At 45.5% G+C, this 60,948-nt stretch overlaps 2 pseudogenes; one reads left to right on the plus strand and one right to left on the minus strand.

The window, feature by feature from the left end:
* The first annotated feature begins 24,350 nt into the window (after positions 1–24,350).
* On the plus strand, positions 24,351–33,925 carry LOC132344443 (zinc finger protein 280B-like; annotated as a pseudogene).
* A 1,019-nt stretch (positions 33,926–34,944) lies between these two features.
* LOC132344633 (testis-specific Y-encoded protein 1-like) lies at positions 34,945–38,521 on the minus strand (annotated as a pseudogene).
* Positions 38,522–60,948: the final 22,427 nt, after the last annotated feature.

Raw genomic sequence — 60,948 nt, forward strand, 5'->3', positions numbered from 1 at the left:
TTATATGCCACTGGTGGTAGATAAGCGATCAGAACATTCATGGGCAAGACTGTCAAAGTGCCTTGGACTCAAAAAATGGGACAGATGATGTCATGTGGCACTTCCAATCCCAGAGAATTTGAGAAACCAACAGACCATGGAAAACACATGCCCACACCCCCACCCCACAAACATGCGCTGCAGCAGTATTCACATTGCCCAAGAGATGAAAGCAAAGAGATTCGTTGGCTGCAAACGAGAAGAGAAAGACATTGCACATAGAGACACAACAAAATATGACTCTGGCATTATGAAAACGCCAAAAAAAAAATGCCATTTTCAGGGATATGCAGAAATCTAGAGCGAATCACAGTAAGTAAAGAAGGGGAGATTAAAGACAAATCACAACATATGCCTTTCAGAGAGTATTAAAAAAATATACTGATAGCGATGAATACTCAAACAAAAGTGAAATGGACTTACATTCCTGGTAAGGAAATTACAGTTAGCAAAGGGTGAGAGGCCAAAAGGTGAAGCCTGGAATAAAGTTGTACCCACAACTACCTATGTAATTCATAATCCACATAGACCTCCTGTATCAAGAGACATGTACTCAGCAGATTCTAAAAGATAGCTCTGACAATAACGACAGTGAATACCTCCAGTTATCTGTTGAAAGGAAGGAGAAACGGTTTCCCTGCAACAACTACACTGGTGTAAACGGTCTTAAATAAGAAATAAAGTTAGACTTAAACCTGAAGGGCTAAAGAGACAAAAACTTTTGATGTCATCCTGTGCCTCATTCTACTCTCATTTACAACCAGGCTGGGGAGTTGCTGATGGAAATGACATGCTGAGATTCTTGGGGTCGCACAGAGTCGGACACGACTGAGCGACTGACTGAACTGAACTGAACTGGGATAACCTCCCAGGCTGCTGTTACCATAGTAACAAGAGGCGGGAATGAAAAAATGCTGCCGCCTTGTGGACATTTTCTCTAACAGCAACCTTAAACCGCTTGCTGCTGCTGCTGCTGCTGCTGAGTCGCTTCAGTCGTGTCCGACTCTGTGCGACCCCAGAGACGGCAGCCCACCAGGCTCCCCTGTCCCTGGGAGTCTCCAGGCAAGAGTACTGGAGTGGGTTGCCATTCCCTTCTCCAATGCATGAAGGTGAAAAGTGAAGGTGAAGTCGCTCAGTCCTGTACGACTCTGAGCGACCCCATGGACTGCAGCCTACCGGGCTCCTCCGTCCACGGGATTTTCCAGGCAAGAGTACTGGAGTGGGGTGCCATCATGATTGCACTATTCACAAGAGTGCTGAGCTCCGAAAGATACCCACCCTTAACAAATTTCCAGGGGTCCCAGAGGGGAAAATTAATAAAGTAAACACAGGAGAAGTTAACAGGAAGAGGATATGAACAGGTAAACACAGTTCCATGTTTCTTTAAAAAAGCTCAGGACAATTTGCACATAGGGTGAATTCTAAGAGATACAGACAGCTACGATGTGAGGACATTATCACCTCTGCCTGACCATGGAAAAAGGCAACTGTCAAATGCTGAATATGGCATCAATGGTAGAGTAACATTAGTACAGTGGGTGCTTTAGGGTACTGGTGGAATGGATCTGGTAAGAGCCACTGTGAGCATGACTAGAAGAGTCCACTCCCATGAGAGAAAAATAAATAAAGAGGTAGAGACGGTATGATTAATTAGATCCTCTCCTGCACTACTTCAGAAATGAATAGGTTTCAGACATCACACACACCAAACAGGGTCCTTGAAGAGATGAAAGTAAAGATAGCATACCTGGAAGGAGCAATGGATAAAGAAACGTGATATAGGTATAGAATTAATTTTGAATCAAGGGTTGAAATATGAACATTGGCCATCTTAACAGATAGAGATAAATCCAGAGATCATCACACTGAGTGAAGGAAGGTTGATGCAAGAATCATCATGGGATTAAGCGGAGAGGTGTGATACAAAAATTCAGAACAGTGAGACCCCACACAAAGGTGACATGGACATCCAACCTGGAAAGAAGCTTAGGGTTAGTGGAGAACCCTGCTTGATGGAAGGGATACATCTGGCACTTGGTATTAATTTCTTGCACAGATACATATAAAATACAGAATCCACATAAGTCTACTTCAGCAAGTTTGTCAGCAAGACAAAACCCATTCTAATAACATGTAGGTGAAAACAAGCACAGCTGAACATCTAGTATTCTCCGTGTCGTGGAACAGTGATCTGTTCATGTAAAACAAATGCGTCCTTGTCAATCAACTTAAATAGAATAGGAATTTTACTTAAAATCCAAGAGTGAGGAGACATCAGATTTGGTGGCATCCTCTGGCTCATGCTACTCGAATGTATAGTCAGGCCTGACTAAAACTCTCAGGCAGCAGAGGCCATCCTTATAGAGGACAGGATAAAGAAGCTTTGCAGCATGGAGGCTGCTCTCTGTAACCACAGCCTGAAAATTATCACTGATGGACATCTGATATTCACAAGGCCGCTGGACCCAACATGATACCTACCCTTGAACACATCAGGAGTCACACACCCGAAATTAAATAAATAAATACACACACACACACACACACACACACACACACACACACAAATGAGACACTTTCAGGAAGAAAACATAAAGAGGTAAACACAACTCAAGTGCTTTCAAATAGCAAAAAGCCCATGAACAGTACTCCATAGTATACCACAGCCTCTCCACTCCTAATTCAGTTAAGTTCAGTCACTCAGTCGTGTCCAGCTCTTTATGTCCCCATGAACCACAGCACGCCAGGCCTCCCTGTCCATCACAATCTCCCAGAGTCCACTCAAACCCATGTCCGTCGAATCAGTGATGCCATCCAACCATCTCGTCCTCTATCATCCCCTTCTCCTCCTGCCCTCACTCTTTCCCAGCATTAGGGTCTTTTCAAGTGAGTCAGCTCTTTGCATCAGGTGGCCAAAGTATTGGAGTTTCAGCTTCAACGTGAGTCCCTCCAGTGAACACCTGGGACTAGTCTCCTTTAGGATGGACTGGTTCGATCTCTTTGCAGTCAAAGGGACTCTAAAGAGTCTTCTCCAACACCACAGTTCAAAGACATCAGTTCTTCTGCACTCAGCTGTCTTTATAGTCCAACTCTCACATCCATACATGACTACTGGAAAAACTATAGCCTTGACTAGATGGACCTTTGTTGGCAAAGTAATGCCTCTGCTTTATAATATGCTGTCTGGGTTGGTCATAACTTTCCTTCCAAGGAGCAAGCATCTTTTAATTTCATGGCTGCAATCACCAACTGCAGTGATTTTGGAGCCCAGAAAAATACTCAGGTACTGTTTCCACTGTTTCCCCATCTATTTGCATGATGTGATGGGACCAGATGCCATGATCTTAGTTTTCTGAGTGTTGAGCTTTAAGCCAACTGTTTTCACTCTCTTCTTTCATTTTCATCAAGAGGCTTTTTAATTCCGCTTCATTTTCTTCCATAAGGGTGATGTCATCTGCATATCTGAAGTTATTGATATTTCTCCCAGCAATCTTGATTCCAGCTTGTGCTTCCTCCAGCCCAGCATTTCTCATGATGTACTTTGCATATAAGTTAAGTAAGCAGGGTGACAATATACAGCCTTGATGTACTCCTTTTCCTATTTGGAACCAGTTTGTTGTTTCATGTCCAGTTCTAACTGTTGCTTCCTGACCTGTATACAGATTTCTCAAGAGGCAGGTCAGGTGGTCTGGTATTCCACTCCTAGGATACTTCAAAAGACACAGGTTTTGAAAACCACACGCAAGAGAGCATGCACTGCAGCAGCATTCCCAATGTCCAGAGATGAAAGTAAACAAAGTACACAGTGAGGAAGAGATGAATGGTTCAAGGAATGGGATTCGGGTTCATGAAGGACTATGACACACACTTTGAAACAAGGAAATAACGTGGTCAGAGGTACAGATAAGTGATAACCAGAATGAGTGAAGAAGCGAAGGTGAGAGCTATGTTATAGGATTTACCTTTTTTTTTTTTTAATTTTATTTTATTTTTAAACTTTACATAATTGTTTTAGTTTTGCCAAATATCAAAATGAATCTGCCACAGGCATACATGTGTTCCCCATCCTGAACCCTCCTCCCTCCTCCCTCCCCACACCATCCCTCTGGGTCATCCCAGTGCACCAGCCCCAAGCATCCAGTATCGCGCATCGAACCTGGACTGGCAACTCGTTTCTTACATGATATTCTACATGTTTCAATGGATTTACCTTTCAAATGGGGCAGACAAGATTGCTGGCAGTGAGTACTCCGACCAAAATAAAATGGACACCCAGTGATGGGAACTTCCTGATGCTTAGCAAAGGGGATAGGTGAGAGGAAGTCTTACATTGGTAGGCTGAAGTTCACGGATTCCCACAAATACCTGTCAACTATATAACCCACAAGGACTGATTTAGCAAGAGTGATATACTACACACTTTCTGAGAGCAGGTCGGAGGAAATAACCATTGTTGAATGTCTATGTATTGGTGTAAGGGAGCAGGAATCTGAATAATCTGTACAGCCACAACAAAGGAAACAATGTTCATCACCTTCCTCAAAAAAGAAATATGAACTACAATAAAACCGAGTAGGAAGGAGACACAAGCATTCAGGGGCTTCCTCTATCTCATACTACTGTCATTTACCAGTGGAAGTGCCACATACTTCTAAAGATGCAGTTACCATGGTAGCAAGAGGAGAACCCGAAGAAATGCTGATGCCTTGTCGCCACGCTCAGGAACAGCAACCTTAAACCCTGGGTTGATGGACACTGACTATAAACGAGGCGTCTGAGCTTTAATGACGACTACCCTTAGAAAATGGCCAGCGGTGGCAGACCAAAAAAAAAAAAAAAAAAACGGGCGTAAATCACATGATCAGGATGGAAACATCAACAAGTAAATACTTGGTCAATGCTTAGAAAGAAGCCTCTGGAAATGTGCCTCATTTGCTCTATTATCAGTGAATCGAAAAGTTAAAGTGCAAGGCAATATCTCTAATGAGAAACCAAAAACGCCATTATCCAATACTCTACAGACAAGAAAGAGTAGAGCAATGTTAGTATAGAGGACCCCTGTATGCCACTGGTGGGAGGTAAGTGGTCAGGGACTTATAAGCATAACTGTCAAAGTGCCTTGGAATCACAAAATGACACAGATGATGTCATATGGCAGACTCCCAGAGTATTTGAGCAATCAACAGATCATGGAAAACACACGACAACACCCCCAACTCCACAAACATGCCCGGCAGCAGGATTCACAATGCCCAAGTGATGAAAGGAAAGAATCGCTGGCTGCAAATGAAAAGAGAAACATATGGGACATAGAGACACAAAAACTATGACTCTGACATTATGAAAATGCCACACACACACACACACACACAAGCCATTTATGGGGATATGCAGAAATCAAGAGTGAATCACAGTAAGTAAAGAAGGGCAGATTAAAGAGATATTACAACATAGGCCTTCCAGAGGGGATTAAAAAACATATTGATGGAACGAGCACCCAAAGAAAAGTGAAATGGATTTACACTCCTGGTAAGAATATTACAGTTAGCAAAGGGTATTGGTGGGTGAGAGGCCAAAAGGTGAAGGCTGGAATAAAGTTATAACCACAAATACCTACGCAATTCATAATCCACATGGACCTCCTGTATCAAGAGGCACATACTCAGCAGATTCCAAAAGACACCTCTGACAATAACCACAGCTGAATTCCTCCAAGTATCTGTGGAAAGGAAGGTGGAACTGTTGCCATGAAACAACTACAACGGTGTTGATAGTCTTAAAAAATAAAGTTTCACCTGAAAAAAAGATCAAAGAGTAAACAACCAATACTTTTGGTGACTACCTGTGTCTCACTTTACTCTCATTTACAACCAGACTTGGGAATAACACAGAGGCTGATGTTACCATGGAAATAAGAGGAAGGAATGAAGAAATGCTGTGGCCTTCTGGACATTTTCTCTAACAGCAACCTTAAAATGTTTGCTGATGGCCACACTATTCACAAAAGGGTTGAGCTCCAACTGATACCCATGATGAAAAAATTTTCAGGGCTTGCAGATGGGGAAAATAAGTAAAGTGAACTTGGGAGAAGCTAACAGGAAGAGGATATGAACAGGTAAACGCAATTCCGTGTTTCTTTAAAAAAAAGCACACGGCACATAGGGTGAATTCTAAGAGATACAGACATCTAAGCTCCGCGGACATTATCACCTCCACCTGAGCATGGCAAAGGGCCACTGTCAGATCCTGGACATGGCATTAATGGCAGAGTAGGATTAGTACAGTGGATGCTTTAAGGTACTGGTGGAATGGACCTGGTAAGAGCCACTATGAGCGTGACTAGAAAAGTGCACTCCCATGAGAGAAAAATAAATAAGTAAAGAGGTAGAGACAGTATGATAAATCCAATCCTCCCTGGGAGTATTTCAGACATGAACAGAGTTCCAACACGACTCACTGCAAACTAAGTCCTGCTGCATCTTTCAGAACATCAAAGAAATGAAAGTTAAGATAGTGTACTTGGATAGAGGAATGGATAAAGAAGTGTGATATAGGTCTGGAATGAAGTTTGAATCAAGGATTGAAATTTGAAAGTAGGCCCTCTTCACCAATAGAGATAAATCCAGAGATCATCACAATGAATGAAGGAACATTTCAAGAAACATCATAGGATACAGTGGAGTGGTGGGATACAGAAATCCACTGCAGTGAGCTCTGACACAAATGTGACATGGACATCCAACTGGCAAGAAACTTAAGGGTAGCCGAGGACCTTGGTGGATGGAAGGGATACATCTGGAACTTGGTATTAATTTCTTCCCACAGATCCATACTAAATACAAAATCTATATAAACCTATTGCAGCAAGAGTGGTAGACAAAGCAATTTCTAATTATATGTAGGGAAAAGCAACCACAGCTAAATACATAGTCTCAGTGTCTCAGAACAAGAATCTATGCACATAAAACCAACTCATCATTGTCTTCAACTTAAAGAGAATAGGAACACTTGCTTCCAAGATCCAAGAGTGAGGAGACATCAGGTTTGGTGGCATCCTCTGGCTCATTCTACTCTAATGCACTTCCAGGCCTGACAAAAACTCTCAGACATCACAGACCATCCTAAAAGAGGAGCAAATAATAAAGTCTTGCAGCATGGAGGGTTTTCTCTGTAACAGCAGCCTTAAAACTATCACTGATGCACATCTGATATACACAGGGTCTTATTGGTGGACTTGACATGACACCTACCCTTGAACATGACAGGAGTCACTCATCCAAAACAAACAAACAAACAAACAAAAAGTGAAAAAGAAATCCCGGACACTCTCAGGAAGAAAACATCAACAGTTAAATACAGCTTAAAAACAAAAACAAAAACAGCATCACTTAATATTCCCAAGGCTGCGGGGCTTTCAATGATATCTGTCTTTCAAAAATTGCTAACTGTCTTGTGTGAATGAAATATGTCAAATAGCGCACCATATCTGGAAGAAAATACCAACAGGTAAATACAGTTCTCAGTATTTCTTTAAAAGCACATGAAATACACTCATTATACTGAATTACTGAGAATTCTTTTGGGTTCACCTCTTTGTGATCCCAAGAACCATAGCCCACCACGTTCCTCTGTCCATGGAATTTTCCAGGCAAGAAGTCTGGAGTGACTTGCCATTTCCTCCTCCAGGGGATCTTCCCAAATCACATCTCCTTTGACTCCTGTCTTTGCAGGCAGATTCTTAACGACAGTGCCACCTGAGAAACCCAGTGTATTATTATAGATACACACACTATATTAATGAGGTATCACCTCTGAGTAGTGAAAAAGTATCAAATATTATACAGAGAAGACATGGTAGAGAAACATTTTTAAAGGGGAATCTTTATGGTACTAGTGAGATATATTTGGTAGGAGCCATTATAAATGTCACTACAAAGTGCCTTTTAAAGAATACAAGAGACTGACCATATGACCTGGCAGCTCCACTCCTAAGAATATATATTAAAAAAAAAGAAGAACAACAAAAATATTTTTGGAAAAAAAAACCATGTAAGTCAACCATGTACTGCAGGAAGATTAACAACATCCTATAATGGCTGATACTCTTGCCTGGAAAATCCCACGGACAGAGGAACCTTGTAGGCTGCTGTCCATGGGGGTGCAGAGTCGGACAGGACTTAGTGAATTCCTTTTCACTTTTTACTTTCATGCATTGGAGAAAGAAATGGCAACCCACTCTAGTGTTCTTGCTTGGAGAATCCCAGGGATGCATTAGCCTGGTGGGCTCCCGTCTTGTGAGGTCACACAGAGTTGGACACAACTGAAGTGACAAGCAGCAGCAGCAGCATACGTGAAAAACCGCCTGCAATGCTGGAGACCTAGTTTTGATCTCTGGGTGGGGAAGATCCACTGGAGAAGGAAAAGGCTATTCACTCCAGTATTCTGGCCTGGAGAAGTCCATGGGCTCTATAATCTATGGGATTGCAAAGAGTCTGACACGACTGAGTGACTTTCACTACCACTACTATACATGAAAATCAAGAAACTGATGCAGCCACTATTGAAAACAATAAGCAGTGCTTTTATAATATTTTTTATTTTACTGAAGGGTGATTGCTTTATAGAATTTTGTTGCTTTCTTTGAAACCTCAACATGAATCAGCCATATACCCCCTCCTTTTGAACCTCCTGCCCATCATCTCCTTCCCCGGTATAGAGTTTTTTAAAACTCTAAAAATACAGTTACTATATGATCCAGCAATAACACTACTGGTCATATATCCAGTAAGATGAAAACTCCCATCAGAAAAGTGATATGCACAACAGTGTTTATAGTAGCCCAATGTACAGTAGCAAAGACATGGAAACAGCCTTAAATGCCCATAGATAGGTGAATGGATAAAGACAGATATATTATGTATGCAATGGAATGTTAGCCATAAGAAAGAATGATATAAAGCTATTTTTTTCAACATGCTAAATAATTCAGAGAAAGACATGAGGAGCTTAGGTGGGTTCAGGTCCCCTTGACACATCCTTTGGACCTCAGTTCATGGGAGGTCTTCATCATTTCTCCCGGGTATCTAAAGTCAGCTGTTGTATAACAGCTCTAGAGCCTTGTGGCTTCCGAGTCACCTAAGTCATTTTGAAGACTTGCCGTGGTCTACTCCAGAGCCCCTTAGATCAGATCAGATCAGTTGCTCAGTCGTGTCCGACTCTTTGTGACCCCATGAATCGCAGCACGCCAGGCCTCCCTGTCCCTCACCAACTCCCAGAGTTCACTGAGACTCACGTTCATTGAGTCAGTGATGCCATCCAGCCATCTCATCCTCTGCCGTTCCTTTCTCCTCCTGCCCCCAATCCCTCCCAGCATCAGAGTCTTTTCCAATGAGTCAACTCTTCGCAGGAGGTGGCCAAAGTACTGGAGTTTCAGCTTTAGAATCATTCCTTCCAAAGAAATCCCACGGCTGATCTCCTTCAGAATGGACTGCTTGGACCTCCTTGCAGTCCAAGAGACTCTCAAGAGTCTTTTCCAACACCACAGTTCAAAAGCATCAATTCTTCGGTGCTCAGGCTTCTTCACAGTCCAACTCTAACATCCATACATGACCACAGGAAAAACCATAGCCTTGACTAGACGAACCTTTGTTGGCAAAGTAATGTCTCTGCTTTTGAATATGCTGTCTAGGTTGGTCATAACTTTCCTTCCAAGGGGTAAGCGCTTTTTAATTTCATGGCTGCCGTCACCATCTGTAGTGATTTTGGAGCCCAGAGAAATAAAGTCTGACACTGTTTCCACTGTTTCCCCATCTATTTCCCATGAAGTGGTGGGACCGGTTGCCATGATTTTCATTTTCTGAATGTTGAGCTTTAAGCCAACTTTTTCACTCTCCACTTTCACTTTCATCAAGAAGCTTCTGAGTTCCTCTTCACTTTCTGCCATAAGGGTGGTGTCATCTACATATCTGAAATTATTGATATTTCTCCTGGCAATCTTGATTCCAGCTTGTGTTTCTTCCAGCCCAGTGTTTCTCATGATGTACTCTGCGTATAATAAGCACGGTGACAATATACAGCCTTGACGTACTCCTTTTCCTACTTAGAACCAGTCTGTTGTTCCGTGTCCAGATCTAACTGTTGCTTCCTGACCTGCATACAAATTTCTCAAGAGGCAGATCCAGGTGGTCTGGTATTCCCATCTCTCTCAGAATTTTCCAGTTTATTGTGATCTACACAGTCAAAGGCTTTGGCATAGTCAATAAAGCAGAAGTAGATGTCTTTCTGGAACTCTCTTGCTTTTTCCATGATCCATTGGATGTTGGCAATTTGATCTCTGGTTCCTCTGCCTTTTCTAAAACCAGGTTGAACATCAGGAAGTTCATGGTTCCCATATTACTGAATCCTGGCTTGGAGAATTTTGAGCATTACTTTACCAGCGTGTGAGATGAGTGCAATTGTGCAGTAGTTTGAGCATTCTTTGGCAGTGCCTTTCTTTGAGATTGGAAGGAAAACTGACATTTTCCAGTCCTTTGGCCACTGCTGAGTTTTCCAAATTTGCTGGCATATTGAGTGCAGCACTTTCACAGCATCATCTTTCAGGATTTGGAATGCCTCAACTGGAATTCCATCACCTCCACTCTCTTTGTTCATAGTGATGCTTTCTAAGGCCCCCTTGCCTTCACATTCCAGGATGTCTGGCTCTAGGTCAGTGATCACACCATCGTGATTATCTGGGTCGTGAAGATCTTTTTTGTACAGTTCTTCTGTGTATTCTTGCCATCTCTTCTTAGTATCTTCTGCTTCTGTTGGGTCCATACCATTTCTGTCCTTTATTGAGCCCGTCTTTGCGTGAAATGTTCCTTTGATATCTCTGATTTTCTTGAAGAGATCCTTAGTCGTTCCCATTCTGTTGTTTTCCTCTATTTCTTTGCACTGATCGCCGAAGAAGGCTTTCTTATCTCTTCTTGCTATTCTTTGGAACTCTGCATTCAAATGTTTATATCTTTCCTTTTCGCCTTTGTTTTTCACTTCTCTTCACAGCTATTTGTATGGGTTGTGTTTTCATTTTCATTTGTTTCTATGCGTATTTCCATTTCTTTTCTGATTTCTTCTATTTTATGTCAGTCATTCAGAAGCATGTTGTTTACCCTCCATATGTTTGTATTTGTAATGGTTTCTTTCCCCTGTTTTTGACATCTAATCTTACTGCATTGTGATCAGAAGAGATGCTTGAAATGATTTTGATTTTGATTTTTGTTTTCAGTTTACCAAGGCTAGATTTATGGCCCAGTATGTGATCTATCCTGGAGAATACTTGAGAAAAAGGTGAATTTCATTGCTTTGGCGTGAAATGTTCTTTTGAAATCAATTAGGTCTTACTGATCCATCGTATCACTTAAAGTTTGTGTTTCCTTGCTAATTTTCTGTTTGGTTGATCTATCCATAGGTGTGAGTAGGGTCTTAAGGTCTCCCACTATTATTGTATTGTTTTTAATTTCCCCTTTCATACTTGTTAGCATTTGCCTTACGTATTGAATGCTCCTATGTTGGGTGCATGTATATTTATAATTGTTATATCTTCTTCTTGGGTTGATCCTTTGACAATTATGTAGTGGCCTTCTTTGTCTCTTTTCACACCCTTTATTTCAAAGTCTATTTTATCTGATATGAGTATTGCTACTCCTAATTCCTGTTGCTCACATTTTGCATGAAATACCTCTTCCCAGCCCTTCACTTTCACTCTGTATGTGCCCCTTGGTTTCAGGTGGGTCTCTTTTACACAGCATACATAGAAGTCTGGTTTTGTAACCTATTTTAATACTTTCTTTGTCACCTATCTACCCATTTGTCCATCCTTCTATCTAATCAACAATCAATCTTTTTCCTTGGTGCATTTCAGTATGTGTCTCCTTAAGTATTTCAGCAAGCCTGCCATTAAGTAGTCAGCCCTGTTTGTATACAGCAATTTTCTTTGGATATTAACTTTACACACAATGAAATATAGCAATCTTTTCTTTCCTCAGTCATGCTACTTTTTAACTGAAGTATAGTTCATTTATAATTTTGTGTTAAATTCTGCTTTACAGCAAAGTGATTCTGTTATAGACATATATGTATATATATATACCTTGTGTGTGGATATATATATATATGTATATATATATATACACACACACATTCTTTTATTTAATCTCTCTCTTTTTTTTTTTTTGGCTACACTGTGCAGCAAGTGGAATTAGTTCCCTGACCAGGGTTTGAACCTGCATCCCCTGCAGTGGAAATCTGTAGTCTTAACCTCTGGACTGCCAGGGAAGTCATATATATATATATATATATATATATATATATATATATATATATATATATATATATATATATATATATTTTAAAGTCATATATATATATATGTATATATGTATGATTTATATATATATATATATTTTTTAAGTCATATATATATATGACTTTTTAAATCACATTTCATTATGATTTGTAATTGGATACTGAATGTAGTCCTCTGTGCTTTAGAGTAGGAACTTGTCATTCCATTTCATATAATTTGTTTTATATCTGTTAACCCCAGTCTCTTACTCCATTTCTCCCCCAATTCTCTCTGCCTTGAAGCTGTAAGTCTATTCTCTATGTCTATGAGTGTGTTTCTGATTCATACATATGTTCATTTGTGTCATATCTTAGATTCCACGTTTGGATATTATGATATTTTTTGGTATATATGTTTACCTGTGTGCCTCACTTCATTTAGTATGATCAGCTCTCGGACGATGCATGTTGACTGATATGGCCTTATTGTTGTAACTGTATTCCTGTATCATTTTAACCATACATAGAGCTATTCATCTATGGTTATTTTCTAAAATATATTATTAAAAGGTGTTTATAAAGCACTCTTGGTATAGTATGTCCATTTTGAGTCTGTATAAGGGTTTTATATGTATGTGTCAGTTCATTTCAGTTGCCCAGTCGTGTCCAACTCTTTGCAACTCCATGAACTGTGGCATGCCACGCTTCCCTGTCCAATTACCTACTACCTGAGCCTGCTTAAATTCAGATCCACCGAGTGGGTGATGCAAACCAATGATCTCATCCTCTGTTGTCTGCTTCTCCTCCTGCTTTCAGTCTTTCTCAGCATCAGGGGCCTTTCCAATAAGTCAGTTCTTCACATAAGGTAGCCAAAGAATTGACGTTTCAGCTTCAACATCAGTCCTTCCAGTGAATATTCAAGAGTAATATCCTTAAGGATTGACTGGATTGATTTCCTTGCAATCCAAGAGACTCTCCAGAGTATATGTGGGTATGAACAAATATTTATTGTGCTTATGTTTCATCTTTTGGAGAAATAGAATAATAAGTATGAATGTAATTCATAAAATGTTGATGTATTCTCTCATATGTATATGTGGGTATGAATAAATGTTTACTATGCTCTTGATGAAGGTGACAGAGGAGAGGGGAAAAGTTGGCTTAAAATTCAACATTCAGAAAATGAAGATCATGGTATTCGGTCCCATCACTTCATGGGAAATAGATGGGGAAACAGTGGAAACAGTGTCAGACTTTATTTGGGGGGCTCCAAAATCACTGCAGATGATGACTGCAGCCATGAAATTAAAAGACGCTTACTCCTTGGAAGAAAAGTTATGACCAACCTAGACAACATATTGAAAAGCAGAAACATTACTTTGCCACCAAAGGTCCATCTAGTCAAGGCTATGGTTTTTCCAGTGGTCAAGTATGGATGTGAGAGTTGGACTGTGAAGAAAGCTGAGTGCAGAAGAATTGATGCTTTTGAACTCTGGTGTTGGAGAAGACTCTTGAGAGTCCCTTGGACTGCAAGGAGATCCAACCATTCCATTCTGAAGGAGATGAGCCCTGGGATTTCTTTGGAAGGAATGATGCTAAAACTGAAACTCCAGTACTTTGGCCACCTCATGAGAAGAGTTAACTCATTGGAAAAGACTCTGATGCTGGGAGGGATTGGGGGCAGGAGGAGAAGGGAATGACAGGGGATGAGATGGCTGGATGGCATCACTGACTCAATGGACGTGGGTCTGATTGAACTCCGGGAGTTGGTGATGGACTGGGAGGCCAGGCGTGCTGCAATTCATGAGTTCCAAAGAGTCGGACACCACTGAACGACTGAACTGAACTGAACGGATGCATATGATGCCCTCTCAAGCAGAAATAGAAAAATGATAACGAATGTAATTTATAAAATCCGAATGTATTCACTCATATGTATAAATGTGTATGAAGAAATATTTACTGTGGTTATGCTGCCTTCTCATGGAGAAACAGAAGAATGCTTATGAATGAAATTTATAAAATCCAGATGCATTCTTCACATATTGAAAAAGACACTGTATAACTTTATTAAAAAATTAATACATGCTCATAACAGAAAATGTAAATTTGGTAGGAAAAAAAAAAAAAAAAAACAAGAAAAAATCACCCATGATTTCATTTACCACTGGCTCAGAATTCTGAGTTCCTGAGCTGGGGAGATAAAATATCAGGGTGTGTTAGTTCTTTCACTATAAAATACTTTCTGTTATTTCAATTTTAACACATAACTTGGTTCTGATATGTGGTTCTTGCTTTGTTTACTTATACTGAAGATTTTCCTTTTACAAATACTGAGTAATTTGGCCACATCTTTAGAGACTGCTTGCTTTATACTTTTTTTATTCTTTTTTTAAAATTTTTTCTGTTTTTGCTATAATTAAAAAATGTTGCGTGTCGTGCCTCAAGGAAATAATGCTGTAATGAACATTAGGGTGCATCCATCTTTTGGTTTTAAGGTTTTTTCCAGAAAAAAAGCTCAGGAGTAGGTCATAAGGTGATTATATTTTTTAGTTTTTAAAGGAGCTGCCATACTGTTCACCATAGTGGCCGTACCAATTTACATGCCCACTAACAGTGCAAGATTGTTCCCTTTTTCCCCGCATTCTCTCCAGGAATTATTGCTTGTAGAATTTTTGTTGCTATCTATTCAAACGGGCGTGAAGGAATACCACATTGTAGTTTTGATTTGCATTTCTCTAATGAATAGTGATGATGAACTATGGATGGAGGTTCATGACACTGTACAGGAGACAGGGCCCAAGACCATCCCCAAGAAAAAGAAATGCAAAAAAGCAAAATGGCTGTTTGAGGAGGCCTTACAAATAGCTGTGAAAAGAAGAGAAACCAAAAGCAAAGGAGAAAAGGAAAGATATATCCATTTGAATGCAGAGTTCCAAAGAATAGCAAGTAGAGATAAGAAAGCCTCCCTCAGTGATCAGCGCAAAGAAATAGAAGGAAATAAAGAATGGAAAAGACTAGAGATCTCTTCAAGAAAATTAGAGATACCAAGAGAACATTTCATGCAAAGATGGGCTCAATAAATGACAGAAATGATATGGACCTAACAGAAGCAGAAGACATTAAGAAGACATGAAGAGGAGAACTGTACCAAAACTATCTTCAATACCCAGATAGTCACAATGATGTGATCACTCACCTAGAGACAGACATCCTGGAATGTGAAGTTAAGTGGGCCTTCAGAAGCAGCACTATGAACAAAGCTAGTGGAGGTGATGGGATTCCAGTTGAGCTATTTAAAATTCTCAAAGATGCTGCTGTGAAAGTTCTGCACTCAATATGCCAGTAAATCTGGAAAACTCATCAGTGGCCACAGGACTGGAAAACATTAGTTTTCCTTCCAATCCCAAAGAAAGGCAATGTCCAAGAATGCTCAAACTACAGAACAATTACACTCATCTCACACACTAGTAAATTAATGCTCAAAATTCTCCAAGCCAGGCTTCAGCAATACGTGAACCATGAACTTCCAGATGTTCAAGGAGATTTTAGCAAAGGTAGAGGAACAAGAGATCAAATTGCCAACATCTGTCGGATCATGAAAAAGCAAGAGAATTCCAGAAAAACATCTATTTATTCTTTATTGACTATGCCAAAGCCTTTGAGTGTGTGAATAACAATAAACTGTGGGAAATTCTGAAGGAGATGGAAATACCAGACCACCTGATCTGCCTCTTGACAAATCTGTATGCAGGTCAGGAAGCAAGAGTTAAAACTGGACATGGAACAGCAAACTGGTTCCAAAGAGGGAAAGGAGTACATCAAGGCTGTATATTGTTGCCGTGCTTATTTAACTCATATGCAGAGTACATCATGAGAAACCCTGCACTGGAGGAAGCACAAGCTGGAATCAAGTTTGTTGGGAGAAATATCAGTAACCTCAGATATGCAGGTGACACCACCCTTTCTACAGGCAGAAATTGAAGAAGAACTAAAGAGCCTCTTGATGAAAGTGAAAGAGGAGAGAAAAAAAGTTGGCTTAAAGCTCAACATTCAGAAAATGAAGATCATGGTCTCATCACTTTATGGCAAATAGATGGGGAAATGGTGGAAACAGTGGCTGACTTTATTTTGGGGGGCTCGAAAATCACTGCAGATGATGACTGCAACCATGAAATTAAAAGACACTTACTCCTTGAAAGGAAAGTTATGATCAACCTAGACAACTTATTAAAAAGCAGAGACATTATTTTGCCAACGAAGGTCCGTCTAGTCAAGGCTATGTTTTTTCTAGTAGTCCTGTATGGATGTGAGAGTTGGACTGTAAAGAAAGCTGAGCACTAAAGAAGTGATAATTTTGAACTGTGGTGTTGGAGAAGACTCTTGAGAGTCCCGTGGGCTCCAGGAAGATCCAATCAGTCCATCGTAAAGGAGATCAGGCCTGGTATTCATTGGAAGGACTGATGTTTAAGCTGAAACTCCAATATTTTGGCCAACTCATGTGAAGAGCTGAACCATTTGAAAAGACCCTGATGCTGGGAAAGATGGAGTGCAGACAGAGAAGGGGACGACAGTGGATGAGATGGTTGGATGGCATCACTGCCTAAATGGACATAAGTTTTGTGGACTCCAGAAGTTGGTGATGGACAGTGAGACCTGGCGTGCTGAAGTCCATGGGGTCACAAAGAGTCAGACACGACTGAGTGACTAACCTGAACTTAGCCTCTTCTCAAGTGTTTTTTCATCATCTGTATGACTTCTTTTGGGAAATGACTATTTAGATCTGCCTGTTTTTTTACTGAGGTGTTTGTGTGTGTGTGTGTGTGTGTGTGTGTGTGTTTTCTGTTTTGTGTGTATGTGTGTGTGTGTGTTTATACTGGGCTACATAGCCGTTTGTATATTTTGGAAAATAATGCCTTGATAACTAATGGGAACTATCTGTGTAGCACAGAGAACTGTCCTCCATGCTCTGTGATGACCTAAATTTAGAAGGAAATTAAATGAAAGAGGTTATGTTTATACATTGCACACCTAATTTGATTTGCTGTACAGCAGAAAGCAACACAACATTGTTAAGCAACTACATGTGTACATACTCTAGGCTCCATTTAAAGGAAGTTCTAAATGAAGCAGAAGTAATCTACACTAATAGAACTGAGAACAGGGGTTGCATGGGGAAGGACAGTGTGGGTAAGGGTACCAAAGAAATTTTCTAGGATGATGGGGATTTTTTTTTTTTTTTGCAGTGAGCATTAGATATATAATCCAGGTGAAATTGCAGAGATATTTCTGAAATGTAAATTCCAAACAGGGTCTTGCTAAGTGGCTCTATGTATTTATAAACTTACTAGATAATATCATATTGACCTTCAGCAAGTTGCGTCACACTATGCTTTTACAACACTGCTGAAACATTCCTTTTCCAATTTGTCATCCTCCATTTGGAGGGAAAATTTGGTATATATTAACTTTCTCATTGAACTTTGGCAATTTGTAATTTGCATGGTGAGAAATCACATTCCATTATTGTTTTTGTTTGCATTTTTTATATTACCAAGTCAGTTTGACATTTCTTCCTGATTTTTGGCAATTTTCCTCTTCTTTTTCTGGGTAATTTGTATTTCGTTGTATTCTTGTTTACTTCACAATTCTCTTCTATTGCGTTGTTCATCTTCTTTTCTTATTTTAACGTTGGACTCTGCATAAATAAGGTAAATGAATCATTTGTCAGCTATCTTCCAAATATTTAACAATCGTCATTTTCTAATTCCGTGTTTATTGTCTATTCAGCCATGCAGGAGGTTTACTACAAAGAAAGTTACGTAAATTTTCCCTTTTAAGCTTCTGGACAAAGAGCATGTAAAATAAGAAATTTTAAAAGTGGCCCAAAACTCTAGGAAGCTAGAGGGTGTGGTTAAAAGAATTGGGAGGGGTAACTTTCTCTGAGTTGCTCCCCATCCTCTCCTAGACGTATCAGGATGAGGCTTTGTGATGTCAAGGCTCACTCAGTACCACAGTTGGCTGTGGAAGTTACTTGCTGATCTCATAAAGTGTAAGGGTGTGGCCACCTGGGGAAGGGTATATATAGGGGTGCTCAGTGTGGAAAATTCTGAAAGAGATGGGAATACCAGAACACCTGATCTGCCTCTTGAGAAATTTGTATGCAGGTCAGGAAGCAACAGTTAGAACTGGACATGGAACAACAGACTGGTTCCAAATAGGAAAAGGAGTTCGTCAAGGCTGTATATTGTCACCCTGTTTATTTAACTTATATGCAGAGTACATCATGAGAAACGTTGGACTGGAAGAAACACAAGCTGGAATCAAGATTGCCGGGAGAAATATCAATAACCTCAGATATGTAGATGACACCACCCTTCTGGCAGAAAGTGAAGAGGAACTCAGAAGCTTCTTGATGAAAGTGAAAGTGGAGAGTGAAAAAGTTGGCTTAAAGCTCAACATTCAGAAATCGAAGATCATGGCATCCGGTCCCACCACTTCATGGGAAATAGATGGGGGAACAGTGGAAATAGTTTCAGACTTTATTTTTCTGGGCTCCAAAATCACTACAGGTGGTGACGGCAGCCATGAAATTAAAAGACTCTTACTCCTTGGAAGGAAAGTTATGACCAACCTAGATAGCATATTCAAAAGCAGAGACATTACTTTGCCAACAAAGGTTCGTCTAGTCAAGGCTATGGTTTTTCCTGTGGTCATGTATGGATGTTAGAGTTGGACTGTGAAGAAGCCTGAGCACCGAAGAATTGATGCTTTTGAACTGTGGTGTTGGAAAAGACTCTTGAGAGTCCCTTGGACTGCAAGGAGATCCAATCAATCCATTCTGAAGGAGATCAGCCCTGAGATTTCTTTGGAAGGAATGATGCTAAAGCTGAAACTCCAGTACTTTGGCCACCTCCTGCGAAGAGTTGACTCATTGGAAAAGACTCTGATGCTGGGAGGGATTGGGGGCAGGAGGAGAAAGGAACGGCAGAGGATGAGATGGCTGGATGGCATCACTGACTCAATGAACGTGAGGCTCAGTGAACTCCGGGAGTTGGTGAGGGACAGGGAGGCCTGGTGTGCTGCGATTCATGGGGTCACAAAGAGGCGGACACGACTGAGCAACTGATCTAATCTGATATGAGGGGCTCTGGAGTAGACCACTGTGAGTCTTCAAAATGACTAAGGTGACTCAGAAGCCACAAGGCTCTAGAGCTGTTATACAACAGCTGACTCTAGATACCCAGGAGGGAAAGATGAAGACCTCCCATGAACTGAGGTCCAAAGGATGTGTCAAGGTGACCTGAACCCACCTAAGCTCCTCATGTCTTTCTCTGAATTATTTAGCATGTTGAAAATAATAGCTTTATATCATTCTTTCTTATGGCTAATATTCCATTGCATGCATAATATATCTGTCTTTATCCATTCACCTATCTATGGGCATTTAAGGTTGTTTCCATGTCTTTGCTACTGTACATTGTGCTACTATAAACACTGTTGTGCATATCTCCTTTCTGATGGGAGTTTTCATCTTACTGGATATATGACCAGTAGTGTTACTGTGGGATCATATAGTAACTGTATTTTTGGAGTTTTAAAAAACTCTATACCGGGGAAGGAGATGATGGGCAGGAGGTTCAAAAGGAGGGGATATATGTATCATATGGCTGATTCACATTGAGGTTTCAAAGAAAGCAACAAAATTCTGTAAAGCAATTACCCTTCAGTAAAAAAAAAAATGTATTATTATTATTATAATAAAAGCACTGCTTACTGTTTTCAATAGTGGCTGCATCAGTTTCTTGATTTTCATGTATAGTAGTGGTAGTGAAAGTCACTCAGTCGTGTCAGACTCTTTGCAATCCCATAGATTATAGAGCCCATGGACTTCTCCAGGCCAGAATACTGGAGTGAATAGCCTTTTCCTTCTCCAGGGGATCTTCCCCACCCAGGGATCGAAACCAGGTCTCCAGCATTGCAGGCACATTCTTTACAGGCTGAGCCACAAGGGAAGCCTGGTTTTTCATGTATGCTGCTGCTGCTGCTGCTAAGTCACTTCAGTTGTGTCCGACTGTGCGAACTGACAAGACAGGAGCCCACCAGGCTCCCGCATCCCTGGGATTCTCCAACAAGAACACTAGAGTGGGTTGCCATTTCTTTCTCCAATGCATGAAAGTAAATATTGAAAAGGAATTCACTAAGTCCTGTCCGACTCTGCAACCCCATGGACAGCAGCCTACAAAGTTCCTCTGTCCGTGGGATTTTCCAGGCAAGAGTATCAGCCATTATAGGATGTTGTTAATCTTCCTGCACTACATGGTTGACTTACATGTTTTTGTTTTCCAAAAATATTTTGTTCTTCTTCTTTTTTAATATACATTCTTAGGAGTGGAGCTCCCAGGTCATATGGTCAGTCTCTTGTATTCTTTAAAAGGCACTTTGTAGTGACATTTATAATGGCTCCTACCAAATATATCTCACTAGTACCATAAAGATTCCATGTGCGCTTGAGAAAACGGTGAAATTCATTGTTTTGGGATGAAATGTCCTATAGACATCAATTAGGTCTACCTGGTCTATTGTATTGTTTAACGTTTGTGTTTCCGTGTGAATTTTCTGTTTAGTTGATCTATCCATAGGTGTGAGTGGGGTATTAAAGTCTCCCACTCTTATTGTGTTATTGTTAATTTGTCCTTTCATACTTGTTAGCATTTGTCTTACATATTGCGGCACTCCCGTGTTGGGTGCATATATATTTATAATTGTTATATCTTCTTCTTGGATTAAACCTTTGATCATTATGTAGTGACCATCTTTGTGTCTTTTCACAGCCTTTGTTTTAATGTCTATTTTATCTGATATAAGTATTGCTACTCCTGCTTTCTTTTGCTCCCTATTTGCATGAAAAATCTTTTTCCAGCCCTTCACTTTCAGTCTGTATGTGTCCCCTGTTTTGAGGTGGGTCTCTTGTAGACAACATATGTAGGGGTCTTGTTTTTGTATCCATTCAGCCAGTCTTTGTCTTTTGGTTGTGGCATTCAACCCATTTACATTTAAGGTAATTACTGATATGTATGATCCTGTTGCATTTACTTTGTTGTTTTGGGTTCGAGTTTATACATTCTTTTTGTGTTTCCTGTCTAGAGAAAATCCTTTAGTATTGGTTGGAGAGCTGGTTTGGTGGTGCTGAATTCTCTCAGCTTTTGCTTGTCTGGAAAGCTTTTGACTTCTCCTTCATACTTGAATGAGAACCTTGCTGGATACAATAATCTGGGCTGTAGGTTATTTTCTTTCATCACTTTAAGTATGTCTTGCCATTCGCTCCTGGCTTGAAGAGTTTCTATTTAAAGATCAGCTGTTATCCTTATGGGAATTCCCTTGTGTGTTATTTGTTGTTTTTCCCTTGCTGCTTTTAATATTTGTTCTTTTTGTTTGATCTTTGTTAATTTGATTAATGTGTGTCTTGGGGTGTTTCGCCTTGGGTTTATCCTGTTTGGGACTCTCTGGGTTTCTTGGACTTGGGTGATTATTTCCTTCCCCATTTTAGGGAAGTTTTCAACTATTATCTCCTCAAGTATTTTCTCATGGTCTTTCTTTTTGTCTTCTTCTTCTGGGACCCCTATGATTCGAATGTTGTAGCGTTTAATATTGTCCTGGAGGTCTCTGAGATTGTCCTCATTTCTTTTCATTTGTTTTTCTTTTATCCTCTCTGATTCATTAATTTCTACCATTCTATCTTCTAATTCACTAATCCTATCTTCTGCCTCTGTTATTCTACTAATTGTTGCCTCCAGAGTGTTTTTAATTTCATTTATTGCATTATTCATTTTATATTGACTCTCTTTTATTTCTTCTAGGTCCTTGTTAAACCTTTCTTGCATCTGCTCAATCTTTGCCTCCAAGCTATTTATCTGTGATTCCATTTTGATTTCAAGATTTTGGATCAATTTCACTATCATTATTCTGAATTCTTTATCAGGTAGATTCCCTATCTCTTCCTCTTTTGTTTGGTTTGGTGGGCATTTATCCTGTTCCTTTATCTGGTGGGTATTCCTCTGTCTCTTCATCTTGTTTAAATTGCTGAGTTTGGGGTGTCCTTTCTGTATTCTGGCAGTTTGTGGAGTTCTCTTTATTGTGGTGTTTCCTCGCTCTGTGTGGGTTTGTACAGGTGGCTTGTCAAGGTTTCTTGGTTAGGGAAGCTTGTGTCGGTGTTCTGGTGAGTGGAGCTGTATTTCTTCTCTCTCCTCTCAAGGACTTGGGTTGCTTTTCTGGAAGCCTGATGTCCTCTGCCGGCATTCAGAAGTTGTTTTGTGGAATTTACTCAGCATTTAAATGTTCTTTTGATGAATTTGTGGGGGAGAAAGTGTTCTCCCCGTCCTACTCCTCCGCCATCTTAGCTCCTCCTACCTTAAGTGTTTTTTATAACGCCTATTATGAAAAGGTGCTGGGTTCAGGGAAATGCTTTTTCTGTAAGCATATGTGTTTTTGGTCCTTTATTGTATTAAAATGGCATTATGTTGATTGACTTTCATATAATGAATCAACTTTGCACACCTCCATAAATCCCACGTGATCATGGTATATGATCTTTTTTATATGTTGTTAGATTTTTTTTGCCAGTATTTTGTTGAGTACTCTTGCCTCTATATTCATAAGGGATATTGGTTGTGTGTGTGTGTGTGTGTGTGATGTCTCTGTATAATACTGGTATTAGAGAAATATTGGCATCACTTTGCATGCTATGTGGGGAAGAGACATGTGAAATGAAGGATGAAGCATTGTTGGATTTAAGTTTAGTCAGGATTAGAGGCAGAAATTTAGAATATATCAGTGTGGAATTGGGGTGAGATTATCAAGAGAGTTCATTCTCAATTTGCTAGGCCTGTATTAAGTGCTTGACATTGAATTATGCTGTTTGTTAACTATGTCTAGATACTTTATACTTTGAATCTGCTACCTATTTTCTGTATTAACATTTATGAAATTAGTATGTGTGAATCAGTTGTAATGTGCATTTAAGATACGTTTTCTTCCAATTTTACTACAAAACAAGATGCCATTAAATAGCTGATGCTTTTTTAAAAGAGCTGTTAACTTTAAGTCTAAGAAATAAGCATGTTTGTCTTTAAGATACAGAAACACATTAAAAAGTTATAAATTTGCCCAAAAAGATGCAGCTGGTGTGTGGCTAACTTAGAATTCCAGCTCAATCTTCTTTGACTCCAAAGTCCATGTTTCTAAACACTGTACAATAGTGCTTTTGTAAAAATACTCATCCTTTACATGTAATTTCAACTAATGATCAGTGGTGTTTTGTGTTTTTTTTTTCCTTTTCTTTCCTTCTTTCTTTTTTTAAAATAGAAGAGATTAAAATCAACATGGGACAATGCTCTGATTCTAGAGTCATGTAGACTTATAGGTTTTTCAGCTGTCATTTAGCCTCTTTGATACTCAGTGTCTTCATCTGTAAGATAATGGTGTTTATAACTACCTAGAGTTTTGGAGATAATCAAATACAGCATTTTTCTGTACTTAACTAATATGTAGTATGTTTATACTTAGGTGGCAGGTTATATAAAGAAAGCACTGGGATTGGTGGCCACGCCCTTCAAGAATAAAAAAAAATATATATTTAAAATATGGAACCACCATGTATGTTATGTGAAGAACAAGAGCCAGAACCACAGAAAAGTGTAGGAGAAACCAAACAAGTAGATGATGAAGATGCTGAACTGATCTTTGTTGGGGTAGAACATGTAAATAAAAATGCTGATGTGATCTTTTTTGGGATGACCTCAAATTCAAAACCAGTCATTTCAAACATTGAACAGAGTTACCCCAGGTTCATGTTCAAGGAGAAAAATGTGTGATCACTTCAAGAAAGATAATGCTCACAAATTACAGCCTGTTAGTCATGCGGCTCCTACATCAGCAGCACGGACTGTCTTGCCAGGTTCTGATTCTGAATCAAGATCAACAGATAGTCCTATCATTGTTGAGCCTTTGTCTGAAGCTGATTATAAAATATTTCACCACAAATAGTGCCTAATAGCGTTTCAGAATTATATTCTCCTTTGATTATCTTCACAGGTTCATTGCAGCCTCCAGTAGAAACAGCAGTTTCTTCAGGAGATATGAATAAAAGTCCTCGTGTATCAAAGCTACTTTCCACTTCTGAAACAAATAGCACAGATCCCAAAAGGCCTAAACACAGTGATGGAATTATAGGGGGCATTCTTTAGCTTTATCCCTTTCTGGTATTTTTCATACAGTGACTACTGAGCAAAGCACACCAGACAGTGTTCATACCTCATTAAGCCATGTTCAGAATGGAGAACCTCATCCAACAGCTTTTCCAAAGGACAATGCTCATTGTAAGCCTGTAAGTCCTTTAGGGAAAAATGGGCTGAAAAAAACTGACTTTCCAAGTTTAGCAAGTCAAAACAAGATTGTTGATCCCACAGAAGGAAATCTGATTGTGTTACTTGGTGACTTCTACTATGGACAGCATATAGGAGATGGGCAGCCAGAACCGAAAACTCACACAGCCTTTAAATGCCTCAGCTGCTTGAAAGTTCTAAAAAACGTCAAGTTTCTGAATCACATGAAGCACCATTTGGGACTTGAAAGGCAGAGAGGTGACAGCTGGAAAAACCACACCTCCTGCCAGCACTGCCACCACCAGTTTCCTACTCCCTTCCAGCTGCAGTGTCACACTGAAAGTATTCACATTTCCCAGAAGCCCTCTGCAGACTGTAAAATCTGTGAGTTGTCCTTTGAGACAGATCAGGTTCTCTTATAGCACATGAAAGACAATCATAAGCCTGGTGAAATGCCCTATGTATGCCAGGTTTGCAATTACAGATCATCAGTCTTTGCAGATGTGGATGCACAATTCAAAGCATACCATGGTAACACTAAGAATCTGCTTTGTCCGTTTTGTCTCAAAATTTTTAAAACTGCAACACCATACATGTGTCATTATAGAGGGCACTGGGTAAAGAGTTTTCACCAGTGTTCCAAATGTTGGCTACAGTTTTTAACTTACAAAGAGAAAATGGAGCACAAGACCCATTGTTTAAGAAGCCTAAACAGCTAAACAAATGTTTAAGAAGCCTAAGCAGCTAAAAGGATTACCTCCTGAAACAAAAGTTGTTATTCAGGTATCACTGGAACCTCTTCAACCAGGATTGGTGGAAGTACCATCCATTACTGTGAACACATCTGATTCTGAACCATCACCCCCCACCCCAATCTAAAAGTAGGAGTTGGAAAAAAAAAAAAACCCTTAATTCTACTTTCAGTAAGTCTGAAGCAAGTATTTCAGTCAAATTTAAAATCCCCATTAAAAACAAAAAAATCTAAATTATAGCAGTATTCAATAGTATCAAATATAGTGAAACCAATGGGTAATTTATGTTTTTTTTTTAAATTCATGAAGAACAGTTTTAATTAACCTGAATGTTGAGATGTTTTTTAAAAATATATTACCTGTTTTTCATATAATTATCTTAATATGTAAAAAAGTATGTGCTCACGTGTGTGTGAGAGAAAGAATGAGAGAGGGGGAGAGAGGAAAAGTAAAAACCTATTTCGGTATTTCATGTTGTTTGTAAGTTCAAAACCTCTGCTATACATATAATCTGTTGAGTGTTTTAGAAACGTAATTTTCAACTGTTTTCATGCCTTCAAGATCTCAGTATTAACTATACAGCCAGATTGGAATGACTTTCTTATGGTATAGTCCCATGTGCTGCTGAACTCTCCGAAGTGCCTCTGTTTTGCTGATCTAAGATAACCTGGCTCCAAAAGCCTGGTGTGGAGAAGTTGATGGAGAATCTGTGATGTGAGTTTGAAGCAGATAAGGGATTTAGTCAGTGGAGAGCTGTGACTTCTTGTCCCAGTTGAGGAAGAGACACACATTCACTCCAGGCATGGAGCCAAGGCAGAAGGAACACTGTCTCAGAGTGTCTTTACCTACCCCAGGGACATCTCAAGGAAGCCAACCATTGAAATGCCTGTGGTTGGTGAGGGGCTCCTGTAAGCATCAAACAAGCCCTGTGTATCATTGACTACAGTTGCAGAAGCAGAGATAGTTAACAGAATGAGGCCTGGTGCCCGTGGATCTCCTGTTGAGTGATCAAAAGGGTAATTTGATTCATTCCATCCCCTTTCCCATTTGGCTGGCCTTTAGTCACAGTGAAGTAGCCATGTCTGTCTAAGTCACAATAGTAAAGCAAGTTAAGATTCTCAAGGGAAAAAAGCCTTGACATCTAGTTTGATTTGTCCTTGACCCATAGTTTTAACTGAAAAGGCTCAAACACAGGGAATCTGTTAGATTTATGAATTGGGCTAAATTTAGTTCTCTTACTCTTAAACTACAATGGAGTTGTCCGAGAATAGTAAATGTAGTGGATAAAAATGGTTCAGGGTGATTAAACCCTTTATAGAGCTTTTCCTTACCTTTTCCAGTTACCTGTGTCTTACCCTAGTTGAACATATGAAGATTTCAGTGTTGTGTCTTATCTTGCCTTGGACACAAATGTATTGTGGTTAACAATTAATTCTTTGTGTGTGTAATTTCCCATTTTATCAAACTCATACTGAATTTTGGTCTTACTTGATACAGTCTGATGTGCAAGAATTGTCTCGTTTAATTCGGTATTTATCAGGTCATAGAGTTATTCTCCTTGCTCTAATCTATCGAACTAATCTGTGATTATGCTTGTGGAAAATTTTTACTTATGGTCTCCAAGGTCCCATTGACAGACCTGCGGGGTACCCTCCAAGTATTGGTTCCTGAACATCAGTACACTTCACTGCCTCTGTGGGTTCCTGGAGTTGAGTCTCCTTACGCATGTCTTGGAGAGGGCAATGGCATGCCACTCTAGTACTTTTGCCTGGAAAATCCCATGGATGGAGGAGCCTGGTTGGCTGCAGTCCATGGGGTCTCTAGAGTTGAACACAACTGAGCGACTTCACTTTCACTTTTCACTTTCATGCACTGGAGGAAATGGCAACCCACTCCAGTGTTCTTGCTTGGAGAATCCCAGGGATGCGGACGCCTGGTGGGCTGCTGGCTCTGGGGTTGCACAGATTCGGACACGACTGAAGCAACTTAGCAGCAGCAGCAGCAGGTATGTTTTAATGCCATCTCTTCTCCACTTCCGGCACAGGTAACAAACAATCTGTGCACAATTCAAGGAACCTGGGATCCTGGCTGTAGACCTATGCCAGGAGAAATATCTCGTTTTCCCTTCCTTTCTCCTCCTTATCTCTCCCCACTCTTTTTTCACCCTTCCTCAATTTATTTAAATTCTCTAAGCTTTCACAAAATGCTGGGAAGTGATAATCACCAAGGGCTTAGCATCCCTTTCAGAACTGAACAGGAAGGACTACAGATGACTAAGCTGTAGCGAGTCTTGTCTGCATTTTAGGTAATTTTCTGAGTGTAAAGTCTATTGTATTTATTTACTCCATGCTTGACTGGTTGATTTGCACTTTGAATATTTTACTAGGACTTTCCAGTTAGTTTGCTTAGGCCAAAGCACTTTGTTAAGTGTAAGCTTAAACCACTTTTGCAGAAAGAGTGTGTGTTGTTCTGGTCTCAGGTGAAAACTTCTGTGTATAATTAAACGTGCAGACTTTTATATATGTAGCTCATTTATTCTATTTCTATAGTAAAAATATGAAATGGTTTAGTTATGTGTTTTTATTCTTCCTTAGTGTTATCAATATTGTTACTGTTATTTGCTCTGAAGTATGCTCCTAAAGAATATAAGTTGTTATTTATTGCCAACTACTGCTGGGAGGGATTGGGGGCAGTAGGAGAAGGGGACAGGAGGATTCTATTTTGCTTGCTCTCTCAGATAAAATTTAATATTTAATTCATGTTGCCAAAGACTTGTAAGTAAAATTAGTATTTATAGAAATAAAACGTTTTTTTTTAATTATTTCTTCTGTTTTTCTTTTTACAAATAACATGGTATATTTTTAGTTTTTTTTTTTTTTTTAAACTAATCTTATTGTGTTGGCCAGGACTTCTAAGCATGATATGTAAATGGGTTTTCTTGTTCTTAGTACCATCAAATGCAATGAGTATATGGCTACAAATTTCTATTTCTATTTTTAAAATTTAAAGAAAATTGTTTTATTGGATAGTTAACAACATCTGTTGAGACATTTACTTTTCTTTCTTTCTCCTTTCTTTCTTTTTCTTCCTTTCTTCCCCTTCTCTCTTCCTCTTTCTTTCCTTTCTTCCTCCCTTTCTTTCCCCAGGTTTTTGCTTGACTGGACTCTTCCTGAAACAAAAGTCATTCCACTCAGGGTTGAATATTATCCTCTCAGAATCTCATTCCATTCTCATTTCTAGTATTGGAATTAACTTCCTCTTCCCTTTCATGCATTGGAGAAGGAAATGGCAACCCACTCCAGTGTTCTTGCCTGGAGAATCCCAGGGTGGGTGAGCCTGGTGGGCTGCTGTCTATGGGGTCGCACAGAGTCGAGATGACTGAAGTGACTTAGCAGCAGCAAAGGTGGTAAGAAAAACTTTATTCAAGGTAAGACTACTACAGCAGGGTCTTATAATGGGGTAGAGAGATTGAGCTCGAGTCTGACTACAGCAGGAACACAGCTGGGATTTATAGCTAAGCAACAGGGCGGGTCCATGGTGTTGCAAAGAGACTGGGGGACTGAAAAGCAATGAACAACAACAATAACAGGGTGGGTGTCAGTGGATGGAAACTTATTAAGAGGACCGTAAGGATTCTGAGGGAGATCAGCCCTGGGATTACTTTGGAAGTAACGATGCTAAAGCTGAAACTCTAGTACTTTGGCCATTTCATGCGAAGAGTTGACTCATTGGAAAAGACTGATGCTGGGAGGGATTGTGGGCAGGAGGAGAACAGGGCGGCAGAGGATGAGGTGGCTGGATGGCATCACTGACTCGATGGAGTGAGTCTCAGTGAACTCTGAGTGAACTCTGGGAGTTCGTGATGGACAGGGAGACCTGGCATGCTGCGATTCATGGGGATGCAAAGAGTTGAACACGACTGAGCTACTGAACTGAATTGAACTGATGGGTGAGGGTGGATTCTGGTTAAACTGAGAGGATCATTGCTGAGGCTAGGCAAGGCTGATAAGATATTGAGGTGAGTGACAAGAAATTTGATCTGATACTGAGGGTGGTCAGATCAAGGGTGGGGTATTTTTACTAAGCTCACATAGCAGGTTCTGGCTTAGATTGAACTAAATTGACAGGCACCCCTGGATAAAGACATTGCCCAAAGTTGGCAGTGCATTAGTGAATACTGCTGCATAACAAATTACCCCAAACTAATAGCTTAAAACAATATTATCTCATACCGCTGCTGAAAGTTGGGAGTCCAGGAGTAATTCAGCTGAATGTTCTGGCTCCGGGTTTCATGAGATTGCCCTCCTCTGAAGCCTTGACATGGGCTGGTGGATTTCCTTCCAAGATGGATTACTCACATAGCTGTTGAAACCAGTTTCCTTGCTGTCTGTTAGGAGAAAGCCTAAGTTCTTTCACATGGACCTCTCTGCTGGGCTACCTGAGTGTTCTCAAGATAAGAAGGCTTCTAGAGTGAGTGACCCAAGAGGATGAGCAAGGAGGATGCAGTGCCTTTTATGACCTAGTCTCAGACACTTCATTTTCATTTCTACAATATTCTAACGTTAGAAATGAGCCACTAAGTCCAGCCCACATGTGAAGTGGAGTATAAGATCCACCCTTGATGGTAAGGATGTGTGGACATAATTTAAAATCACGTGGTACACACATGGCCACAAATTGTTTACATACTTGTATGTCCCAAATGCATTTTCCTGCCAATGCTTTCAAAGATTTTATCCATTATAGCATTAACTTGAAGTTCAGGACCTTGTCATTTAAGTCAGGTCCAGATATGGATCAGGGTCCAGTTGTGCAATATCTCAAGTATTCAGTCGCTCACTTGTGTCCTACTCTTTGCGACCCCATGGGCTGCAGCAGGACAGTCTTCCCTGCCCATCATCAACTCTGGGGGATTACTCAAACTCAAGATCCATTGAGTTGTTTATGACATCCAACCATCTCATCCTCTCACGTCCCCTCGTCCTCCTGCCTTCAAGCTTTCCCTCATCAGAGTATTTTCCAATGAGTCAGTTCTTTGCATCAGGTAGCCAAAGTATTGGAGCTGCAGATTCAGGATCAGTCCTTCCAATGAATATGCAGGACTGATTTACTTTAGGATTGACTGGTTTGATCTCCTTGCAGTCCAAGAGACTCTCGAGTCTTCTCCAATACAACAGTTCAAATTATACAAGTATAGTTCCTCTAGACCTGAGGATCTGTGAACAAAAGGGATGAGTCAATCTGCTCACTTTAACAGCCAACATACAGTGGTGGGTCAGGCATAGATAACCTTCATAGACACTCCTGTTCCAGAAAGAGGAGGGGAGATGGGAGTCAATAGTAGCAATTCTGAAATCCCACGGGTTCTTGTTGGCAGTCCTTGGATTAGGATTCAAGGCCTGGAAACTTCTAAGCTTCGGTCTCTGACTTTTTAATTCTGCCCTCTAACATGATTCCATTGCATGAAAGGTTGATACAGTGAAACAGTCTCCCTAGTCTGCTTCCTGCTTGTCGAAGGTAGAAGTCCAGAGTTCTCTTATTTTGTATTGTTGTTGGTCCTTTCAATCTAAGCTAAACTTAAATATGTTATCATAAAAACTTGGTGTGCCTCCTGATAATCTTACTGGTGTTCTTCGAAAGCACCCCACTCTAAAACCACAATCACACATGTCTTCATAGGCCTATTTTGCCTTGGTTTTCTGCTGAGATGGCTGAGGGATAACACTCTGAAACTTAGTAGAAGTCGTATTGTGTGACTGAAGTGATCTCTGAGTTACACGTCTAAACTCTTTGGAGGGCATTGGCCTGACTAAATAATGCCATTAACATCCCCTTCCACCTTTCTGAGGCTTAACAGAGAATTTTACCATCACACAAATCTTTAGAGCAAGTTAATTAAAAAAATATATTAAGAACTGACATATAGATGATGTACAATGTTATATTTGGACCACCTTACTCTAATGCCCTGGATATGATCTTTGCTTGATAGCCATTAATTTTAGCATCTTCGGTCATCTTAAAAGACTGAAAAATTTCCAAATCAGCAAATTCTGTCTCATTTTTTAATAGTCTTTTTCTTAAAGTTTTTTTTTTTTTTTTTTAAATTTCCCTTCATATTTTACTATAGGCAGCAAGAGGAAACCAGGCAGTACTTTTGGCTGTTTGGCTGGAAATCTCCTCAGCTAAATAATTCCATTAATTAGGTAGTTTCTCCTTCCAGCTCATTAGGTACATTTTTGACTTTTCATAAATTGCAGGTATAGTGGACTTTCCTCTGCACACTCCCCAGGCTCTTCCCTCCTGCCTCTCCTTTCTGCCAGGCATCCTGGGTGCACCACTGTGCTTCCATTTAGAACTTGTTCACTCAGTGAGATTACAGGGATCGATTCCCTGGCTTCAGGGCTTCTGCTGGCCAGAGTCCATGTACCTTTCCCTAAGACCTTCCTGTTTTCACTATCCAACTTCCATCACCTGGCTAGGTAAGTTCCCACAGCTCATACTCACAAGTGTACTGGTAGGCACTTCTGGGCACACATGTGTACACACGTGCGTGTGTACACAGTAACATCCCTGAGAGGAAAGTTGCACATATGCAGAAGTATAGGCTTTCTGCTCTGGGAAAATGAACTTTGGTAAGCACCCGACTTTTTTTGTCCTGGTTGTTTTCTTTCACTTGCTCATCGATCATGTCAGGTTGCACTTCTAACTCTGTGGCTTATCCTCAAAAGTTACAAAATCTTGGCATTTGCTCATGACAGGTACCGACCTGCAGAGAATCGGGCAGGGTTGGAAGGGCTCGCCCTGGACACCTGAGTGACATGAACCTGTGTTCTGCATTCTCCCATCACCTTGGACAGCTTCATGGTACCAGTCACGTTGGCCTGATCCACTGCCTGTGCATGCCAGGGGACCAGAAAACAAGGACCTGTGAGCTCTTCTGAGTTGGAGAACTGCTTTTCAGTGTGCACCTATCTAGGTCATTCCTTGTCAATCTTGTGTCCCTGTTGCTTGCCTACCACCCCTTAGGGCCCACAACATTCTGAGTGAGGCCCCCTGTTCTTTCTATCTGTGTAGCTTTATGTGTGCAACTGTCTACCTGTGTCCCCAAGTGCTATCTCCATGTAGCTGGAAAGGCCAAAGATACTGTGACTGTGATAGGCCTGGTTCTGATCCAGTGTTCTGAAGAAGGTGCACACAGATACAGGCTCTCTTCTGATACAAGTCCTGAGGTTGTACAGGTAAAGTGGCATCCCTACACGTCATCCCCTCTGTTTAACACTACACAGATACACAGAGTCCCTGATCAGATGATGCCCTGGGAAACCTGCCCGCTCTGGGCCCACAGCTCATGCCTCCCTTGGGCAGAAAGCAGCTTTTCTATTTGAAATGCACCAAGAGGGTTTGAACCACCAAGGCCTCACTGATTTGCTACATGCCAAGACTCTCTTTCAGTTGCTCTTGTTAGACCCAGGTAGGACTCCCTACAGTCAGGCATCCCTGCTTGCCTACACAGCCCATGTGCCAAGGAAGCCAGACCCGGTTGGGCCCAGGGGCATCCAAACCGGTCACCTGGAAGGCAAGGTCCTTCTGAGTGTCACCTGGTGCAGACAAAATCAGAAATTCTGCTTCAGCGATACTGTCAGAAACCTCCTCCCTCAGGGGCAGATGCACACCTTTGCCCCTCAGGCCCCCAAAGCCAGAGGCAAGACCCCAGAGGAAAGAAGGAATACACATTAGGACTTTCAGCATAAGCCATGGAGTATCTTTGGCAGGACTGCTAATTGCCTAGACCCTAGTCCCTGAAAACCAGCAGGCTCAAACTGCTCCCAGGGGCTTCTGTGTCTCCCACTCTCCTGAGGTGCCTTGGGACATCCAATTAGCCCACCATTCTTGCTTCCTCCCTGTTCCCTCCCTCGCAGGCACACCCTGGCAGAGAGGCACACATGTACACCCACTCCTGCGCTTTCCTCACCTTTCTGCATTGCCAGGGAGGCTGGAAGTGCCTGGAGGGATGCCACGCTCATACCCTGTCTCTCCTAGGATTCCTGTGGTTTTGCACATACAGCTTACTTTAGCACATCTTGCGTTTTGTGTTGCCACGTGCCAGTGTGTACCACCTTCGGGGAGGGAGCTTGCTGGTTGATGTGCTGCACTGTTCAAGGACCTTCCCTTCTCCTTGAACACGTTTGTGTTCTTCTCATGTCTCCTTCTCACGTTTGTGGAACAAGTCTCCAGTGCAGCAGGCAATCTGTGCCTCTTTCTCCTTTGAATCGCTGCCCATCTCTGCAGGACCTTAGCCTCCTCACCATCCCGGGTCATGCTGTAACCACATCCACCATTTCCACAGCCCAGCCCAAGTCCCCACAGACCGAAGGCTTCACAGGCAGTGGTTTCAAAGCCCCACCCTACCTGATTTGCCCTGGGTGAATCCTCAGACCATGCACCCCCTCTTCCCGGTCCAAACACACATTAACATGGTGGAAATGGTGAATGTGTTTTGTATTTGGTCTAATTCAAGATTTCTGGAGCCATGGTCCAGAGTTATCACTGGCCGTCCTTTCCTCATTACCATCCAGGACAGGGTCACTGTGAAAATACGGCAACCAACCACCTTGAGACTGGGGATGCCTCCTGCCTCCTCTTCTGGTTCCTTGAAACCTCCTCTCCTGTCACCTTCATCTCTGCGTCTGCCCTGGGCTGGAAACATTCACACACATCCAAATAAACACAGACAACACAGGCACATGCATGCATACACACACATGCTCGGCATGGGGACACAAACGCAAACGGGGAACACAGATATTTCAGGAGGTGAAGACGCTCATGTCTAACAATGTTGGAGATGGCGTCAGTAGGCACCATGCCCTGCCCTTTGGTCTCCCTGTCCACCTCCCCCACGATCTCTTCCGTATTTTCCCAAGGCACCCTGAAGCTGCTTCCAGTGCAGCATGTCAGGTGGTGATGAGATACCAAGTGGTGGATGTGGAAATTCACACAAGATCCCAAAGTCAGCACACAGGTGCACTGGGACCCCAGAGAGGACACCCTTTCAATGATAGGCCTTCCCAGGGTAAGGGGCAGGAGTGAAAGGGCCCAGGCAATCTCACCTCAGTCAGCAGCAGGAATCCCGGGGATGGCAGGACCCATGGAAGAATGATTCTGACAAAGAAACTTAACTCACCCTGCCTCTGGTACTATCATCTAGGACTCTTGCACTGCAACAACAGCTGACGTGAGGGAGGCTTGCTGCACTCACGGACACAATGAGTCCTCAAGCCTCAAGTCTCAGGAGGCCACCTTCTACATGCATGGCTCAAATTCAGGCTCCACAGCCAGCTTCCACGAGCCTGAGCAACCCCGTTTGGGAAAGGACAGTGTCATGGCTACTACACGACTATCTCTTCTCAGCCCACCTCCAGACCCCCTCACCATATGTGTTTCTGTCAGTTACCTCTCATGGAGGAACCTTCCTCCCTGGAGTAGTACTTCAGGGGATCATTCCATACGTCTTCATTGATGATCTGCTGGCAACACAAGCAAGGTCAGCCCGGGACTGACCAGGCCCTGAACCATCCCATGAGCAGCCAAGAACTCCAACATCAATCACCAATTGTGTGCAGGCCCAAAGTATCCCCACCTCAGCAATCCTGTTCAATTCTGAGCAGTTGTAGCCTGACAACCAGTTGAGAAACTTAAGGCTCCTGGTGTGCAACTTGTGGCTGAGTGCTCCCCGTTCAAAGCCCCAGATCCAGTGGACTGGAGTGGAACAACATGCCCTATGACCTGCAAAAAGACAGGGAAACTGGGGTGGATCCTGAAGATGGGTTATCCACAACCCTGCACACCCACACTCATCACCCAGGGAGGCACGTTTTACCAGTGATGTCAAGGTAATACTTTTTAATGATCACCGTGTTCAAGAAGTAGGGGTTCTCTCAAAAGGAAAAGATCAGCTTGCAGCGGAACCGTGGATATCTCTGCACCTGCACCAGCCAGAATAGGGAGGAGGGAAAGGTGCAAGCTTATACGGGCCTCAACTTGCCTCCCAGGCAGACTAACAGCTTCCACGACGCCTCTCCAAAGACTCACAGTGCAGGAACATGGATAACGTGATCCTCCTACTCTCTGCCAAGTCCCATACCCAGCCATCCTCAGTCTCCCTCACTGACCTTCAAGTCAATCATGTAGCTGAGAAAGTCTTTATCTTGGTTGCTGATCATGATGCAAACTTGAGGGTGGTTCATAATCTGCTTTCAGGCCACATGCCGAGCCAAGAAGAGCCAGGAGCATCAGCCGTAATCTCGGGTGGAAGAAGGACACCAGAACAGGCATCTGCAAGGATGCCGGGAACTTCTGCTTGCCGGGCTACCACTGTTGTCCTCAGGCCCTTCCATACCATCAGGCACACTCATGGCTCTGTACCGGGGTCCAGCCCCGTCTGGATCCAGGGATTCCCTCAGGAGAATGGCGTCAGTGAAAGGACAGCAGAGGGGAGAGAAAGAGGCTTGATCTATCTGGTTTACACAGAAATAAATAATAATAAATAAATAAAGCCCGTGACACCATATTGCACTGTCCACGGAGGCCACAGGCGCCCTCTCAGTGGGGTGAAGACGCAGAGCATCCTTTCCCTGAAGACGCTAGGTGTCCTCCCGATTGAGTCTTAGAAGCCCGGGCAGGTAAGTGGACTCAGAGGACACCCACGCTCCAATTCGTCATCCTGAAGGAAGAACAGAGAGAGAAAAGGAGAGAAAAGGAAACAAGAATGACACAGGGAGAACAAGCCTAATGAGCAAGGCCTGTAGCTTTATTTTCAAAAGGAGCTTTTATACCCTAAGTTGTACATAAAAGATAATAGAGGGTGCAGAGTCATGCGAGGTCAGCAGTCCTTGATCCTTATCGAAACCAGGCTTTCTTTCTGCAAACTTATTATACACTAAGGCTTTAGGTGATTTATATCATCTTCTGGCCAGGAGGTCTGCTAACATTGTTCTTGTGATAAAGGTTATGCAACCAGAAAAACTTATTTTCTCCAAAGGTTTATTTTTCTAAAGTTTGGCGCCACTCCCTGAAAGGACTAGATAGAATTGCATTCCTATAGGGCAACAGGAGCAGTGGGGGATAACAAGGAAAGAATTTATTAACTCAAGGGTCTAAGGTTGTTAACATCAAAGCTACTACTTATATTTCTATATACCAACTATATTAATCGATATACTCCCAGGGACATAGTGGGTAAGGGGTATGGAAACTTGGCAGCAAGGGTTAGCTCAACAAATAAATCCTCTACTAGTTCTATTCTAATGATTTTAACTCCCCGAGAAGCTCTGCATTGTTGGACTATCTTAAGCCTCCCATACCTCTTGTGGTTGGGAGGCTGTGAATAATCACATGTGTAGCTGTTAAGAGTCTGGGAAAACCTATCAGGCAAGTTAGAAAGCTATCCAAGGGATTTGAATTGGAACACACCCACTGTACCCAGGAGAGTTATTAACTAGAGCTCTAAGTTGATTTCCTTCAGAGAAAGGTGGTCGTGGATATCCCCCCTCGTGGGTATCCTCATTAATATCAGAGGAGTTTGTGAAAGTTGTAAAACAGACAGATTCTGGTTTGGGGGTAGATGCTCAAGCAGGTCCAGGGGGGCCCTCGAGTCCTGACTCGCCTTGCCTGTCAGACCTCTCCCACATGACCTTGTCATGGGTGGGGTCTCCCATGCTGGCTCCTGGCAGTTGTGGGTTTTTTGTGGTGTTCTGCATCTGAGGTGATCTGCATTCTCTAAGCAGGGGCTGTTTCTGACCGCTACTGTTCTCCTCCAGACCTGTGTATGCTGGGTAGTGGCATGTCACTGCTTACATTTTCAGACTTGTAGTCATTGTAACAAACCATGTCTGAAAGCAAAGGGGTTGGTGTGTGTGGGTGTATGTGTGTGTGTGTGTGTGTGTGTGTGTGTGTGAGAGAGAGAGAGAGAGAGAGAGAGAGAGAGAGAGAGAGAGAGAGAGAGAGAATGAGACTCCCATGTCTCAGCTATTTCCTGGGAACCTCTACATTTACAATGAGAACTGTCTGCCAAGGCTCATCTGGTGAACTGTCTCTGGTCATTCCTGACTTAGAGGCCTCAGGTGCTGCTCCTTCTCAGATGCAGGCCAGAAGGAGAGACTCAAAGTCATGGCTCCAACACAGGTGTGGCCCTGCCCAGATTCTACTGGGGTGTCCCTTTAGAGCCTGCCAATTGCCCAGGACCACACTTCCTTCAGGGGCCTCCAGTGCCCTCGCCCCTAACACTCCTCCTGCTCTTTCTCCTCCTCCTCCTGAGCAGCGGACGCCAAGAAGCAGCAAAAAGGATACAGCTTTGGCCCAGAAGCCAGGGATGCCCTGGATGATGGCACTCCTCCAAGCCAAGTGACTCTTCCTCCTTTGATGGCTCTTGTGCATGAATCGAATGTAGGCCCTGTGGTTTTTCTCATGTTCAGAGCTCAGTTCCACCCGAAGGGCGGCCAGCGCCTGCAGCTCATCTAGCGCTGGAAGCTCACTCGGGCCTCCGGGCCTCTCCCAGCCCTGCTCCTCCACCGTTTTTTCCTCCAGCTCCTGGGAGAACCCCTGTTGCCGCTCGTCATCTGTCACAACCTCTACCTCCTTGGTGCTGTCTTCCGCCAATAGTTGAAACTCCCACTCGATCCCCACCACGTCTTCATCTACCAGGGCCTTGCTGTCCTCCACTGCCTCCACCCTGAAGAGGGTTGCCTCTTTGCCTGGCGTAACAATTGGTGGCTGGAAGGTCCAGGATATGCACAGCATCACAAAGACAGGCTGTGGGGCCCCTGCCCACTGAGCACCTGGGCTCACAATTAAAAAGGTCTGGGGTCCCAGGATGCTCCCTCCTTCCTCTGACTGCCTCACTCTCTCCTCTTGGGCCTGGCCCTGATCCCCAGCTGGTGCAGATGTGAAGGGACGAGACATAATAGCACAGCAAGTGGTGCGCAATGGTGGCAGAGGCTGCAGTAAACCTGTGGGGCCCACTAGCTCTTTGGGGGCGGGGAGTGAGGGTGATGGTTGGGGAGCAGGGGCTGGTGTGTGTAGGGTGGTCTGGAGCTGAAGAAATGGGTGGCAGACAGCCCAGGACATGGTGAACCGGCCCTGGGTGATAAGCCAAACAGGAGGGGCCCTAGGCTGTAAGCCACTCACAGGCTACTGGCCCAAATCTAGACCAACGACCGAGAGGGTAGTGGGTGGCACACTTATGGACACGCCCCTAGACCTCTTCTGTGCTTCCTGAGCTCCAGTGACCCCACGTGGCCACATTCTGCTCCAGGGAGGTAGCATGTTTTGCCTCTGTTGCTACCTCAGGCACTGTCATTGACCTGGATCTGGAAATGGGTGGCAGACAACCAACCACGGGTTCCTGCTCCACAATCAGAACAGCACACTCCTGTGTCCTCCGGGACAGGCAATAACTGGGAGCTCTCCCTCAGTATCCAAAGGATATCCAGGGGGTCCACGTGGCTGGGTACTTTTCTCCATGGGACAGAGCCTGTTGCTGTCCGGATGCTATGGGAGTAGGGAAAAACCCTACCGTTTGCTACAATTGATCTCCACTGTTCAGGGACACCAGACCCTTAGGGTACAAAGCTCACTCTGTGTCTCTTTATCTCTGTTTCTGGCATATCACTGTTTTGGGCAATCCTTCTGTGTGTGTACCAGGCGCTGGTGTCTGTGTGTCTCCATCTCTCTATGTGGTGGTGTTGTGGTTTGCCACTCTCTGGACAGTAGTGCTCAAGAGAGACACTTATCCTTGAAGTAAAGGCAAGCTCTTCTACTTCTGAGTGAGTTGCACCAATAGGAGATCAGAGTTTTTAGTCCACACATTTGGAGAGTGCTTTCTCAAACTTGAAAGCCAACAGTGGGCAGTCACTGCTGAACCGCAGAAGGGGACGGGTTACCCTCCCTCCCTCGCTGGACAGACGTGAACACTGCACAGACCTGTAAAGGCTTGGCCTCACTTTGCACAGAGAGAGAAACGGGGCATGCTCTACTGGCATGAGGAAACTTACTGAAACTTGTTTGAACTCCTGCCACTGAGATGCTAAGGACAACTCACTGTTAAGTTCCATGGCTCATTGGTGCAGGAGAAATGCATGTCTGCCCATTTAGCCTATTGAGGCCCTTTCAAAGTGGTTCTGTTCTCCATGTGAGAACACGTACCAGCCTGCCCAGTTGCCCAAGCCTGTGCTGCCGGGAGCAGCAAGAGGATCAAGGTAAGCCATCCATCCTATAGTCCTGATACCCGATATAGATGCATTCTAAAAAGAGTACAAAGAGTGATGTTTCAAACTGGAAGACTCTGCAGGTAGCAGGTGCTTATGCTGCAGTGATGATCCATCTCTGAAACTTCATAAAAGAGGCAAGAGGTGCTCATGCTCATGGCAAGGTTAGGGAAAGAACGCCTGACACTAGAGAAGGATGGAAAGACACTTGTAGCTGGGTGTCCCAGGGGCTGTGGATCGTTCACCATGGCTTCTGTGTTCTGGGATTGCAGCCTGTTCTGTGTCTCGATTCCTCTGCACTCTCACTGGTCTTCCCCAGGCATTTTCCTTCTGCCTCTCCTTTCTGCCAGGCATCCTGGGTGCACCACTATGATTTCACTTAGAAGTTGGTTGCTCAGTGAGGAAACGGGGTTGGTACCCTGGCTTCTGTGCTCCTGCTGGCCACAATCTATGTGTCTTTCCCTGAGACTTTCATGTTTTCGCTATCCAACTTCCATCACCTGTCTAGGTCAGTTCTGACAGCTAATACTCACAAACATACTGGAAGGCTCTTCTGCACTCACATGTGCACACACATGCACATTTACACACTTACATGCCTGAGAGGAAACTTGCACATATGCAGAAGTACATGCTTATTCTCCAGGCACATGAATTCTGATAAGCACCCAACTTTCTTTGTCCTGGTTGTTTTCTTTCACTTGCTCATCGATCATGTCAGGTTGCACTTCTAACTTTGTGACTTATACTCAAAGGTTACAAAATCTTGGCATTTGCTCATAAAGGGGGCTGACCTGCAGAGCATCGGTCAGGGTTGGAAGTGCTTGCCCTGGAGAGCTGAGTGACATGCGCCTGCATTCTACATTCTCCCATCACCTTGGACAGCTTCACAGTACCAGTCACATTGGCCTGATCCATTGCCTTTGCATTCCTTCAGGGGACCAGAAAACAAGGGCCTCTGGGCTCAGCTAACTTGTGGAACCGCTTTCTCAGTATGCACATATCTAGGTCATACTTTGCCAATGTTGTGCCCCTGTTGCTTGCCTACCACCCCTTAGAGCCCAAAACATTCTGAGTGAGGCCCCCTGTTCTTTCTATCTGTGTAGCTTTATGTGTGCAACTGTCTACCTGTGCCCCCAGGCGCCCCTAGGACACCCAGCCACAAGGGCCTCTTCCAACTTCCCCTACCCCACACCCACCCCACACCCCTACCCTTACAACACCATCACCCCACAAACTTACCCCAACCCACCCCACTCCCAACCCATGTCCATCACACCCCAACACCCCCACCACACCCCCACCCCTCCCACACGCCCACCCCACCCCAATCCAACCCTACCTACACCCTACCCCCACCCTGCTCTACCCTCACCCAAAAGCTGTCCCCACCAATAGTCCAGCGGTGAGCCCAGGGATGTTTTTCTTTTCCTAAGTGCGGGACCCCTGGGAGTGAGGGGCTCCTGGAAACAAAGCACTCAGGCAACAGAGTGAGTTCTCTACCTGCAGCTGGAGGAGGCCAGGGAGGCCATGTGGCCAGACAACGAGTGGAGAATGGAGAGGGACCCAAAGGGCAAGGACGACGTTATGCATTGTGGGTGCTGGGTAGCCCTTGGGTGCTGCTGATCCCAGCACACCTGACTGTAACCATTAGTATCACTGCTGTCTCCAGAGCAGAATATATGTACCCTCTGTCCCAGAGCTGTAGACTCTTGAGTGTCTGTGTCTGGACCGACTGGGGCCAGGACCCTGAGAGGAGGAAGATGTGCAAAGAGGAGATGTCAAGATCATGAATCCAGGGGAGTTCAGGGCAGAGGGAGAAAAGAGTCAGCCTGGGGCTGCCAGCCAATCCCCTTCCTGCAGAGTGGGCCTCAGAGCCCAGGCCATGGTGGAGAGTCCCAGAGCTCTGCTTCTGCAGTCATGGCACCGGATCAGGGTCCCCACATCCTTCATATCTCCTGCCTCACATGTGGAAGAGGCCTCTGTGCACAGCTGCTCCCCAGATCCTGCCAGTGACACCCATCAGTGAATCTGCCTACTTGCCCCTATAGAGGTTAGGCAGTATTGGGAGGTTTCCTCCTGGGAGATGGTCTGAGCCTGAGTGAGCCCTTGGAGGACAGCTGTTGAGTTGAGGTAGGGTGTAAATCTAGGCCTTACTGGATTTCTCCCTGAATATTGCACCTTTGCCCCTTCATGCTAGATGACCTGGCTGTACCCACAGACCTGAGTTCCTAGACTCTGGTGGGTGCTGTCCCCTGAAAGGAGGCTTTTATTCTGTGCTCTAGTAGTCCCTAAGATTTTCACCACCCACAAACAGAGTAGGGTATTCCAAACCTGAGAGACTTTCCTGGGCACACTGCCCTACCAGACTGGCCCAGGGAGGGCTTAGGGAGACCAAGCCATCTGGTCTCAACTTGGCTAAGCCAAGACGTGGCCAGAGGCATCATTCCCATGTCATTCTCCGTGACCCCCTCTGTGATACTCTCTTGACTCCCAGCCCTTGCCTGTGAAAAGGAAAAAGGACAGGAAGGCCCCTGCTGACGCTGTTTTTGCTTTTGAGGAAGAACCTGAGATGAGGAAAGTGAAACATTTGGTAATTTAAATTCTGCCAAATACGAGGTATTGTCATTTTGACTTAGAATCCAGTTTTAGGCTCTCATTCCCCATCCCCTGTAAAAACTTGTATTAAGAGCATGTTTGTGATAAAAGCAATGAAGATCTCACAGATGCAATGAAGGCAGCAAATGTTACTTCACTTGGTAGTGATAAAGAAACTTGGAGATAGTATCAGGTCTGAAAACACAAAGAATGAGAAGTTGGAAGCAGATCCAGGCTTAGGAAGTAGGCAGTGCCCAGGGCTGAGAACAGCACTCACACAAACACATAAACATACACACACACACACACACACACACACACACACAAACCGGTTTCACAGTCACCAGGGCACAAGCCTGAGAAAAGCACACACACACACACACACACACACACACACACACACACACACAAACTGCTTGGAATTTGCCAGGGCACAGGGCTATGTACAGCACACACACACACACACACACACACACACACACGCCAGAGCACTGGGATGAGATCAGCACTCCCACACATACACACACACACACAAACCGGTTGCACAGTCACCAGCGCACAGGCCTGAGAAGAGCACAGGCACATAAACACACACACAAACTGGTTGACTGTCGCCAGGGCACACGGCTGAGAACAGCACACACACACACACACACACACACACACACACAAACTGCACAATTGCCAGGCACAGCGCAGTGTACAGCACACACACACAAACTGGTTGCACAATTGCCAGGGCACAGGGCTATGTACAGCACACACACACACACACACACACACACAAACCGGTTTCTCAGTAGCCAGAGCACAGGGATGAGATCAGCACCCCCAAACATACACACACACACACAAACCAGTTGTACAGTCACCAGTGCACAGGGCTGAGAAGAGCACACACACATAAACACACACACAAACCGTTTGAACTGTCGCCAGGGCACAGGGCTGAGAGCAGCACACACACACAGACACATACTGGTTGCACAGTCACCAAGTACAGGCCTGAGAATGGCACACACAGACACTCACACACACACACACACACAAACGGTTTGCACAGTCACCAGGACACAGAACTGAGAATGGCACACACACATACGCATGCGCACACACACACACAAACAAACAGGTTGCACAGTCGCCAGGGCACAGGGCTGAGAATGGCACACACACGCACACACACACACACACACACACACACACACACAGACAAACCGGTTGAACTGCCACCAGGGTACAGGGCTGAGAACAGCACACACACACACACACACCGGTTGCACAGTCACCAGGCACAGGGCTGAGAACGGCACACACACACACACACAGACACAAACTAGTTGTATAGTCGCCAGGGCATGGGGATGAGAATGGCACATACACACACACACACACACACACACACACACACTCACACAAACCCATGGCACATTCACACAGAAACACACACACACAACCATTTGCAATGTCGCCACGACACAGTGTTGAGAATGGCACACAAAAACACACACACACACGCACAAACCGGTTACACTGTCACAGGGCACAGGGCTGAGAACAGCACACACACACTCACACACACACCAGTTGCACACTCACCAGGCACAGGCCTGAGAACGGCACACACACATACTCCAACACACACATACACATACACATAAACCGGTTGCACTGTCGCCAAGGCACAAAGCTCAGAACAGCTCTAACACACACACACAGACACACACACACACATACAAACCAGTTGCACAGTCGCCACTGTACAGGGCTGAGAACAGAACACACACACACACACACACTCACACACACATATATAAACCGGGTTCACAGTTGCCAGAGCACAATCCTGTGAAGAGCACACACACACACACGCACACATAAACTAGTTGCACTGTGGCCAGGGCACAGGGATGAGAACAGCACACACACAAACCGGTTGTACAGTTGTCAGGGCACAGGGCTGAGAACAGCACATACACACACACAGACACACAGACACAAACTGGCTGCACAGTAGCCAGGGCACAGAGCTGAGAACAGCGCACGCACAAGCACAAAGACACAAACTAGGTGCACAGTTGCAAGGGCACAGGGCTTAGAAGAGCACACACACACACACACTTACAAAAACCGGTTGAACATTTGCCAGTGCACAAGGCTAAGCGTGGCACTCATACATAGACTCACACACACACAAACACACACACACATACAAACCGGTTGCACAGTCACCAAAGCACAGAGCTGAGAATGGCACACACACACACACACACACACACACACACACACACACATGAACAAACCGGTTGCACAGTTGCCAGAGCACACGGCTGAGAAATGCACACACAACACACACACACACACACAGGCACAACCAGTTTCACTGTTGCCAGGGCACAGAGCTGAGAACACGACAAACACACACACACACAAATCGGTTGTACAGCCACCAGGGCAAAGGGCTGAGAATTTACACACACACACACACACACACACACAGACCTGTGGCACAGTTGCCAGGTCACAGGCCTGAGAACAGCATTCACACACACACACACACACACACACCGGTTGCACAGTCGCCAGTCACACGGCTGAGAATGGCACTCACACACACACATACACATACACATAAAACTGGTTGCACAGTCGCCAAGTCACAGGGCTCAGAAGAGATCTAACACACACGGACACACACACACAAACAGGTTGCACAGTTGCCAGGGTACAGGGCTGAGAACAGCACACATACACTCACACACAAACACACAAACCAGTTGCACAGTCACCAGGGCACAGGGTTCAGATGGCACACACACACACACACACTGGTTTCACTGTCGCCAGATCAAAGGGCTTAAAACAGCTCTCACACACATACACACAGACACACAAACCTGTGCACAGTCGCCAGGCACAGGGCTGAGAACAGCACACACACACAGACAAACAGACACATACACAAACTGGTTGCACACTCACCAGGGCACAAGGCTCAGAATGGCACACACACCTACACACATACACACACAAATCATTGCACAGTTGGCATGGCACAGGGCTGAGAATAGCACACACACACACACACACACACACACACACACACAAACTGATTGCATATTTGCCAGGGCACATGGATGAGAATGGCACACACACACACAAAAACTGGTTGCACAGTCTCCAGGACACAGGGCTGAGAATAGAACACACACACACAAACACACAAACTCGTTGCACAGTCGCCTGGCGACAGGGCTGAGAACAGCACACACACACACACACACACACACACACAAACTGGTTGCACAGTCTCCTGGGCACAGGACTGAGTTCAGCACTCCCACACATACAGACACACATACACACTGGTTTCACAGTCACCAGGGCACAGGGCTGAGAACAGCACACACACACACACAACCACACAAACCCGTTGCACAGTTGCCAGGACACAGGGTTGAGAATGGCACACACACACACACACACACACACACCCCTGTTTCAGAATCTCCAGGGTACAGGGCTGAGAACAGCACACAAACACACAGACACACAAACTGGTTGCACAGTCACCAGGGCACCGGGCTGTGAATGGCAACACACACACACACACACAAACCTGTTGCATATTCGCAAGGGCAGAGGGCTGAGAACAACACACACTCACACACAAACCTGTTCCACAGTTGTCAGGGCACAGGGCTGAGAACAGCACACACACACACATAGACACACACACACAAACTGGTTGCACAGTAGCCAGGGCTCCAGACAGAGAACAGCACACACACAAACACACAGACATATACCAGGTGCACAGTCGCAAGGGCACGGGATTTAGAAGAGCACACACACACACATACACACACACACCCAAAAACCGGTTGCACAGTTGTAAGGGTACTGGGCTGAGAACAGCACACATACATACACACACACACAACTGGTTGCACAGTAGCCAGGGCACAGAACTGAGAACAGCACACACACACACACAACCACACAAACCTGTTGCACAGTTGCCAAGACACAGGGTTGAGAACGACACACACACACAAACACACACACACACCCCTGTTTCAGAATCTCCAGGGTATAGGGCTGAGAACAGCACACAAACACACACAACCACACAAACTGGTTGCACAGTCGCCAGGGCACCGGGCTGTGAATGCCAACACACACACACACACACTCACACACACACACACACACACACAAACCTGTTGCATATTCGCAAGGGCAGAGGGCTGAGAACAACACACACTCACACACAAACCTGTTGCACAGTTGTCAGGACACAGGGCTGAGAACAGCACACACACACACATAGACACACACACACACACAAACTGGTTGCACGGTAGCCAGGGCACCAGGCAGAGAACAGCACACACACAAACACACAGACACAAACCAGGTGCACAGTCGCAAGGGCACGGGACTTAAAAGAGCAAACACACACACACATACACACACACACCCAAAAACCGGTTGCACAGTTGGTAGGGTACTGGGCTGAGAACAGCACACATACATACACACACACACAACTGGTTGCACAGTAGCCAGTGCACAGAGCTGAGAATGGCACACACACAAACACACAGACACAAACCACTTGCACAGTCTCAAGGGCACAGGGCTTAGAAGAGCACACGCACAAACACAGACACACAGACACACACACATGAAAACAAACTGGTTTCTGAGTCGCCAGGGTACAGGGCTGAGAATAGAACACACAAACAAACATACATAACACGGTTTCACATTCCCCACGGCAGAAGCCTGAGAACAGCACGCACACACACACAAATTAGTCGCACAGTCACCAGGGCTATGTGCAGCACACACACACACACACACACACACACACACACACACACACACAAACTGGTTTCTCAGTCGCCAGAGCACAGGGATGAGATCAGCACTCCCACACATACACACACACACACAAACCGGTTGCACAGTCACCAGGGCACAGGGCTGAGAACAGCACACACACACACACACACACACACACACACGGGTTGCACAGTCGCCAAGCACAGGCCTGAGAACGGCAAACACATACACTCACACACACACACACAAACGGGTTGCACAGTCACCAGGACACAGAACTTAGAATGGCACACACACACGCTCACACACACACACACATACACACGAACAAACCGGTTGCACAGTCGCCAGGGCACAGGGCTGAGAATGGCACACACACAGACACACACACACAAACCTGTTGTACATTCACCAGGGCAAAGGGCTGACAAGAACACACACACACACAAACCGGTTTCACTGTCTCCAGAGCACAGGGCTCAGATCAGCACTCCCACACATACATACACACACACACAAACAGGCTGCACAGTAGCCAGGCAACCAGGCAGAGAACAGCACACACACAAACACACAGACACAAACCAGGTGCACAGTCGCAAGGGCACGGGACTTAGAAGAGCACACACACACACACACACATACACAAACACACCCAAAAACCGGTTGCACAGTTGTAAGGGTACTGGGCTGAGAACAGCACACATACATACACACACACACAACTGGTTGCACAGTAGCCAGGGCACAGAGCTGAGAATGGCACACACGCAAACACACAGACACAAACCAGGTGCACAGTCGCAAGGGCACAGGGCTTAGAAGAGCACACGCACACACTCAGACACACAGACACACACATGAAAACAAACTGGTTTCTGAGTCGCCAGGGTACAGGGCTGAGAATAGAAGACACACACAAACATACATAACACGGTTTCACAGTCCCCACGGCAGAAGCCTGAGAACAGCACGCACACACACACAAATTAGTCGCACAGTCGCCAGGGCACAGGGCTGAGAACAGCACACACACACACAGACACAAACTGGTTGCACAATTGCCAGGGCACAGGGCTATGTACAGCACAAGCACACACACACACTAACTGGTTTCTCAGTCGCCAGAGCAGAGGGATGAGATCAGCACTCCCACACATACACACACACAAACCTGATGCACAAATGCCAGGGCACAGTGCTGAGAACGTCACACACTCACACACACACACAAACCTGATGCACAATTGCCAGGGCACAGTGCTGAGAACGTCACACATACACAGACAAACACACAGACACACAAACATACTTACACAAACCGGTTTCACAGTCGCCAGAGCACCGTACTGAGAAGAGCATCACACACACACCCACACACACACACACACACACACACACACACACATGCACACAAACCGGTTTCACAGTTGCCAGCACTCAGGGCTGAGATCAGCACTCCCACACATACAGACACACACACACACTGGTTTCACAGTCGCCAGGGTACAGGGCTGAGAACAGCACACACACACACACACACACCGGTTGCACAGTCACCAGGCACAGGGCTGAGAACGGCACACACACACACACACACACACACACTCACACAAACCCGTGGCACATTCATCCGGGCAAAGGGCTGAGAACAACGCACACACACACACAAACTGGTTGCACAGTTATCAGGGCACAGGGCTGAGAACAGCACACATACACACAGAAAAACACACACACAAACCATTTGCAATGTCGCCACGGCACAGTGTTGAGAATGGCACACAAAAACACACACACACGCAAAAACCGGTTACACTGTCACAGGGCACAGGGCTGAGAACAGCACACACACACTCACACAACACCAGTTGCACAGTCGCCAGGCACAGGCCTGAGAACGGCACACACACACACACTCCAACACACACATACACATACACATAAACCGGTTGCACTGTCGCCAAGGCACAAGGCTCAGAACAGCTCTAACACACACACACACAGACACACACACACACACACACACACCCCGGTTGCACAGTCACGAAGGCACAGAGCTGAGAATGGCACACACAAACACACACACATAGGCACAATCCGGATCCACTGTCGAGAGTGCACAGGGCTGATAACAGCATACACACACATAAACACAAACACATACACTGGTTGCACAGTCGCCAGGCACAGGGCTCAGAACAACTCTAACACACACACACACAAACCTGTTGTACAGTCAACAGGGCACAGGGCTGAGAATTCACACACACACACACACACACACACACAAACCTGTTGGACAGTTGCCATGGCACAGGCCTGAGAACGGCAAACACTCACACACACACGCAAACCTGATGCACAATTGCCAGGGCACAGTGCTGAGAACGTCACACATACACAGACAAACACACAGACACACAAACATACTTACACAAACCGGTTTCACAGTCGCCAGAGCACCGTACTGAGAAGAGCATCACACACACACCCACACACACACACACACACACTCATGCACACAAACCGGTTTCACAGTTGCCAGCACTCAGGGCTGAGATCAGCACTCCCACACATACAGACACACACACACACTGGTTTCACAGTCGCCATGGCACAGGGCTGAGAATGGCACACACACAAACACACACACACACACACAAACTGGTTGCATAGTCGCCAGGGCACCGGGCTGTGAATGGCAACACACACACACACACACAAACCTGTTGCATATTCGCAAGGGCAGAGGGCTGAGAACAACACACACTCACACACAAACCTGTTGCACAGTTGTCAGGACACAGGGCTGAGAACAGCACACACACACCCAGAGACACACACACACAACTGGTTGCACAGTAGCCAGGGCACAGAGCTGAGTACCGCACGCACACAAACACACAGACAGTAACCAGGCACACAGTCGCAAGGGCACAGGGCTTAGAAGAGCACATACACACACACAGCAACCGGTTTCACAGTCGCCAGGGCCCAGGGCTGAGAATGGCACACACACACACACACACACATGAACACAAACAGGTTTCAGAGTCACGAGGGAACAGGGCTCAGAATAGAACACACACACACACACACACATACATAAACCGGTTTCACATTCCCCAGGGCAGCAGCCTGAGAACAGCACACACAGAAACACACACTCTCACACAGAAAATAGTTGCATGGTCCCCAGGGCACAGGGCTGAGAACAGCACACACACACACACACATACACACACACACACACATAAAACTGGTTGCACAATCTCCAGGCTACAGGGCTGAGAACAGCACACACATACACACAAATCGGTTTCACAGTCGCCAGAGCACAGGGCTGAGAATTCACACACACACAGACACACACAAACCTGTTGCACAGTCGCCAGTGCACAAGGCTGAGAACAGCACACACACACACACACACACACAAACACACACATACACAGACACATAAAATGGTTGCACAGTCACCAAGGCACAGGGCTCAGAACAGGTCTAACACACACACACACACACACACACACACATACACACACAAAAACCGGTTGCACAGTTGCCAGGGCACAGGTCTGACAATGGCACACACACACACACACATAGACATAAAACGACAGCACAGTTGCCAAGGACAGGGCTGAGAACAGCACACACACACAAACACACACACACACATACACACACAAAAACTGGTTGCGCAATCCCAAAGGAATATGTCTGAGACCGGCACACAGACACACACACACACACACACACACACACACACACACAACTGTTGCACAGTCGCCAGGCACAGGGCTAAGAAAGGGACACACAAAAACACACACAGATACACATAAACCGGATGCACACTAGCCAGGGCACAGGCCTGAGATCAGCAGTCCCGCACATACACACAAACCGGTTGCACAGTCGCCAGCGCACAAGGCTGAGAACAACACACACACACACTAACAAACTGGTTGTACAGTTGTCAGGGCACATGACTGAGCACAGAGCACACACACAAACACACACACAGACACAGACACACACACACAAACTGATGTCAGAGTTGCCAGGGAACAGGCCTGAGAACAGCACACACACACACACTCACACACACAACCAGTTGCACAGTCGCCAGGACACAGAGATGAGAACCGCACGCACACACACACACACAAACACACACGCACCAACCGGTTGCACAGTCGCCAGGGCACAGGGCTGAGGACAGCACAGGCACGCGCGCACACACACACACACACACACACACACACACACACACACACACATGAACACAAACCAGTATCAGAGTCGCCAGTGCACAGGGCTGATAACAGCACACACACAGACCCATACACACTCAAGCCGGTTTCACAGTTGCCAGACCACAGGGCTGAGATCAGCACTCCCCGCCACGACACACACACACACAAACCTGTGCACATTTGCCAGCGCACCGGGCTGAGAACAGCACATACACACACATACACACACACACACAAACCGGTGGTACAGTCGCCAGGGCACAGGTCTGAGCATGGCCCACACACAGACACACACACACACACAAAGAAACTGGTTTCAGAGTTGCCAGGGCAGACGGCAGAGAACAGCACACACACACACACACGCACACACACACAAACCGGTTGCACAGTCTCCAGGGCAAAGGGCTGAGAAATCAAATTACACACGACAAAAAAAAAAAAAAAAAAACCTCTTCCACAGTTGCCAGGGCACAGGGCTGAGAATGGCATACACTCACATACACAGACAAACCGGTTGCACAGTCACCAGGGCACAGGGCTGAGAAGAGCACACACACACATACACACACACATACATAAACTGGTTTCACCTTCGCCAGACACAAGCCTGAGAACAGCACACACCCACACACGCACACACACAAACTAGTTGCACAGTCACCAGGGCTCAGGGCTGGGGACAGAACACACACACACACACACACACAAATCGGTCATACAGTTGCCAGCACACAGGTTTGAGAATATCCCGCCCTGCACACACACACATGCACACACACACAAACTGGTTGCACAGTCTCTAGGGCACAGGCCTGAGAATTCAAACTTACACACACACAAAAACAAACCTGTGCACAGTTGCCAGGGCACAGGGCTGACAATGGCACACACTCACATACACAGACAAACCGGTTGCACAGTCACCAGGGCACAGGGCTGAGAAGAGCACACACACACACACACACACACACACACACACCAGTTACACTGTCACTAAGGCAAAGGGCTGAAAACAGGACAAACCACACACACACACATCCACTAACACACATACAGACACAAACCACTGGCACAGTCACCAAGCACAGGGCTGAGACTGGCACACACACGCACACACAAACACACACATACAAACCGGTTTCACAGTTGCCAGGGCGCAGGGCTGAGAACAGCATATACACACACAGACACATACACACACAAACTGCTTGCACAGTCGCCAGGGCACAGGGCTGTGAATGGCACACTCAAATACACACACACACACACGAACAAACAATTACACAGTCGCCAGGACACAGGGCTGAAAATGGCACACACATACACACACACACACACTCCCAAACCGGTTGCACTGTCGCCAGGGCCCAGGGCTGAGAACAGCACACACACACACACACACACACATACACACAAAAACCGCTTGCACAGTCGTCAGGGCAGAGGGCTGAGAAAAGCACACATACACACACACAAACACAAACTGGTTGTGCAGTCATCAATGCACATTTCTGAGAACGGCACACACACACACACACTAACACACATGCACCAAGCGGTTGCACAGTTGCCAGGGCACAGGGCTGGGGACAGCAGAGACACCCACACACACACACACACACCGGTTGCACAGTCACCAGGGCACAGGGCTTAGAATGGCACACACTGACATACAAAGACAAACCGGATGCACAGTCACCAGGTCACAGGGCTGAGAAGAGCAACAACACACACACACACACACACACACACCAGTTACACTGTCACTAAGGCAAAGGGCTGAAAACAGGACAAACCACACACACACACATATCCACTAACACACATACGGACACAAACCACTGGCACAGTCACCAAGGCACAGGGCTGAGACTGGCACACACACGCACACACACACACACACACACACACACCAGTTACACTGTCACTAAGGCACAGGGCTGAAAACAGGACAAACCACACACACATATACACTCACACACATACACACACAAACCACTTGCACAGTCATCAAGGCACAGGGTTCAGAACAGCTCTAACATAGACACACACACACACACACAAACCGGTTTCACAAACCCCAAGGTAAAGGGCTGAGACAACACGCATACACCAACACAAATCGGTTGCCCATTTGCCAGGGTACAGGGCTGAGAAAAGAACATACAAACACACACACACACACACACACACACACACATAAACCGGTTTCACCTTCGCCATACACAAGCCTGAGAACAGCACACACCCACACGCGCACACACACAAACTAGTTGCACAGTCACCAGGGCTAAGGCTGGGAACAGCACACACACACACACACACACAAACACATCGGTCATACAGTTGCCAGCACACAGGTCTGAGAATGTCCACCCCCCCACACACACACAAACCGGTTGCACAGTCTCCAGGGCACAGGCCTGAGAATTCAAACTTACACACACACACACACACACACCAGTTACACAGTCACTAAGGCAAAGGGCTGAAAACAGGACAAACCACACACACACACATATCCACTAACACACATACAGACACCAACCACTGGCACAGTCACCAAGACACAGGGCTGAGACTGGCACACACACACACACACACACCAACCGGTTGCACAGTCTCTAGGAAACAGGGCTGAAAAGAGCACACACTTATACACACTCACACACACAAACGATTACACAGTCGCCAGGACACAGAGATGAGAATCGCGTGCACACACACACACACACAAACCAGTTGCACAGTCGGAAGGGCACATGGCTTAAATCAGCACACACACAGACACACACACACACACCGGTTCCCCAGTTGCCAGGGCACAAGGCTCAGGATGGCATACACACCTACACACACATATACACAAACTGGTTGAACAATCGCCAGGGCAAAGGGTTGAGAACAGCACACACACACACACACACACAGACAAAGTGCTTGCACAGTCAACAGGGCACAGGGCTGGGAAGAGCACACATACACACACACACACCAGTTACACAGTCACTAAGGCACAGGGTTGAAAACAGGACAAACCACACACACACATATACACTCACACACACACACAAACCACTTGCACAGTCACCAAGGCACAGGGCTGAGACTGTCACACACACACACACACATACAAACTGGTTTCACAGTCGCCAGGACACAGGGCTGAAAATGGCACACACGCAAACACACAGACACAAACCAGGTGCACAGTCGCAAGGGCACAGGGCTTAGAAGAGCACACGCACACACTCAGACACACAGACACACACATGAAAACAAACTGGTTTCTGAGTCGCCAGGGTACAGGGCTGAGAATAGAAGACACACACAAACATACATAACACGGTTTCACAGTCCCCACGGCAGAAGCCTGAGAACAGCACGCACACACACACAAATTAGTCGCACAGTCGCCAGGGCACAGGGCTGAGAACAGCACACACACACACAGACACAAACTGGTTGCACAATTGCCAGGGCACAGGGCTATGTACAGCACAAGCACACACACACACTAACTGGTTTCTCAGTCGCCAGAGCAGAGGGATGAGATCAGCACTCCCACACATACACACACACAAACCTGATGCACAAATGCCAGGGCACAGTGCTGAGAACGTCACACACTCACACACACACACAAACCTGATGCACAATTGCCAGGGCACAGTGCTGAGAACGTCACACATACACAGACAAACACACAGACACACAAACATACTTACACAAACCGGTTTCACAGTCGCCAGAGCACCGTAATGAGAAGAGCATCACACACACACACACACACACACACACACACACACACACACACATGCACACAAACCGGTTTCACAGTTGCCAGCACTCAGGGCTGAGATCAGCACTCCCACACATACAGACACACACACACACTGGTTTCACAGTCGCCAGGGTACAGGGCTGAGAACAGCACACACACACACACACACACCGGTTGCACAGTCACCAGGCACAGGGCTGAGAACGGCACACACACACACACACACACACACACTCACACAAACCCGTGGCACATTCATCCGGGCAAAGGGCTGAGAACAACGCACACACACACACAAACTGGTTGCACAGTTATCAGGGCACAGGGCTGAGAACAGCACACATACACACAGAAAAACACACACACAAACCATTTGCAATGTCGCCACGGCACAGTGTTGAGAATGGCACACAAAAACACACACACACGCAAAAACCGGTTACACTGTCACAGGGCACAGGGCTGAGAACAGCACACACACACTCACACAACACCAGTTGCACAGTCGCCAGGCACAGGCCTGAGAACGGCACACACACACACACTCCAACACACACATACACATACACATAAACCGGTTGCACTGTCGCCAAGGCACAAGGCTCAGAACAGCTCTAACACACACACACACAGACACACACACACACACACACACACCCCGGTTGCACAGTCACGAAGGCACAGAGCTGAGAATGGCACACACAAACACACACACATAGGCACAATCCGGATCCACTGTCGAGAGTGCACAGGGCTGATAACAGCATACACACACATAAACACAAACACATACACTGGTTGCACAGTCGCCAGGCACAGGGCTCAGAACAACTCTAACACACACACACACAAACCTGTTGTACAGTCAACAGGGCACAGGGCTGAGAATTCACACACACACACACACACACACACACAAACCTGTTGGACAGTTGCCATGGCACAGGCCTGAGAACGGCAAACACTCACACACACACGCAAACCTGATGCACAATTGCCAGGGCACAGTGCTGAGAACGTCACACATACACAGACAAACACACAGACACACAAACATACTTACACAAACCGGTTTCACAGTCGCCAGAGCACCGTACTGAGAAGAGCATCACACACACACCCACACACACACACACACACACTCATGCACACAAACCGGTTTCACAGTTGCCAGCACTCAGGGCTGAGATCAGCACTCCCACACATACAGACACACACACACACTGGTTTCACAGTCGCCATGGCACAGGGCTGAGAATGGCACACACACAAACACACACACACACACACAAACTGGTTGCATAGTCGCCAGGGCACCGGGCTGTGAATGGCAACACACACACACACACACAAACCTGTTGCATATTCGCAAGGGCAGAGGGCTGAGAACAACACACACTCACACACAAACCTGTTGCACAGTTGTCAGGACACAGGGCTGAGAACAGCAAACACACACCCAGAGACACACACACACAACTGGTTGCACAGTAGCCAGGGCACAGAGCTGAGTACCGCACGCACACAAACACACAGACACTAACCAGGCACACAGTCGCAAGGGCACAGGGCTTAGAAGAGCACATACACACACACAGCAACCGGTTTCACAGTCGCCAGGGCACAAGGCTCAGGATGGCATACACACCTACACACACATATACACAAACTGGTTGAACAATCGCCAGGGCAAAGGGTTGAGAACAGCACACACACACACACACACAGACAAAGTGCTTGCACAGTCAACAGGGCACAGGGCTGGGAAGAGCACACATACACACACACACACCAGTTACACAGTCACTAAGGCACAGGGTTGAAAACAGGACAAACCACACACACACATATACACTCACACACACACACAAACCACTTGCACAGTCACCAAGGCACAGGGCTGAGACTGTCACACACACACACACACACATACAAACTGGTTTCACAGTCGCCAGGACACAGGGCTGAAAATGGCACACACATACACACACACACACACACTCCCAAACCGGTTACACTGTCGCCAGGCCCCAGGGCTGAGAACAGCACACACACACACACACACACACACACACACACATACACACAAAAACCGCTTGCACAATCACCAGGGCACAGGGCTGAGAACGGCACACACTGACATACAAAGACAAACCGGATGCACAGTCACCAGGGCACAGGGCTGAGAAGAGCACAAACACACATACACACACACACACCAGTTACACTGTCACTAAGGCAAAGGGCTGAAAACAGGACAAACCACACACACACACATATCCACTAACACACATACGGACACAAACCACTGGCACAGTCACCAAGGCACAGGGCTGAGACTGGTACACACACGCACACACAGACACACACACAAACCGGTTTCACAGTTGCCAGGGCGCAGGGCTGAGAACAGCATATACACACACAGACACATACACACACAAACTGCTTGCAAAGTCGCCAGGGCACAGGGCTGTGAATGGTACACACACACACACACACACACACACACACAAACCGGTTTCACAGTTGCCAGGGCACAGGGCTGAGAACAGCACACACACACACTCACACACATACACACACAGACACATACCCAAACAAACTGCTTGCACAGTCGCCAGGGCACAGGGCTGTGAATGGCACACACAAATACACACATACACACACGAACAAACCATTACACAGTTGCCAGGGCACAGGGCTGAAAATGGCACACACACACACACACACACACTCCCCAACCGGTTGCACTGTCGCCAGGCCCCAGGGCTGAGAACAGCACACATACACACACACAAAAACAAACTGGTTGCGCAGTCATCAGTGCACATTTCTGAGAATGGCACACACGCACACTAACACACATGCACAAAGTGGTTGCACAGTTGCCAGTGCACAGGGCTGATAACAGCACACACACACACCCACACACACTCAAGCCGGTTCCACAGTTGCCAGACCACAGGGCTGAGATCAGCACTCCCCCCCACCACACACACACACACACAAACCTGTGCACATTCGCCAGCGCACAGGGCTGAGAACAGCACATACACACACATACACACACACACACACAAAACGGTGGTACAGTCGCCAGGGCACAGGGCTGAGCATGGCACACACACAGACACACAAACACACACACACAAAGAAACATGTTTCAGAGTTGCCAGGGCAGACTGCTGAAAACTGCACACACACACACACGCACACACAAACATACCGGTTGAACAGTCTCCAGGGCACAGGGCTGAGAATTCAAACTTACACTCAACAAAAACAAACCTCTTGCACAGTTGCCAGGGCACAGGGCTGAGAACGGCACCCACTCACATACCCAGACAAACCAGTTGCACAGTCAACAGGGCACAGGGCTGAGAAGAGCACACACACACACACACACACACACACACACACACACACACACACACCAGTTACACTGTCACTAAGGCACAGGGCTGAAAACAGGACAAACCACACACACATATACACTCACACACATACACACACAAACCACTTGCACAGTCATCAAGGCACAGGGTTCAGAACAGCTCTAACATAGACACACGCACACACACACACACAAACCGGTTTCACAGCCCCCAAGGTAAAGGGCTGAGACAACACGCATACACCAACACAAATGGGTTGCCCATTTGTCAGGGTACAGGGCTGAGAAAAGAACATACAAACACACACACACAAACACACACATACATAAACTGGTTTCACCTTCACCAGACACAAGCCTGAGAACAGCACACACCCACACACGCACACACACAAACTTGTTGCACAGTCGGCAGGGCTCAGGGCTGGGAACAGCACACACACACACACACACACACACACACACACACACATCGGTCATACAGTTGCCAGCACACAGGTCTGAGAATGTCCACCCCCCAAACACACACACAAACCGGTTGCACAGTCTCCAGGGCACAGGCCTGAGAATTCAAACTTACACACACACAAAAACAAATCTGTGCACAGTTTCCAGGGCACAGGGCTGAGAATGGCACACACTCACATACACAGACAAACCGGTTGCATAGTCACCAGGGCACAGGGCTGTGAAGAGCACACACACACAAAACACACCAGTTACACTGTCACTAAGGCAAAGGGCTGAAAACAGGACAAACCACACACACACACATATCCACTAAACACGTACAGACACAAACCACTGGCACAGTCACCAAGGCACAGGGCTGAGACTGGCACACACACGCACACACAAACACACACATACAAACCGGTTTCACAGTTGCCAGGGCGCAGGGCTGAGAACAGCATATACACACACAGACACATACACACACAAACTGCTTGCACAGTTGCCAGGGCACAGGGCTGTGAATGGCACACACAAATACACACACACACACACGAACAAACCATTACACAGTCGCCAGGACACAGGGCTGAAAATGGCACACACACACACACACACACACACTCCCAAACCGTTTGCAGTGTTGCCAGGCCCCAGGGCTGAGAACAGCACACACACACACACACACACACATACACACAAAAACCGCTTGAACAGTCGTCATGGCAGAGGACTGAGAAAAGCACACATACACACACACAAACACAAACTGGTTGTGCAGTCATCAATGCACATTTCTGGGAACGGCACACACACACACACTAACACACATGCACAAAGCGGTTGCACAGTTGCCAGGGCACAGGGCTGGGGACAGCACAGACACCCACACACACACACATACACCGGTTGCACAGTCACCAGGGCACAGGGCTGAGAATGGCACACACGGACATACAAAGACAAACCGGATGCACAGTCACCAGGGCACAGGGCTGAGAAGAGCACAAACACACACACACACAAACACACACACACATGCAAACTGATTGCACGGTCTCCAGGGTACAGGGCTGAGAACAGAACACACATACACACACACACACACACATAAACCTGTTTCACAGTCGCCAGAGCACAAGCCTGAGAACAACACAGACACACACACGCACAAACACAAATGAGGTGCATGGTCGCCAGCGCACAGGGCTGAGAACAGCACACACACACACACACACACACACACACAAACACACAAAACCAGTTGCACAATTGCCAGGGCTTGGGTCTGAGAATAGAACACACACACACACATATATGCACACAAACACACAAAAAGTGGTTGCACAGTCTCCAGGACACAGGGCTGAGAATTCACGCACACACACAAACAAACCTGTTGCACCATTGCCAGGGCACAGGGCTGAGTATGGCACACACTCGCACACACACACAAACCGGTTGAACCGTTACCAGAGCACAGGGCTGAGAACAGCACACACATACACACACCCCGGTTGCACAGTCACCAGGCACAGGGCTAAGAACGGCACACACTCACACACACAAACACACATAAACCGGTTGCAGAATCGCCAGGGTACAGGGCTGAGAACTGAACACACACACAGACACAAACTGATATTACAGTCGCCAGAGCACAAGCCTGAGAACAACACAGACACACACACGGACACACACAAATTAGTTGCACAGTTGCCAGGGCATAGGGCTGAGTATAGCACACACACACACATACACACACACACGCACACACAAAAACCGGTTTCACAGTCTCCAGGGCACAGGGCTGAGAACAGCACATACCCAAACACAAA

This window comes from Bos taurus, chromosome Y (assembly GCF_002263795.3).
Source record: "Bos taurus isolate L1 Dominette 01449 registration number 42190680 breed Hereford chromosome Y, ARS-UCD2.0, whole genome shotgun sequence".
In the NCBI taxonomy this organism is placed as follows: domain Eukaryota; kingdom Metazoa; phylum Chordata; class Mammalia; order Artiodactyla; family Bovidae; genus Bos; species Bos taurus.